Genomic DNA, 72,089 nt, shown 5'->3' on the forward strand with positions numbered 1-72,089 from the left:
TTAAGGAAACTTTGAGTTGAAGTTCCTTAGAAAAATACCACAGAATTTCATGAGAAAAGCACATAAGCAATCTGAAGTAGATCAATCTACCTTCAGAGCTGATGACCAAACATTTCCATAGAGTCATCTCCTCTATCAATAGATAGAAACTAAGTTTCATGAAATAAGGTAAAAAACTTTTTGTCAAACCTGCGACTTCTGTTGCAGAAAGCTTGACATAGAGATGGTGTTTCAGCTGTGTAAGTGATCTTCATAAAAGCTTTAAAAAGCGGAAGACCTGAATACTTCATACTTTGTATATAGATGTCTTATTGCCATCGGTCATATCTCCATTGTCCTTTTTCTCATTTTCATGGTTTAGTGACTACATTTATTTGAAAAAAAAGTTGATATTTGTAATGTTTACTTCTTTCTCATTATGAGTAATAGGATAACTTTGTTTAGTATGTACGTACCTTGCAAGGTCCTCATGTCTGTAGGACAGTTTCATTTGCTTGACCTTATTTCATGGATCAGTGAACAAGGTTAATTTTTTGGTCAAGTCCATACATATCTCAGATACTATCAGCAATAGGGCTATTATATTTGGTGTGTGGATTGTTTGTAAGGTGTGCATGTGAAAATGGTATATGTCATCTGACGTTAACCTCATTTTCACAGTTCAGTGGTCAAAGTTTAAGTTTTTGTGTTTTGGTCTTTTTTTCTAATACTAGATGCAATAAGTCACCTATATTTTGTGTATGGAAATATCTTATGGTGAACATCTCTCAGCAGTGGTGCTGCAGGCTTTTGGTCAAGTAATGTGCTCAAATCTTTAATAGTTTGGCAGAAAAATAAAAATTTGAAACTGTCTTTGTTGCATTGAATTTGTCGATGTGTTTGTTTATGTTAGACCTGGTGTTTGTTTTGCTTATAATTTGTATTGCATGGAAACTAAGTGCCATTTTAAAATCTATCAAGAACCATAAATCTTGGACTGTACATGTATATGTGTAATTCATATATATTGAATTTTTTTGTTATTGGTAACATATTATATTTGAAAACAAGAATGTGTCCCCAGTACATGGATGCCCCACTCGCACTATCATTTTCTATGTTCAGTGGACCGTGAAATTGGGGTAAGAAGTCTAATTTGGCATAACAATTAAAAAGATAATATCATAAGGAACATGTATACTAAGTTTCAGGTTGATTGGACTTCAATTTCATCAAAAACTGCCTTGACCAAAAACTTTAACCTGAAGCGGGACAGATGAACAGACGCACAGAACCAGAAAACATAATGCCCCTCTACTATCGTAGGTGGGGCATAAATATTGGTTGAACAGGTAATAATTATTTCAAAGATAAAACTAGGTGCTATTTACCAATCTATCAAAGACCACAACTCCTAAAGTGTACAGAAAACATCAGTAATGAATTTGACTAGCTAACAAAATATTAAAATTTTGAAACGTTTGGTTGAATTGTTCACAAGTTATTGCATGGAAACCACAAAGATCCATTTTCCAATCTATCAAGGACCATAGTCATGAACTACTAAATTCAATTTTACAATAGTGACCTGATTTCCATTTGTCATCAATTACAGCTATAAAACCAGGTTTAACCTACTGTTTTCTCCATAAGGAAGTCATATAGGACTAAAGGAAATGTCTATAAAAGTCAGGAATATGACAGCCTTGTTTTGTTTTCTAATAATATGTTTGAGATTTTGATTTTGCAATTTAATTAGGGGTTTGTTTTGGATTTTCCTTGGAGTTCAGTATTTTTGTTATTTTACTTTATACATACCTTATACAAATTTGAAAAGCATTTTTGAAACAGTTCACAAGTTACTGCAGGGATATGGAATAAAGTGTCATTTTCCAATTTATCAACTTGTGCTCTTCAACTTTGAACTTGTTTGGCTTTATAAACATTTCGATATGAGTGTCACTGATGAGTCTTATGTAAACGACATATGTGTCTGGTGTACTAAATTATAATCCTGGTACCTTTGACAACTATCAAGGAGATAAGATTTGAATGGTATAGGTGAAAATCTTCAATATCTCAATTTACTGTAAGCCATTAGGGACAATAACAATAACGGTAAAATAGAAATTTACAATAATGACCTGGTCCTCTGGTACAATACATTAAAATTTGATATGCATTGGTTGAGCAGTCAATAAGTTATTGCACAGCACAGCAACTTTTGGCCACAGTCCCCATAAATAACATGTTTTTCCCTTCTGAATGATTCAATTAATCATTTCCATAGAATCCAAGATCATTTTTTCATGAATTGATGGTGTTCAAAAAGTGCTGTAAAATTTCAAACAATTGGATAAACAGGACGTTGTTGCATGGAAGATCTAACAATAGCTTTTAAAAATGCTACAACTGAACATAACCAAGCAAACATAAAATCATTCCCTTTTCAATGAAGCCAGGAAAAAATTTTATGAAAGTATTTTCAAGGTTGAAGTAGACAGGTCACTGGAACTGCTATTGACCCTGGCTGTTCAGGTAAAAAAACACTTAAATACAATTTTTCTTTGTTGTCAGTTTATTTATGGATCTTTTTTGTTCTGCTTCATACATATACAAATACATTAACAATCAAAAGCATCTCCATTTTTTACACATTGCCTGAAATTTACAATATGTACATTATATTTTGCATGATATAAATTAGAATGTAAACAAAGGATCACATATATAAAATAAACTTAACATTCAACAATTTGTTGACAGAATGACAAACAGTTATAAAGCAAAATAAAATTTCTCTAAGCAACATTTTAATTAGTTTTATTGATAGATAAGAATATTTTTCATTTGTTAGCACTACAGTGAAATAAAATAGAGTATGAATAACTATTCTCATTATCCATTTTTTACATCTGTGCATGTATATTAATACAAAGCCCCAGGGTTCCTTATTAAACCAACCCATGGGTACAAGATGACAGGAAAGAAAAAAGGTAAGCCCCTTCCCCAAACCTTAATCTTTTTCCTATAAGATATCCAACAGCTATCTGCCTAATTCAATAGAAGTTATTGAAGACCTTTCAAGTTTCTATACCTTAATATTATTAAAATATTGACTTTTTAATAAACAGGTGAATTGTGTAAAGCCCTTTGTACCAAGTTTCAATACTATTACTTACACTACAACAATATTTAGATGAATAATTGAAAGCAGAATAGGAATGTATATCTTTAACATCAATGCAGATGAATTCTATCAAAATCAAAAAGTTGAATATCATGTTCTCAAATTACCAACCAGTTATATTATACAAAGTATGCAGTGACTGTGGGAAATATTATTTTTCTATGCAATAAAAGCAAATATTTTTGGAATTTGTGAAATTTCAACCTATCAAAATAATGTCAATATAATTCTACCCTTGGACCAGAGGATACCCCTGTTTTTTTCTCTCTCTAATTTACAGTCCTAAGAACCAATAGTTTTTTGCTAAGAATTTTTCCTTCTTATTCATGGTAAGTATTTTATTTCAAATGAAAAGTTTCCAAAGTTACATCTTTGTTAATACTGTGTGGAAAAGTATTCTGTAATGCAGTTTTATATGTTTAAAGTTATTTTCCAGAAACCATTTTCCAAAGATGAATTAATTTCCGAAATGATGTCCTAGGCTGATTTGAGCCTATATGAAGGATTAATAATGGTGGAAGGGTGTCGCTGTGAGATTTGCATCAGTGAGGCAAAGGGAAATCCCCCTCCCCTTTAAAAAAGAACATAAAAAAAAATAATGCTGTCAATATTTCAAAATAAAAATTTATAATTATCCCTTAAACCTTGTTAAATTACAGTTTAGACTTTAAAAAAAAAACTGCAATTTTCATCAGTTATACAAGTCAATACAAAGGGACTATTTTAAAATCACATGCATATGATAAATAGATTGATATTTAATAGAAACTATATCTGTTTACATTTAAAGCCACACTGACTTAATGATTGGTAGTTGTTAAACATTAGCCATCACATAGACATGTATATTAAGACAATATTACAAGTATCTTTTCATACTTCGGTTATGCCTCAAACAACAAGTCTTCATAGACATTCTTGTGTTTTGCTGATATACCATAGTTTTCATGTTAAATCTTAATTTTGATATACAAAGAAAAATACATAAAAGATACAGGAATGTTTATACATGAAAAGTAGCACTTTAGGTGAACTGTGGATTCATTATTATTCGTGGGGATACTTATTTTCTTCGTTTTGAGGATATTAGTGAATCTAAAATTCCAATGTTCAACAAAGAAGAAAAAACTTCAACAATACCTGGAAAATAAATATCCATGATTTTTATTTTAAATACTCAAAACATGAAAATTGGTACTCTGGAAAATAATTGAATCCACAGTAATATTATTTTATATTTTTTATCTCTCTACAGCACTTGTTTAGTTATCACATTTATTTTCCCAAAAGAAAAATTATATTTCTTTAAATATATTTTTATCTCCAATTTTCCAATAAACTAAAAGTTGAACATAATTTCAATGATAACAAATGGATAAAAAAAACCACCATAAACATTATATTTTAACACTACAGTGGAATCTAGTTAAACAGGACCATTCCTATTTCAGTGAATCCTCAACCAATTTAAGTCAAAATGAGAACATCATATCCAAATAAGTATTTACATTTGTATAACCCTGCATATTTTCTACATTGTGTTGAGATATTTATATGTAACCTTAACTATCTGCAGTCTAAAGTGCCATGGGTTTGATAAATTCCTACTTCCTACTGTGTATTTATGTGAACTTTTGTCAAAAACTCTTCTATTATGCACATGAGCTTAGACAATTAATCTAGATTGATCAGAGTTCAATGCATAATGGTTTCACAGCTGAATTATTATCATATGACATGCAATTAGTGTTTATGTATAATTTATTATATTAAGGTATTTTCAATAGAATAATACATGCAGAAGAATTTATTCTGAAATAGTAGCACATTCTGTGAATTTAATTTGTTAATGAAAGATTGTAACACTAGAATAAAGTTCAGTTCTGTATTCCAAACATGTAACTTATTTTCAATTTACGACTAATTGTGTCTTATCCCAGTATTAAATGATCGACTCCATGATTTATAGAAATATTTAATGCTGAAACAGTACTGCATGATCTAGACATGCTAGATTGGAATATTGTACAAGACAAACATGATACTATGCCAATGAATGTGAAACATGAAAATGTTAAGAAAAATAATTCAATACAATGGTAATCATGAACGAAAAAAGTAAAATATAAACAACCATACACTGATTATATTTTTTCCACACTGAGTACCAATTCATTTCAAGCCTTATAATGCCTATGTAAGAGTTTTACTGTTACAAGTCATCAACAATGGCAGTTACTAAACTAATAGGCTATACAATGGTTGTATTCTATAGTGATTGTGGTTTAAGTGAGGACAATGCACTCAAGTCAAATTTTAACTTTATTTGATTGTAAAACTAAACTCATTCTGCCTCCAGAAAGTCAGAAAATTCTAACATTATGTCTGAGCTCTGACTAACAGGACCTTAATAGAAATAATGATTTTAAATGTAAATCTTAAATTGTTTGGATTAACATTTAAAGCATTATTAGCTTAGAAAAAACGTCTGATTTTTAGATCAAAGATTCATTCTTGCTTTATTTTACTGCATAAATGACACAATTTCGTTACAATTGCATTCTTCTTTCACACAACCAAGTATTTCATTCAATCCTTCTTTAAAGTTTTGATACTTTTTTATACTGCTTAATTGGGTCTATATATCTATTTCTGAAATAACAGAAAATCTCATTGATACTAAATTTTTGCATAAGAAACTTGAAGCATGTGTTATAAATAAATGCTGAATATGATCGAGATAGTTGAATTCAGTTTAAAGACATCCAAACATCAAAAAAGATTTGTAATTTCTATAACAAATGTAACAACTGGCTGGACATCTCATTCAACAAACTCATCAGAATGTGTCTGTAAATTATCCATTTAAAAGTCAATCTGTATTTCATCAGCAAACTTTTTCAGAATTCGTCAGATCCAATCTGCCTGCAAACTTTTCTAAATATGCTCAAGTCTACATTCCCTCATATAATGTTTTAAGGATATATTAGCCACTTTGAAATGTTAACAAATAGCAACATTAAGTCTTGGACACAGATTATCACATGATGAGCAATAATTTACTACTTATTCCATTCACAGATCCTATGGTGATCATGTGACACAAATGAAGCTTGCACTAGATGAAGAATGAAGGTCGGTAAAACGTTTTATCATTGCCACAACGTGGCAGGGAATGAATTGACTTCCCCCATGTCTGTAACAGTTTGTCCATTATGACTATAAGAAATTTTAATCCTCATCCGCAGTGTTTGCTGAAAAATAAAATGTTCAATATTAAATCTAGTCAAAAGCTTTCTTTTAAAAATTAAATAAAATAAAGATCTGGTATGTAAGATTATTAAGACAGAAATAGTTCATCTCATTCATATTTGTGGTTGGATTTTTATGTCATTCTTTCAGTTGTTTCAAATTGTGATATGCCAAGAATGTAATTTTAGCGAACTATAGTTAAACTTTTTTTAAAACATTCCTTCCTTTTTGATCGGTGTTTTTTTTTTAATAAGTTTTGGTTTTCCCGTTTGAATGGTTTTACGCTAGTAATTTTGGGGCCCTTTATAGCTTGTTGTTCAGTGTGAGCCAAGTCTCTGTGTTGAAGGCTGTACATTGACCTATAATGGTTTACTTTTTTTTAAATTGATGGAGTGTTGTCTCATTGGCACTCACACCACATATTCTATATCTATTGACAGCAAAACAATAAAATCACTCATGTTTAGTAAACCACAATCTTTTTAACACTGAATTTCTTAGTTCAAAACTGACACATGGCAAGCTGGGATAGACTTATATCTTATTGACTAGTATTTTCTCTCTGGGTACTTTAGCGTACTGCATCAATACAAACTTGCTGCAATGATACAGCTATATGTGCATATAAAAGTGAGATTAAACAACAGTAACAAATTATTCTTTTCCTTCCTCTAATGAGTTCTGTCTCTATCGACCCAGCTATAGACTTATGTCTCAGGATGATATGGGGATCTCAGAATGATACCCATGCAGATATGAAAAAAAACATGTATCAATTTGCAAATATTCCAGTGAAATACTTTCTCTGCTGCTTTATTGATGAACTTACCTTAGAAGGATTTTTGACTTTAATTAATTGTGTAACTGCACCAGAGTTGGCTGGCGGTACAGAATTACCCGAAGGAGGATTAAGTTGTAAATGGAATGACTGAAAAATAATAGGTATATCAGATAGTGTAAATAATAATTAAATAACACACAGTCTATATGCATATATCTTACAAAACATTAGAAAAATCTGGAATTTGATTATATTATTCTTTTCTAAAATGTTTTTTATACAATTTCACATCTCTTCGCATTTGTCTATTGATTCGATCAATGCACTATATTTTGTGTATCAAAAAGGTAGTAATAAGCCTTGGAAGATTTAGATATCAAGTCAGTAATATAATGTTTTGATTGCATTTCATGAAAATAGAAACAGCAATTTTCCATGTTAAACACAAATGTTCTATCCTATAAATATTTTGAAGTTGACATTTGTGAATTATTTTGAAGTTGACATGTGTGATTTTCTGACACATAAGACAAAACAAGTTAAATTTTACACAACATAAAACATGACTTCTAATATATATTTGATACCTTAGGTACTGCAGCTTGAAAGACAAATTCAGACATAGGACTTTGTGTGGAGTTTGTAGCTTTGATATTTATTGATGTGACATCTGGATCAGAGATGTCCTTCTCGATCAAAAATTCTACTAGTAAACCATTCTTGTTAAATGCAGTCATTGGCGGGAACCCTAAAATATATCATAACATATATCTATATTAAGTTTGATAAATATTTTGTAGTGTTACCATTTTAGTAGTATTTTTAACAATGTCATATAAGTGAGAGGTTTGGCTTACCAAAAAAATAGGTTCAACCCAACATTTTTCTTAAAATATGTCTGTATTAAGTCGAAATATGTCAGTTTTATCAAATAGTCTGTTTCAATGTATGTTGGCGTTTGTTTTTGTTGCACTTCAGTGTCTCTAATTTTCTGTTGTTTTCCTCTTACAGTTGATGTGTTTATTAATTAATGACAATTGAATAGCAGTAAACTTGAATGAAGAGATATCTCTATCATACTTCACATAGTGTAATACAAAAAAATGTTACGGACACAGCATTTATTTTGATTGGCTTATCCATCTTCACAAGTCAGTATTATGACATTTCTTTTGACTATTCATTAGGTTATGTTAACATTCAAAGGTTAAGGCGATGTACATTTTCTTTTTTATAAATTTTATAACAGTAACAGGTTTTAAGAAGAGGCTGACCAGACCTTAGCTGGTACCTCACCAATAACATTATTGTCAAACCAAATACACATTTCTGCTGAAAATTTTGGGAGACATGAAACCCAACCCCAAGGTTAGATAAAACTTACCATTTCCTCCATTCATTTGGTTATTAATTGGAGAACCACCTAATAAGTCCATCAAATCATTACCCATTGGCACTGGTTGTGTATTAGGTATGGAAACCGGTGCTGAAACAAAAGAATAACTCAATTAGTTTCCGTATAAAACATTGATTAAAATAATGAGTATATATAACAACTGTTATGTTGGTCAAATCATTTCGAAGAAACCATCATTAAAATGTGATGGTCAGAGATCAAAATAAGGGGTAATCAGGACACTCTTTATCATTATTTAAGTTCATCAACTGGACCTGTACTCTTTGAACCACATCGGCCTTCAGTTGGGAAATATTACAGGCAAATCCAGTAATCAGTCTTATTATTTGACCAACTTCACAACAGCATAACTTTTAAAGTTTTTAGTGCACACAACTCAATGATCTAGAAAATTAAAATATTGTGGATTCATACATTTGTGTTGGTACCAATTTTCATGGATATTTGATTTCGTGATTTTGCAAAAGTCTGCATAAAAGCCTTTAAAAGATTTTTAATTTGTTGAAGATTTATGGTATCCCATGATTAATCATTTATCCAGAGTATTGTATAAATACATACCCGTAGATGAGGTAACATTAGCTACATCTCCTAGTATATCTAACAAATCATTAACTCCTGAGTTAGGAGGATGCTCTGCTGGTTGTGTTGGAGAACCCACATCTAGTATGTCCAATATATTTTGACTCTGTAATTAAACAGACAAATCAAATTGATCAGCATGGCAAAACAGATGGAAAATCAAGGACTGTCATAAGTGGATAACATTGTTAAACACAGCTTTTCCACATATGGTAAATGCAAATATAGTAAGGTAGAAATTTAAATAATGTGCACCATTTCTTGATTCCCAAACTTCCCTTGGAACAAGAGTGCACACACTGAAATGTCTCTCCTTCTTTACTAATCATTGATATTACCGTAAAGCGGGTTATTTTCTCGGGGTGTAAATTTTCGCTTATTTTCGCGGATAGAACAACATCGCCAAAATAAATTCCGCCAATTTAAAAGTGTACATGCAAAGGTAATGTTAAAATGTAGAATCCGCCAAAACAATAACCGCCAACATTTTTCGTATACCTTATTCAATGAAAATCGCGAAATTTTACACCCGCGAAAATAACCCGCTATACGGTATGTTGATAGTCCTAAGTATAAAGCTTTATTACAACTGTCACATAAACTTAACATTAACCAAGATAGATAAACAAAACCAATGAACCAAGATAGATAAACAAAACCAATGAACCATGAAAATGAGGTCAAGGTCAGATGAACCATGCCAGGCAGACATGTACAGCTAATAATGCTTCCACACATTAAATATAGTTGACCTATTACTTATAGTTAAAGAAAAATAGACCAAAACACAAAAACAAAACACTTTGCATTGAACCGTGAAATAAAGGTCATGGTCAAATAAAAAGTGCGGGACTGACATATAGATCATAAAATATTTCCATACACCAAATATAGTTGACCTTTGGCATAAAATATTAGATAAAAAGACCAAAACTCAAAAACTTAACTATAACCACTGAACCATGAAAATGAGGTCAAGGTCAAATGACATCTGCCTGCTAGACATATACACCTTACAATCATTCCATACAACTAATATAGTAGACCTATTGCATAAAGTATAAGAAAAACAGACCAAAACACAAACACTTAACTATAACCACTGAACCATGAAAATGAGGTCAAGGTCAAATAACATCTGCCCGCTAGACATATACACATTACAATCATTCCATACAACAAATATAGTAGACCTATTGCATAAAGTATAAGAAAAACAGACCAAAACACAAAAACTTAACTATAACCATTGAACCATGAAAATGAGGTCAAGGTCAGATGACACATGCCAGTTGGACATGTACACCTTACAGTCCTTCCATACGCCGAATATACTAGCCCTATTGCTTATAGTATCTGAGATATGGACTTGACCACCAAAACTTAACCTTGTTCACTGATCCATGAAATGAGGTCGACGTCTGGTGAAAACTGTCTGACGGGTATGAGGACCTTGCAAGGTACGCACATGCCAAATATAATAATACTATTACTTATAATAAAAGAGAATTCAACATTACAAAAAATCTGAACTTTTTTTTCAAGTGGTCACTGAACCATGAAAATGGGGTCAAGGACATTGGACATGTGACTGACAGAAACTTCGCAACATGAGGCATCTATATACAAAGTATGAAGCATCCAGGTCTTCCAGCTTCTAAAATATAAAGCTTTTAAGAAGTTAGCTAACGCCGCCACCGCCGGATCACTATCCCTATGTCGAGCTTTCTGCAACAAAAGTTGCAGGCTCGACAAAAAATCATTAAATGTTAAAAAAAAACAAACTAATGTATTATTTTTTTGGCTCAATCATTAATGAAATCCAAATAGTGAAATAATAATTCGATTTTAGCAGCCAGAATGGCTAAATTGTGTCAAGATAAGCTAAAAAACAATGATTATGAATTATTCACTTGCAAGTGAATAATTCGACCTCATTGAATCAGTATTTGTGTGAACTTCAATTTAACCCCTTAGTTTGAGATGGATAACACGTGAATTGTATGTGTTAATTTATTTAAAGGAAAAGAATGTCAACATTGAAAGTGAAACAAAGGTCAATCATTTGATTGACTGATTAGATCCATGAAACCATATGACATTATTCAACAATTCTGATTTTAGTTCCCTAGAATAATGTGAAGAAAATGTTCTTTTTACCTCTTGTAAGTTCTTTTTATTTTCTTTCTGTACATCTCCTTCATCTGAGATACCATTTAATAAGTTTTCACTGCTATTTTCATGTAATATGTTTTTACTTCTACTTGTTTCTATTAAAGGCATTTGTTCTAGTAATGAGAACCTGAAAGGAAGAGATGTCAAATTGATTATTGAGTTTCTCATACAATTCAGAGAAGTTCACAAAACTGCAAAATAATTAATCAGTTGGTTTGAGAAATATTTATTTTTGGTTATGTGAACAGTGGAAAATTACAAATTCTTTGAAATAAAATGTACACACTTTTGTTTTCCATTTTATTCACTCCTTTTAAACATCAGGAGCCTGTAATTCAGTGGTTGTTGTATATGATTTTTCTTTTTTCAATTAATTCTTTGTACATTAATCACTTGTTTGAATTGTTTAACATTTATCATTTCTGGTCCTTCAATAGCTTTATATGTAGTATTGGTTTTGCTCATTGTTGAAGACCTTTAATTGCTTACTTTTATATCATTTGGTCTTTGGTGGAGAGTTGTCTCATTGTCATCATACCACATCATTATATTTTATATTTTGTAAATTGAAAATAAAACTGTTACGAGTTATCTCGTCACAATAAAAATAAATTTTACAAAACTTACCGTAAACTATCAAATTTATTGAAAATTTGTGAATATTCTACAGATCTCTGTTGTAATTCTACATTTACACTTTTACCATACACACTCATTATGTCTTTGATTCGCCTATAAATAGAAAATACAAATATAACAATTACTATTATCATTCAAAATTTCAGCAAGCAGTCTGCCATTCATTTGAGCCTGGTAATATAACTACCTTAGAAACAGTCATGAAAGTTTAAAATAAATTTTTATAACCAAATTCAATAAGTGAAAATTTTGTAATTACTTGTCTTCTTGACAACTATGTAACAACTATTGCATTGGATTGACTGAGGTGAATTCTCAAAATATTTTATGGTCAACCCTGCAACAAAAATGCATGTTATTCCTTATTTAATGATTTCTTATAATAATACCATCTCTAACATCTAACATTCTAACTCTTTGATATGATATAATCAATTGTAATGCATTAAATGACATACCCAATAGATGTTCTAAATCTTGAGCTGAGTTTCATTAAAGCTGTAATAGCATATTCTTTAGTAATTTCATTCAAATTGTGGTTTGACAGAACCTTTTCCAACTCTGTAACAACTTCATCTTCAGATGCCTGAAAATAAATTAAAGAATATACTTTAGTTTTTCAAACCTTACACCATATTGACTTTCTCTTTACAACTTTAATAAGGAATATTTTCATAAGTCACTCGATTCATATTTTTCTTGTTATTCAAGAAATAGTCAAGCTAAAACATGTGTATTTTACATGTAAATAACAAAAATTGAAAGCAGATCCATGCATAGTATATAAAAACCCTACCATCACAAGATAATTTGTTTTAAACATCATGTCTTGTTAATATTTGCTCTGACAAATTAAAATAAGTTCTGCCTTATTTGTAGAATTTTCTGTTTAATCATTGATAATATAAAGATATTTTTGGTTGAGCACTGTAAAAGTTCAGTACATTTTCAGGCTTTGTCAATATTGTAAAATATTAAAATAATAAAAATAATTTTACTACCAGGAGGAGGAAACAAGAAAATATTTGTTTGCCTATATAATTATGCAGATACTCTACAAATTCAAATTTGACCTTGAACTTGACCTATGAACTTACCTGCACTGGTTCATCTTCTCCACATTCTCCTGTCAACAGATATTCTCCATATTCCCCTATACACCAGACTGACACTTGTATTAAGGATTGTTCATCTAAGTGATCTTTAAAGTTTTTAAAAAGTTGTTGCACTATATATGGATGGAGTTCCTTCATTTCTGCGGCTAACTGGATGGTTATTGAAACCGTATCATCTCTCACATAATTACCTGCCTACAAAATCAAAATTCCTTAAACAAAACTATTTAGCATTTGAATAACTTTAATTTTTTGTCTTTTTATAAATGTTACAGTAAAATACTTTTTCAAATACGATGTTATCTATGATCTTAATTTTCAGTTCTTTACAATTCTTTACAATAATGCCTTATTTTTGTCTTCAATTATTTCACAATTATATTTATTTGTGAGAACATATAATTTCCGACTGCAATTTGTTAAATTAGTTTATCCTGAACCTCATTGTTCTAACTCAAGTCACAGCAGTAAAAAAAAAAAGTTCTGTAGTTATAATTTAAAGGAGAATTACTTCCGTTAAACGAAATTATTAAGGTTATATTGACTTACTGTTACAAGAACTTTCATCACAGTATCTATATGCCATCTCTTTGTAGGGGAATGACTGAAAAAAATAAAACAACTTTGGGTTATAGCTCCATGCTTATTATGGGGTACTTCAAATATAATTTGCTTTATACATTGAAACTGATTTAATAACATCCCCCTATACCCTGTTACAAATATAATTTAAAGTTCTGACCCTCCACAGGTATTTATTTCTGCAGTGATCGGGAAGGACGTGCGCCCTGCGCCTATAGCGCATATTCACCAGAAATGGCGCATAGGGTGACAAATGTAAGCGCCCACGTGGCGCACGATATTTTTCACATGGTTTCGAAACGTTTAGATATCGTCAAATAAATTTCCGATCGTGTTCCGTGCCACATGTGTGTGTGTGTAAACAACAGTAAAATGTTCCTCCAATCATTGGAGCACCTATATATTTTTAGGACGTCTCGGGTGTTTTCCTATGGTAATAGAACCATGCGGTTTAACGTCTCAGGTGTTTTCCTATGGTTATAATAGAACCATGCGGTTTAACTGATAACCCAAAAAACGCAAACTTTACATTTGTAAAATTTGGCTATTACAGACGAGATTTAACTCTAATATATAATCTTTTGATTTAGTTTAGTTGGCTATTATTTAGATTGAAAACCCCAGAAGCCATTTTATGAATATAGTTTTTGTGTCCATTATAGGCGCTTAAATGTCCTTGTCATTTTTTGGTCTTTGGCTCGTTTTGACATTTTGTAAACATGACTTCAGCGAATTATTATTTTGTTCTATTAATTAATGGTACTCTCTACTGTTATTCTTGGCATCTAGATGAAGCAATAATAATAATACAAGAAGTGCACAGGACGTTCCTGAAATGTCCTCTAATACGGAACGTCTGGAATGAGTATGGTATCGACGAAGACCCAAATTTAATGTTAAAAAAAAACATGAACATGAAAACAAGTCAACAGTAACAGTTTAAACATTGTAAATAAAGGTTTATCTTTAATATTGTCCTTTTTGGAAGAAGTTATTGTATATTCATTGAAATTACAGAATCACAGGAACAATATTATTTAAAATCATAATTTTTAGGTAAATTTGTACCAACACCTCTTTTCCAAAACATGGGAAAATAATGATACTTTAATTTTTTTACAGAAGTCAATTCAAATGGCCCACTCATTTGACAACATGGCCCATTATTTTTTAAAATGGCCCATTGAATTTATTTTTGAGGGGCCCTGGGCCCATAGTGAAAAAAACCTTCCAGATCACTGTTTCTGGAGTGATACATAAATACTGATCTTTCAGAAAATATTGTCATATTTTAAGTGTAGAAAATGTGAAATGTTAATGATACAATTCATAATACATTTTCCAAATTTACACACAAATCTTTTCAAACATTCTCAAGTGTAAAGCTAAAATGAGAAACTTGCATAAAAATAACCATCAACCTATAAATCAACAGCTTATTATAAACCTCATTTCCTTGTGATTTATTTATAATTGTTAGGGCACTTACTTTTCAGCCGCCATAACAATCTTTGAACATATATCCGGTTTAAATTCTGGTTCACATGTCTCTAAGAAATGTAACAATTCTTTCATCATTCCTCTAACATTGCTCGTGTTTATAAGGGCAAACGAAAGTTCAACAGCTCTCCTGTAAAAAAGATATGTATTTGTTATATACATTTATAAAGAAAATGTAAAATGCGTAATACCTTAGAATTTCATTTTTTCTTTACTGTAGAATTAATAAAAATTAGAGAAAGCTTTCTAAATTATTCTATACAAAAATATGTCAATTTTAATACAATTAACTTAACTGATAAACTAGTGAAATCCATCAATGCCAAATGATATAAAAAAAATGTTTCTTTTGCTGTAATTTCAGAAATAATTGTGTGCATTTATTATTGCGATTTTGTCATTAGGACTAAAATGTGATTCTAGTTTTTATGATTTTGAGAAAAATCCTGTTCAATTTATATAACATATTTCAAAATGGGAGTAAAAATTATTGCATTTACAACTCTGTCTTATTTCTGGCAATAATAAAAACATCGCAATAATTTCTGAATTTACAATATTAAAGAGTCATTAGAACTGAGAAAAGGAGACCAATAAATGTTTTTAACATGTATACTATTATTGTCCAGTTTTTCTTATGTTTGTTTTGTCAAGTTTTGTCTTGTGTATTTGTTATGACCAAAATCTTTTTTTGTTTGTTTCGCAAATAAAGTATTATTATATTGGTTTAATTATCAATGATGTTTAACAAATTTGTATTCAATATTGAATTATATCTATACTTTTGTAACATACATAACTTTGAAATTAAGTTTTCAAAGCTAAAAATTCACATCCCAAAACTAACCTTCAAAGCAATAAAATGAAAAACATGTCCAATACCCAAGCAAGTTTTAATTTAAACTTCAGGGAATATTAATTTGTATTAATGATGAATCTGTACAAATGTCCACCATGAACCGAAAACAAGTATCAACAATTAAATCAACACCCTCTTAAAATGTCTTGTTACTTTCATTTTATCATTTGACATTACAACACCCCTTCCATTTGCATGTAATCTACTAGGGATAATTTCAACAGAAAACTGATCATTTGTTCAATTGATTGTATAAAATGTGAAAATAGTTTACTTTTTAATGGAAACATCTGGATCCTTGAGACAATCTACAATTGTTGTTCTGTGTCTCTGAACTGCATTGTAATCTGCTTGTACTACTTTCAGTAAGGTGTTCAATGCTACATATCTGAAAGAAACCAAAATAAGTCAAACCAAACTTATATGCATTTACTGAAACAATTTCATGTTAACCTAGTATTTATAATAGTTGTAATGGATAATTTTTTTTTTTATTTTTTTTTAGTGATATCTACTAATCAGCACATTTTTGAAGCTGTCAGTATTATTTAAGTAGAAAATGCTGTGCATTTGTGTATGAAGAAACAACTCAAGATTCTTTCTGTACTTAATTTTTGAAACTACTTTGTAATATGCAAAAAATTAAACAGACAGATAGCATTTGAAAACAGTCACAACCTACAATAAAGAAGAATTCAAACTTCCAACCTGAGTTCTAACCAGATGCTCCGCAGGGCGTAGCTTTATACGACCGCAGAGGTTGAACCCTGAACGGTTGGGGCAAGTATGGACATAACATTCAAGCTGGATTCAGCTCTAAATTTGGATTGTGATTAAATAGTTGACACAGCATAGGTTTCTGACACAGAGTGAATGTGTTCTAATGAAATTAAAATTTTTGTTTTCTCTTAGAGCAATTCACTATGCTGTTGAATATTATTCCTCTCAAAAAAATGTTTGAAGAAATTTTCTTTTTATTTATGAAATTTCAAATGAGAAAATTAAACCCATTTTTTTTAATCACATCCCCCTTTCCCTTATTCCAAAACTAATCTCAATTAAAATTTCTAATGGAGTTTGCAACAATTACTACTCATTTAAATACATCATAAAATATTAAGATGTAAAAAAACTGCTTGTTATCACTGAATGGTAAAGATTATTTTAATTTATCAGTTGGTAGTAAAAAGTGAATATACATTGTATATTGTATATATAACAAAGATTTAAGTTGATTCTGGACAAAGAAAGATAACTCCAAATAAAAAAAATTCTTACAATAAGATATTTCTTGCTTACTATTCTGGACAAAGAAAGATAACTCTAATTAAAAACAAAATTGCTATTTCACAATATTTTGCAATAAGATATTTCTTGCCATTGCGCAATACTGTGCAATTGAAAAGACTTGCTATTGCACAAAACTTAATATAATAATTTTAGATCCTGATTTGGACCAACTTGAAAACTGGGCCCATAATCAAAAATCTAAGTACATGTTTGGATTCAGCATATCAAAGAACCCCAAGATTTCAATTTTTGTTAAAATCAAACTAAGTTTAATTTTGGACCCTTTGGACTTTAATGTAGACCAATTTGAAAACAAGACCAAAAATGAGGAATCTACATACACAGTTAGATTTGGCATATCAAAGAACCCCATTTATTCAGTTTTTGATGAAATCAAACAAAGTTTAATTTTGGACCCCGATTTGGACCAACTTGAAAACTGGGCCGATAATCAAGAATCTAAGTACATTTTTAGATTCAGCATATCAAAGAACCCAACCGATTAATTTTTTGTCAAAATCAAACGAACTTTTGGACCTTAATGTAGACCAATTTGAAAACGGGACCAAAAGTTAAAAATCTACATACACAGTTAGATTCGGCATATCAAAGAACCCCAATTATTCAATTTTGATGAAATCAAACAAAGTTTAATTTTGGACCTTTTGGGCCCCTTATTCCTAAACTGTTGGGACCAAAACTCCCAAAATCATTACCAACCTTCCTTTTATGGTCATAAACCTTGTGTTTAAATTTCATAGATTTCTATTTACTTATACTAAAGTTATGGTGCGAAAACCAAGAAAATGTTTATTTGGGTCCCTTTTTGGCCCCTAATTCCTAAACTGTTGGGACCTAAACTCCCAAAATCAATACCAACCTTCCTTTTGTGGTCATAAACATTGTGTTTAAATTTCATTATTTTCTATTTACTTAAACTAAAGTTATTGTGCGAAAACCAAGAATAATGCTTATTTGGGCCCTTTTTTGGCCCCTAACTCCTACACTGTTGAAACCAAAACTCCCAAAATCAATCCCAACCTTTCTTTTGTGGTCATAAACCTTGTGTCAAAATTTCATAGATTTCTATTAACCTAAACTAAAGTTATAGTGCGAAAACCAAGAAAATGCTTATTTGGGCCCTTTTTGGCCCCTAATTCCTAAAATGTTGGGACCAAAACTCCCAAAATCATTACCAACCTTCCTTTTGTGGTCATAAACCTTGTGATAAAATTTTATAGATTTATCTTCACTTTTACTAAAGTTAGAGTGCGAAAACTAAAAGTATTCGGACGACAAAGACGACGACGACGCAGACGACGACGACGCCAACTTGATAGCAATATACGACGAAATTTTTTTCAAAATTTGCGGTCGTATAAAAACAAAAAGAGTAAATTATGTATCCAATAATGTTCACCAATGCTATATTGAACATCCATACTTTATACAACCCCATTTAACATCATACACTTGAAACCTTACCAGTATATAGGAGTCACTGGTTTAAGAATTAAGAAAATAAAGTGGAGAATACAAAAATAAATAAGTTGACCAAAAGACTACAGAATAACTATAACTGCTTCCTAAATTTTACAACCATGCTTAACTACTAAATCTTACCTAATATTCTTATCATTATTTAACAAAAATCTTCCTAAAATATTAACAGCTAACACCTGTAAATATAAATATTCAGTTTTAAATAATAATTCACTTTCTACAAACTCTAGTTACACAATTCATGAAGTGAATCTTTTGACACAGTTGATAATAATCTTTAACAGCTTCTTTATATTTATCACTCTTATGATTTTTTTTCGTAGACAATGCATTAAAATAATTTGCTCAGAAACCTCTATATTTCTCAATATTTTTATAAACTTATGTTTTAAATACATGGCTAGTAATTAATTTGCAATTGTTGCTATTACTTATTTATCCTTCATATAGTTCATCATTTCTTCCTATACATTTGATATGACAAATCTAGAAACCTCATTTTCAACCAATACTTGAATATGTTAATTTAGGGTCAAACTACTTGTTTCCATAAACTTTTTGTAAAGACAAGCTATTTAATACTATAGGCCCTCATGATTTTGTGGTGGTACCATTATTTGTGAATCTATTGAATATTCCATACTTCAAACCTTTTTAAACCATAGTTTACTTACCCGAAGACCAGCTTCAGACTTAATACCCATAATAGTAAGAACAATCTCATATAAAATGGCATGACCAACATTTTTACTTGTGTCGGTATTTGTAGCCACCTGCAAATGAAAATAATCAATTTTTAAATATAATATACAAATAAACTGTATCACAATTACTGTAATTTTTGTTTGATGTGGGCATATATTTAAAACTAGCACTCAGATATAAAAGTTTTTATCCTACAGATAACTTTGATGGTGCTTAGTCAAGGGTATATGGAATTTCCAACACCATTGTATAATTCCTTACGAAAATCTTCCAAAACTCATTTCTACATTCTGGCATACAGAACTCAAAAAATACACGTATTGAACAAATCAATCAAGTTTTTCATATCTTTTTCTTGAATAGGAAAAATTCTCCAGGTGTTTCCATAAAAACTAGATAGATACTAGTATAGGAAGATGTGCTGTGACTGCCAATGAGACAACTCTCCATCTAAATAACAATTTTAAAAAAGTAAACCATTATACTTGGTTTACTATTCAAACATACCTGTGCTAATATATCATTCATTGTTTCACTAGCTTCAGTGTCATTCTTTCCTAATCTCCGTAACAATCGTAAAATCTTAACCTAAAAGAAATAACATACAACTATATAAAATCAAAGAGATTGTGAAAAATGAATGGTAAAGATTGCTTTCATCTTTCAGTGTGAACTTAAAATTCAACATGGCATTGTATTTATTATTGAAAGAAAAATACTATGAATTGGGAGTTCATTCTTTTCCATAACTGCAATCAGAACAGATCTTGATACTCAACCATTCTTAATTCACACTCAAATAGATTTGATGTTTCCATGCACTTCTTCTAAAATATCATATGGATTTTTTCAAAGCTCAAATAACAATGTAGAATCTTTATGGGTTTTGTTCTAATGTCAAAACATATTACTAAAAACCTTAATATAAAATTGTGCCAACTCTAAATGCATGTCCTTGGTACTAAACCATTACAAGGCTATATGCCTTTTGTATACTATATATTTATATGTTTTTTTGTAATGTGAAGTGCTTTTTGATTGCTTTTGTAGTGGTTCCTAAGAAATTTTTGTAAGCGTTAGTTTAGAAATGCATGTCCTTCATGTCCTTGGTTCTTAACCATTTCAAGGCTATATGACTTTTCTATACTATATATTTATGATGTGTTTTTGTAATGTGAAGTGTTGGTGTTTTTTTATTGTTTTTTTGAGTGGTGCTCAGAATATTTTTGTAAGTGTTATTTTATTCTTTATTCGTTTTGGGATGTGAAGTCAAGAGTTTTACTGTAGATGTACAGTATAAGGTTGAATGTCAGGTTGAAATATGTCTTTTCAACATTTAATTTACAAAGAACAATTTTCCATTATTCAGTACTACTTACCTGCAAGAAAGGATCACTAACACCAGAAACATCATGTTCAGGAGAATATCCTGCCATAATTAGATTCTTAAGTATTCTAACAAGCTGTGGAACAACCTACAATAAATATAACTTTTTTACATTTTTAGTTAAATAATACCATTTAAGTGGCTGTTATTTTCAGATAAAAAGTTAATAAACCAACTTATCAAAGCACCAATCATTTAATCTCTCCTGAGTTAAATAATTTGGGTTGCTGCATTATTCATTTTCCCCCGAATAATCATTTATGGAAAAGATAAAATCTGAAAACCTTTCTATACTTTTTAAAATATGTTTTCTTTTCCTCAATTTTGATATCACAGAATGTAATTTTTTACTATCTTTTTTAAAGTTTTAAGCTACCAGAAGAAAAGTCTCATCTATAAATAGCAAACAAATCTTTGCAGAAGTTCCAATTTGAAAACTGATGATAGATTTTAAAAGTCTAATGACCATTTACAAAATGATTGAAACACATCACAAAAAAGTTACCTTTCTAAAATGTGTCAGTGCATCTGGACTTTTCTCACACATCTCTGTTATTAAACATACTGCTGTCAACAACACACCTAGAAAAGAAAGGGTAAAACTGTTTCACTGAGAGAATACTTTTAGGTATAATGTAGCTAAAGATACAGATTAAACAAATGTTTTCCTTAATAATAAATTGTTAACACATGTCACAAAGATACAATGTATGTCTTGCAAGTACCTGTATGACTTTTTCACAAATGTTTACAATCTGTTGACTTTGTAGATGCTAGAATCAGCATGCCAAGTTAACATACAGACAAGAAACATGTACTTATTTTTTTTTAATGGTAATAAAATTTTCAAGTGTAAGGTTACATCAGAGAGAAAATTATTAATACATCATTCTCTTATGAAATTTCTTAATAGAAAATGTTTGTATTACCTATAAGGTCCTTCATACTTATAGTCTTAAGTCATGAAATGTTCCTTGATTTTGATCTTTATTGGTCACCAACATAAGATCAAACAAAATTTGTACATTTTGATCAACACATTATGTGCACTATTTGTGTGGAAAAAGAACAAGACTGTCCATTGTATATGGATGCACCACTCACATTTTCTATTTTGAATGGACTGTGAAATTGGGGTCAAAACTCTACTTTGGCAATTAGATTAGAAATATCATATCACAGGTAATGGGTGTACTAAGTTTCAAGTAGATTAGACTTCAACTTCATCAAAAACTACTTTGATCAAAAACTTTAACCTGTAGGGGGACAGACGGATGAATGAACACAGGCCCGAAAACATAATGCCCCTCTACTATTGTAGGTGGGGGGGATAAAAAATAGGCATATATTATTATACACAACTGTCTTTTTTTCACATTGTTCTATGCATATTTACCATGATTCTTTTCATTAAGTAAAGTCCTTGTAGATGGTATAAACATCTCCAGCAAATCTGGTACTTTTCTGATGATACAGAAGGCACACAGGATGGCCTACAATACATTCATAAATTAATACTTTTTTTTTCATAAACAAGTATATCATTAATATATATTTATTATTGTGAATTCATTATTATTCGTTGGATACTAATTTTCGTGGGTTCAGGTGAACCACAAATTTAAATGTTCAACGAAGTAAAATTTTTCATTAGGCTCTGTTTACAGAGATTAGCAAAACCACGAAATCAAAAAATATCAGCAATCCACAAAAATTGATACCCACGAAAATAAATGAATCCACAGTACATAGATAGTAGAAATCAATTTAGATTAGCAAGGCCCAGTTGACCAGGATACACATTTTTTATAGCTTATTTTTATCTTTTCTGGCTCTCCATTAAACTTTTTAATCTCTATCCTTGGTCAATATAAAGTGTTAATCAACCTGTTTAATGACTAAGATAGTGTGAATTGTATTTACCTTTTTCTTAATATAAGCATTTGAAGACTTAATCATTTTCTCTATTTCTCCTGCTAAATCTCTGCTCATTTCAGTAGAACATATGGATCCAAGAGTACACAGGGCTAAACTTTGAATATACTGAGTCTGATGACCCAAATCACTGGAAAAAAATCAATCACATTTTATTTCTTATCAAACAGTGAAATAATTTTTTGCTACTGATTTTTAAAATTGTCAATCATATATTAAATGCAGAAAATATACCGTTCTGATCATTTCGGGAGCTATAATTATCATAGAATCAAGAAACCTCTAATGCTAGAAACAAACACTGAACATGCTAGAAATTGATATATCAATAGACCCCTTTCCAGTGTAAATGTTCTTCACTGGAAAGGTTTTAAATATGCGCCCCATTAAGACGTCTTTTACCAAATAGAAGGGCCTGACAGTATTCATACTCTATTAACGTTCACCCATCAGTGATATTGTTTGCCTTATATAAGTGGAGAATACAGGCTTTTTCCCCTGGAGAAGAATCCCAATTTGAAAAAAAATGGATTAAAATTATTCCCAAAAAGACAACTTTTTTCCCAAACAGTGCAGTCTTAGTAGTAATTGTACATGAATACAAACTGAAAAACACTCATTTATACATTTTTCATGCCTAAAATGGCTATAGATGCATATTTGAGGGTCTATTTATGTATCATTACTGAAAAAAGGGGTCTTATTTCAAAGCAGGGTTTGACTCTTGAAACATTGTGAAAGGGGGTCTGAAAATTTAAGTTTCAGTCAAATTCATGGTTTGTTCTAAATTTCCCAATTTGATGAAAATTACACATATTTTCCTAATAAAAAAGGGTAGAGGTAGTTTTGAAAAAAGCCAACAATATCACTGCCCATCGCCTCTGTGGACAAACTAGACATAATGTTTGTTCAGTATGCCCTTAATCACAATTCCATCTTGACAGGCATGACAGCAGTGCTACTCGTCAACTATATAATTTCCTGAATAATTTTTGCAATATAGCATCATATTTTTCCACCCAAAATTTTGACAGAAATGCCCAAACTCGAAAGTGGTCTATTAAATGTGACCATATATATGACATTGTCCAATCTTTGCTGAAACTGAAAGTCTTCTCTTTCATAAGTCATATAAAAAGCTTAATATTTTCATTGTACAGTAAATTTTTGGACCATTTTGAATTTAATGAAGACAGAGTATCACTTACTTCTTAAGTGAATTAGTAACTAAAAGATGAACTTCCTGTTTTTCATCTAGCAACAGCATAGCACCAAGGTATCCAATTCTTTTATCTGTAAATTTCTGGGATGCCACAATTTTCAAACATTCAAGCTGCAAATAAAAAAAAAACATGTTTAAATTTTGATCAATCTTTCAAAATTCAAAACATTTCATTTAATATTTCAGGAAAGAGTATTTAACATTTTAGTTTTTGCGCTTACAAAGAAAGACAAACAAGTTATAAAATATATGGCTTCCCCATGTTTAATACTGCCACAGTGCTACTGAGGGGAGTATGTACTTATGTATTATTGTTATTACCTGTCCAAAATGTGCTGGATATCCCAACATGTGTATATAAAGCAGTTTGGCAACATTTCTACATCTGTAAGTATTGTCTGGGTCTCTGAAGGAATCCCTTATTGCTGCACATTCTTTCTGTACTACAGCTCTCTCGTCAGCAGCTGTTCTGGCTGACCTGATCTCTCTGATGAGGTCCCTTAGCCGCTTGGGCGTAGGGGTAGTCAGTGACCTGTAATTATCAGCAAAGTTACATTAGACTTTGTATTTATAAGAGATCATGAAAAATCGCTGCAATTTATAAAGCAACATTTCAATAACTTTACATTTAATCATTTAACAATAGGAAGGTTTTGAAAGGTGTTTGCTGAATCTACTAAAATTCTTGAATTTTTGTGTTTATACAATTTTGTGAGTCTTGTACATGTATGAACTGAATCGTCTAATAATCAATAAACTTTATTCGTTGAATAAGCACCCATCAATCAATCACTTGCAGTTCTGTTAAAATCAAGACATTTAACAAATAATTCTTAATTTCTAAGCAATTTGTGTTGTCGGTTTTAAAATCAAGACATTTAACAAATAATTCTTAATATCAAAGCAATTTGTGTTGTCAGTTTAACTACCAGTTCAATACAAACTACGTTGAAGGCTTTTTTTTTCAATTGATTTTCCTCAAGTGACCATTTTCATTTTTTTGGTATTTTTTAATCTATATTTTGTATATAGACTGGCTTCATATTGAAGGCCATACTTTGACCTATAATGGTTTATTTTTTACAAATTATGAGTTGGATGGAGAATTTTCTCATTGGCGCTCATAACTCATCTTATATTACATCTTGCTAGTAAATGATTATCCTAATTTATTTTTTCTCAATTTTAAAAGATCTGCATTTATCAAAGACTGAAGATCTCTTAATAAAATATAATATACAATTGTGTGAAGGTATACATGTATTATGAATTATTATTGATGTTCAAATATGTAAAAATTATATTAGCATTAGCAAGTCATGGAAAATATTTACACCAACACCATATATAATTGTTAGGGACCAATCATACAAAATTCAGTTGTGACTTATGTCAGTCTGTATCAAAAATAATTAATCATAGACTTGTGCATTCTAAAAAAATTTCTGAGCCCTTTGAGGCACATTTTTCTTATAAATAGAAAAAAATGGTCAAACGTTTCATTTCTCTATCAAAAACATGCCATAAAGTATAAAAGGTATAAAAAGCTCTTAAAAGATTGTTTTTCTGCTTGAGATGATTTATCATGATTATGAATGCATTATAATACATAGCTGTAAGCTATAAAGAAGCTTAAATAGCATTTGTTAAATTGAAAAGTGCAATACTAACACTGCTAATAGCTGCAGAAATAATTATCAATAATATTGTTATAATTAATTATAAAAATGTTGCTTTGAGTCATTTTTCTTTTAAGAGCCATATGATTTAAATTATGCCAATTTTCTGTATTAATTTGGATAAAGCTTATTTTAACCAATCTTAGAGTGTGCAAACGTCATTTGAATGGGGTTTTTTTTACAAAAAAAAAAAGATAAGCACAACACACAGAATTCCTTTACCTGATGATGGTTGACATTTTGCAGGAATGATTATCTTTGAATGGACTGCAACAGGTTTACTAACAAACTCATGCAAGAATCATACTAGCAGGTTACCTAAAAGTCACAGAGGCAAACATATAAAACACTTTATACACCTTTACCAATTTACCATGCATTAAATATTTGTTTTTGTATTAAAGGACTATTCATGTTTTCTCAATTTTTTCATGTCTTAGCCTTTTGAAACTGACCATACAGCATGGATTTTTCTCATTATTGAAGACTGAGGGCTGCTTTATAGCTTACATGCACTTCATTCGAACTTTTAAAGTAGACAGTTGTCTCGTTTTCAATCCTACCACATATTCTTTTTTTATATCCCTGACCTGGTCTTTGTGAGAACCTTGAAGAAGTCATAATGGTGAGAAATTTCCAATACCTAGATCACTTTACTGCATAAAGTTGAAAGTCAGATCTAACCAATAAGCTATAATCTAGTAAATGAAAGTTTGATTTTTTTTTTTTTTATCTTTCTCAGTTGCAAAAGTTGTACATGTTGTATAAGACAAAAGTAATTTAAGAACAAATCTACTTGTACTACAATGAAGAAGTAACTGAAAGCAGTCTGTTACCTACCCCCATTTAAGTAATAAAAAAAGGATCATTCACTCAGCAATAGTTCAAATACTGATCATACTATCATTTTTTTTTCTTTTTTAGATTCTGACAAGATACAAAGTATTCACTCAAATCAAGACAATCATTTCACAATTAGACCGAATAGGGGTCAGCTTGCATAGGCTATGTAGCCAAGACAAACAAACCAATAGTCTTTTCTTTTACAATTGTTATCGCAAGGCTGTAAAAGATTTTAATGTTTAGCATTCAAACTTCAAAGGGTTGCTCAGGAGTCAGGAAATGTCACATCTTGTAATTGCGCAAAATTTATAAATGTATGCAAGTTGAGAAGAACTGTCAACAGGACTTCATGATTTTTATCCGAGAACAAGGCCTGCAAGCAACTCAAATATAAGATAATTTTAGAGAAGACAATGACCAATCATTGGCATTCAACACCCCAAGACAGACAGAACTGTCGCAAGGACCAATACCACTACACTATATCAATGTAATCAAAATTATGGGTGGGCCCAATGAATGGATGGAACAATTGATAAAAGGTTTAAAGTAAGTTCACCGACCGGTTGCGCTAGGTAGGAGGGTCAAAATAATTAATCAACAGGTAGAAATATAATTACCGCATCATTTTGACAGTTTGTTAAGTGTTTGTCTTTACTAGTATTTGTTTATCTATCGAGTATACGGACTGCTATGTAAATCTCCTAATCTAGAAAGAATCAGTCTTTCAGACCGGAAATTGTCAAGGAAAAAAGGTATCTTGTCATCTAAATCTATCAATATGGCTGTTGACCGAAGAACAAACTCCGCGTAAATAAAGTAGATCGGTATGTCATTGATGGTTTTAGTAATAAACTGTCATGTAAGTACATATTATACATGCATAAATAAGATATATGTGGAATTTATATATGGAATATTTACTTTCTGTCCATGTATTTTAAAATTATGAATTCCGGATGTAACAGTATACAAACACCGGAAGAAAAATAGTGCCAATGTGGCAAACGCTACGTCATTTTACAGTGACACCTGTTCCGTTATTACCTACCCTTGATTTTCCCGCCGTTTTATTATTGAACTTTAATTTGAATTATTTTACGTTTTTCTTTTATTATTTATGCTTGTACAGTCATACTTTCCCTGAATTTCCAAAAGAAAAATTTTGCCATCTCACTATAGTATCAACCACACCTGAGATTAGTCTACTAATTGAAAAAAAAAGTCTCAGACCACGACCTGAGACTACTATAACCTCACTAACATATACAAGTTAGACGGTAAGTAATGGTTTAAAATAAATCATTGAACATCCATTACTGATCACGCGATCTTTACTGTCTGATGATATTCATGTAAAAGTTATAATGTACATATATATATTAAAACTAATTTTTTTTTGGGTACCGTTTCAGTTTGCTTTTGTTATCCGTTCATTATATATATACGACATTTTTTTTTTTTGATTAATTATGAAACAAAGCCTGATTTTGAGATGTCATTGAACATGCAGTTAAGAAGTGGTTAAGAAATTCGTACAAGATGCTTGCTTGAAATGCCTTAACTGGTGGGGGCGGTATATGAGTGCCAACGACGCACTGACTCTCCATCCAAGTCAGCCCCAGTTTGTAATTTAAACTGAGAAGTGTGATTCTCAAAATATAATATTTCAGTTGATTTTTACATACATCTAAATATTCAGTTCCGAATCTGTAGAAAAAGATTATTTCAAAAATTCGTTTGAACAAAAAATATACCAATTTTTGTTCTTGCATTTCTTTATGGAGCAACCATTTATTTGATTTTTTATGGGGAGGGGGAGGGGGGCAAGTGGCCGAACAACACAAGATAAGGGGGTTTTAAATACTAATTCATTATACATAGCGAAAAATACCTTTGTATATAAGCCATAAGCTACATTGTCAATCGTTTGTAGCACTTCTGTTTCAGAATACATGATAGTAACAGCTAGAAGGAGTTGACTTGATAATTGCTTTCTGATTGGTAGTTGTCTCCATATGTTTGGTCATGTCATTATGGTCAACATAGTCAGTTTTGCATGAAATGTCAGCAGTAAGCATGGTCTTAACCCTTGGTACTGGACTTGCACCACTTGAAATCAGACCTCCAGGCAGAGTTGAATTTGGCTAGATAGTGGTACATGGGTCTTATTTGCTGTTGCATGGGGTATTTGGTGATAACATACGTTTCGGCATTTTGTCATAGTATAAGATTTTAAAATTGTCTAAGACAAACATTGTTACAAAAAATGTATATAGGTGTTACATTGATCATCTTTGGCTTGGATAGATAAAAGCCATAGATATATTTGAGATGATTTCCGTGATTTGTTTTTGAGATTCAGTAACTGTTCCATGTTAACAACAGCATGAAAGTCGTTATTTAGACAAAGAAAAGTTTTATCCAGTGTCTGTAAAGAACCTTTGGTTTAATTTGTTTAGGTGAATTTCTCTCTTGGTCCTTTCTTTGTTCTTTATACTTCAATGAATCTTTAACTGTTAAGGCAGCAACCATTTGAATTTCGGGGGGGGGGGGGGGGGATTACAGATAGTGGCAGCTGAGGGTGAACCAAACAATTTTTTTTTCTCAGGGTCAAAAACAAATTATTTTTTTCTCCAAAAAACTGGAAACAAACTTTTTTTCCAAAAAAATCCATAGCCCCCACCCCGAAAATAAAATCGGGTTGCTGCCTAAGCTTTATGTTGGGGGCACATAAGCTACGGAAGCACAGTAAAAAAAATAACATAAGGACCTAAGAGCTAGGGACACATAGGCTTCGATTTTATTCTTCATCCTTGCTTTTGCTAAAGAAAAAGTTTGCTCTAAATAATCTCTTTACAATCCCCTTGCTATTTAAGAAAATCAAGTGATTTCGTTTTTTTAAGAGGTGGGGCAATATATAGATCTTAAGGTCCTTTTGATGATTTTTTATATTTGCGGACAATAGAGCTACGTTTTCCCAGCTATATATATAGGGTGTCCGTTATCATAAACAACACATCGATTTTGCCGGCAAAAACAGTTAAGAGTCAGTTAACACAATGGGTTGAAAACAGTTAACAGTTTAAATTTATTTCAGATAACAGTTAACAACACCTTGAAAAAGATCAAAACAGGTTAACATAAAAAAAAGTATTGCCCCTCCCCCTTTTAAGGGCGGGGGTAATTTGCTGACCACTTTTGCATACAATCAGTATCAAAACTTTAAGTCTTTATAATAAAAAAAAACATTTGAGAGCTCATACTATAAAGTATCTTCCGAACCGTAGCTGTATCAGGTCTTTAATATGATATTTTTCTTTAATTTGCGGACCATATATAGAGCTGTCAAAAATATCATTAGATTTACAATTGAGGATAAAAGCTATACCATATCAGAGTTGAAAGTAGACCGAACAATCTGTCTCTAGTTTGGGTACATTTGTCATTTCATATTTTCATTTCATCATTTGGCTATTTTATATTTTTTTCATTTTTTTTGTGTCCACACGGAAAAAAAATATATAAAATAGCCAAATGATGAAAAGAAAATATGAAATGACAAATGTACCCACACTAGACGAGACAGATTGTTCGGTCTAAGTTGAAAGTACAGTAGAATGTTGGTCTCTTTTGGAGTGCCTATCATCGAACATATTCTTATGGAAAAGGACAGTTTAAGTCCTAGATATGTTTTAAAACTGGATCTGTTGGCCTCTCTTGTTTTATGTCAGATGCATATCCCTTTTTTAATTTGACAGATAACCTCGTCATGGCGGACATTTTGTCTTTTTGAATGATCTTGTAAGCTCAGATTTGAAAGAGTCTAATGCTTTATACCGTTATATATGCATTGACATATTGACGCAGTGCAAAAGAAATGTATCTTGGAAATCTATTGAATATACAAAAAAACATTTTCATACTTACAAATTTAAGATTTACTACCGTTTAAGCACCACTTTCATCGAACATTCTTTTTGTTTACCAACAAACTTAAGTTCAACCTTTGTTTTTAGGACGAAAGGAGTTTAAACTTTTCATTCTTTGTAATGGAATACAAGGTTTGATCCTACCAATGGTTTATACGTCCTTAAATTCCGGATCCTTTGGTTCTCTCAAAAATTTCTACCGTTTGAAAGTAACTATGAAGCACATATTCTGAAGTCGGCCATGTTTCCATGTTTTTTCCGCGTCAGTTTTCCTGGTGCTCTCTATCATGTCCGCGTTATTAACATAAACGAAGCACCTGCAGAAATTTCATCATTCTTGTTTTATCAAGTCTTCAGCGAAAGTAACAAAGATGCCAAGCCCAAGAAAACGTTCACGATCCAGGTCTAGGAGCAATTCTCCAAAGAGAAGTCCAGTAAAGAAGGCCAGAAAGACCCCTAAAAAGCCAAGAGCAAAAGGTGGAGTGAAGAAGCCAGCAACTTTATCGTTGATTGTTGCTGCCATCCAAGCCATGAAGAATAGGAAGGGATCGTCTGTCCAAGCCATTAAAAAGTACATCCTGGCCAACAACAAGGGAGTTAGTGCAGCTCGTCTAGGAACTGCCATGAAACTTGCCTTCGCAAAGGGATTGAAATCTGGTGTTTTAGTCAGACCAAAATCATCCGCCGGTGCATCTGGTGCAACTGGTAGCTTCCGTGTTGGTAAAGCACCTGCTTCACCCAAGAAAAAGGCAAAGAAAGCAAAGTCACCAAAAAAGAAAGCAAAGAAACCCAAAAACAAGTCAAACAACGCCAAGGCTAAAAAGTCACCCAAAAAGAAGACTGCAGTTAAAAAGTCATCGAAGTCCAAGGCAAAAACATCAAAGAAGCCGAAAACACCCAAAAAGAAGGCCACCAAGAAACCTACAAAGAAGAGGGTAAAGAAATCACCCAAAAAGAAGGCCGCCAAGAAGTCTCCAAAGAAGTCCAAGAAGTAGACCTGAATCAACAGATTAACGACAAAACCAAAGGCCCTTTTAAGGGCCAACCAATTATTTCAAAAAGAGTCTTATTTTTGTTGCATCTGTTATCTTCTCAAAATCTAAAGACATCTTTGCCATATAGTTTCTTCTAAGTTTCCACTTATTTTTATTTTTGATACTTCAGAGATCTTCAGAAAATCGACTATATGACGAATAACGGTTACAATTCTTGCCAAATGATGTTCACAACTTAACGGTAGTTTTTATTGCATGATATTAAATTTTATCATATTTTTAGTACAAAATACAGCACTTTTGTTTGTATATCTAATAAAGGTTCTTTTTTCCAGTCTGTATCACCTACCCTGTATCGCATACGTTTGACCTATGACGTCCAGTTGCTGCATTTTCAGGCTTAGGGGAAAAGTGATTTCTATTAAGAAAAAAAAACGTCCTATCATTTCAACTAAAATCGATTTTTTTCCAAATGATTATTACCCAGTAACTTGAGCAATTTTTATATAAAAAAGTACAATAAGATGAAGAAATATCTGAAGTTTTATTGTTTATTTGGTCATAATTTTCGTGAAGTTTGTTTCTGCACAAATTCTTTTTTTACGATTTCAATTTGGTTTTAAAAAATATATGATAAACAGAATAGTACATGGCAAAATCCGTATCACCCTCGACCAATATCATCCCTCGGGCCTAAAGGCCCTCTTGCTGATATTGGTACCTCGGGATGATACGGCATATGGTATTTCCCGTTTTGATTGGAAATAAAGAAGGCTATTCAGCCTTTCATATAGTTGACAATTGTGATATTTGTATCAAATGACACCTGTAAACAAATTATTTAAAACTTATATAATATTACTTCACATGAAATTTTGTTTTTGTTTAAAATGTTCTCGTATAAATGTATTTTTTTTAATTTGATTTGAAGAATGTTGGGGTTTTTTCTTTCCTTGTCAACGAAATAGTGTGATTTTTTTTCAAAAACTTTAAAATCACAGTTTTAAGCTATCTGCAAGTATAACCATTTTCCCTATTCTTTATATATATAAAGCCTTATTTACTAGATATTTATCTCTTTATATAATTTCCCATTTATTCTGCACTTTTCCACCATTATTCTCTATTCTGCAATTTCGATCCAGATCCAAAAAAAAATAATCAAGTTGATAACCACTACTCCTAATTGTGTGTCTTTTGGAGAACTTGGCACTGAGAACTCCAATTGAGATAGATATCAATTTAAAAATGGTCTGTTTTTGGAATAAGCTTATTGTCGATAAAAACAAATTAAGCAGCGTGCTATATATGACATATAGAGTAATGTATAAGTTTATTCAATCAAGTGATACTAGTATTAGTTTAGTTTAAACAATATTTTATTTCAAAATGTGCACGAAATATAATTATACAATATAAATACTGGGATTCGGAAACAAGAAAAACTTTTATAAATCCGTCTCCCTTAGTTTAAAGCATCTTCGCTAGCCAAGGGTTACGATCCACTCCCTTGGCTAGTGAAGATGAGTTATAAGTGGATAAATCATTTAAAGTCCATTTTTGATAACACTGGACTCGTAGATCAGTTCATCCAAAAATGGTATAGCCAAGGATTTGTTTAGTTAGAAATCCTTAGTATAGCCAAATAGAAAATTCATCAAGAGGAAAATTTTATTGTCAATTTAAATTCGAATTTAAGCTGGAAAACTACCTTGTAAAATTATTTCCAAAAGAACGACATTATTAATAAAATTGAGGTGTTGTAATTTAAAAATACCCATAGAAACCGGAAGGTGGACAAACATTCCAAAAGAAGAAAGAATATGCCAGTTATGTCATAAAGGAATTGTTAATTAATTTTTTGAGTGTCATTATCCGACATTCGTTAAAATACGAAACAAACATATTCCTATTTACTTTACTAGATATCCATGTTATAAAACTAGGGGCTCTAATGAGCCTGTGTCGCTCACCTTGGTCTATGTGAATATCAAACAAAGGATACAGATGGATTCATGACAAAATTGTGTTTTGGTGATGGTGGTGTGTTTGTACATTTTACTTTACCGAACATGCTTGCTGCTTACATTTCTATCTATCATGAACTTGGCCCAGAAGTTACAGCGGAAAATATTTTGTAAAAAACGGTTTCAAAATTTTACAAAATTTATGATTTTTATTTAAATTGACTATAAAGGGCAATAGCTTCTTGAGGTGTTGATTGACCATTTTGATCATGTTGGCTTATTTGAAGGTCTTATTTTGCTGAACATTATTGCTGTATAAATACAGTTTATCTCTATCTATAATAATATTGAGGATAATAACCAACCAGATGCTCCACAGGGCGCAGCTTTATACGAGCGCAGAGGTCGAACCCTGAACAGTTGGGGGACAGGTATGGACACAACATTTAAGCTTGATACAGCTCTGAATTTGGATTGTTATTGAATAGTTGACACAACATAGGTTTCTGACACAGAATTAATATGATCTAAGAACTTAAAACTTAAGAACTTCAAAGTTTTAAAGTGAACATTTACCTATTATAAATATCAAAAATCTAAATACATGGTTTAAAGATTCAGCAAATTCTAGAATCCCAAGAATTCGATTTTTGATGAAAATAAAATCATGTTCAATTTTAGACCCTTTAGACCTCAATGTGGACCAATTTGATAACCGGGCCCAAATATTAAAAATCGAAATACACGACACGGGTTATGTTCTTCACATATGATTTTATGATAGTATGATACTTAATACCTAACGGGAGGGATTGTACCTGATATTCATATGATGAAGACATAATCTTTCAAACAGTTTATTTGAGGTCTGGAGCTGGCATGTCAGTTAACTGCTAGTAGTCTGTTGTTATTTGTGTATTATTGTCATTTTATTTATTTTCTTTTGTTACATCTTCTGACATCGGACTCGGACTTCAGTCTTGGTCCGTGTAACACTTATCAATTCAAAGTTTTAAAAAGTTTTGAAATTTTAGATTTTTGGAATTTTGATCAAAGTTTTAAAATATCAAAATTTCAAATTGTGTTAAAGTTTTGAAATTTTGAAATTTTATCCAAATTATTAAAATATCAAAACTCTAAATATCGTTTATAAATTTGATAATTTAGAAACTTGAACAAACTTTTAAAAAACTAAACCTAACCTGCAATTTTGATTATTTCACTTTTTGAAAGTTTAATTTTTTAAATGTTTGCTTAAAATATCAAAAATATAAAGGGGCGACAAGAGGGGTTAAACACCGTACCTGTAATCACTGATGTAAACACGGCTCTGATAAGAACTATTCTTAGTTATAAATAAATAGCATGAAATATATCAAATCATTCTTAATAACAAAATAAATAATGAAAAGAAGAAGTCGGGTTTTTTTATGAAACATATTAGACATCACATGGGATAACAGTATCCTGAAATTTTAAGGTTGTGCATCTATCAAAAAAAAATATATAATTAAACCTATTTAAACCGGAATCAACTACGTTGATTTAAATCTCTTATATAACGTTTAGCGTTTGAGATAAATAATTCAAAGTTATTTTGTGTTCCCAGTGCCCAACATTTAGAAGTATCAGTGAAAAATGACCAACTCGAAGTAAACCATATAGTATTATTCGCCTTTTTGACGTTCCTGATGAAGGTAGATCCAGAAAAAGCGCTTCGGTCGCATACAACTTAAAACGTTTTCCTTTCTTGATTATCGATTGCAAAAGCCATGATGATAATATATTGCCTTTTATGATTTATTTCAGTTCCAAGAAATGATACTTATTATATAGCGTTGCAATGAAAGTTGTGCTAGGTGTGTTTCAGCTGGCCCCTAGACAAAAAAATGTACTGGTTCAGTGATTATAGACGTAATACTAAACTCCGAAATATAACAATGAACTAAAATCAAAATCATACAAAACTTAGAAGGACAGAGGCTCCTGGATTGGGACAGGCGCACAAATGCAGCGGGGTTTAACATGCTTCGTGAGATCACAACCCTCCCCCTATACCTCAAGCCAATAAAGAATGAAAAACACACAGTAATACGAACAGTAAAACGCACTTTAATAGGAAATACAAGTCCTATGTCAAAATAGGAAACAAACTAAGAAAGTAATCAACATGACAATGATAATAAAATAACAAAGGACTACTATATATATAAGGCTAGCAGTTACTATCATACGCCAGCTTCAGACCTCAACTTATAAACTAATTGAAAGGTTTTATATGTCTTCATTATGCACACTCTCTCCCTGTTGCATTTATTGCTAATTTGTTCCGGAACATTCATGAAATATTTCTCACTGGCAATAAAAAAAATTCGATAATTTAAAATAGGTTGTTTACATACAAATTACGAAGAAACGTAAGATTCAACTTCCGAGGACAAAGTTTTCCTTATAGATGGATTTAAATATGTATTAACTTCACATTGGTCAAACACCTCTTTAATTGTTTCGTTCTTATTTTTCTTGAATTTCAAATTTCAGTTTCAGCGTTCCGTAGGTGAATTCTTTACTTAAAATTCAGCGTTTTACATTGTACTGGTTTTTCGAGAGCAACATAAGTGTACGGCCAAAAATGGAAAAAAATCCATCATGCAGCTGACAGTGTGGCTTCTCTTTGCACGGCCCATTCTGACTGGATGTACATGTGTACTTTTAGTTTGCTCAAAGTCGATTGTCGTACGATAATTTAAAAATACCCAAATAACAAAATGCAAATACGGGACAATAATATCCTTTAATACAAAAAAATCTATTCCTTTTGTTTACTATTATAAAACAGTGGTTTATTTAGAACCTATAATGGAGCTACGTGTATGATAACCAGTCCAAACGTTGTCTTTAAGGGAGCAACCATTTAACTTTTAAAGTGGGGTGAGGTTGTTTTGTCGAAGCACTAACAATTTTATTAAGTTTTTCATCGCTATTAATCAACTTGTCTGGTTCAAAATTTAACACTAAAAGGCATGGATAATTTTTCTTTTGTCCTCTGCGGGCACAGAATATAATATCATCAAATTAGGGATCAGAATATTTTAATGTACCATTATCGAAGCCCCTAGTGGTAATATCAAGTAAAAAAACAGGGACTATCTAAATATTGGTTCCCCAGAAGATTACCATTTATCGCTGATAGAAACTTTTGAACACAATTTTCAACTTTCAAAATGCCGGCACCTACAACTGGATAGATGGGTGCTTAATGTAGTACAGCGGCAACTATTACATAAACATGAATGCAAGTTGGGTGCTTAATGTAGTACAGCGGTAACTATTGCATAAATATGAATGCTCGTGAAAATAATGTTTATGGTATACGTTTATATATGATATGAAAGGTTTCAACTTTTACAAAACCAGAGCTATACTTTGGATTTAAAAGTTTACTTTATTTGGCCTTTTCAATTTTATTTGACTTTATTTGTCTTTTTAACTTCATTTGGTTCGAGTGTCAATGATAAGTCTTTTGTAGACGAAACGCGCGTCTGGCGCAAAAACCGGCAAAATTTATATTCTGGTATCCATCTATGATGAGTTTTTGTAGATACCTTGTAACAGTATCTTGGTTCCAATTTGCTGATATTGGATCTTAGTACCGTCCTAATTTCAGCGTAAATAAGATTATATTAAAAACCTCCCACACTGTGGACTAGCACAACCTTAATTAGGACACCATGCATTTAGTATCATAAAACCAGCAGGTAAAATGTTCAATATCAGAGCCGTACGTCTGTTTTTAAAATAGATTATCTTCTTTTAAGAAATATTAATTTTGTCATCCAATTTTGCACCGCTTACAAATGTCCGTTTTATTTCATACATAAACTTTTAAGTATCAGTATGTTTTTAATTCATATTGTTTCGTTTCGTTCCGCTTTTATTTCGTTTCGCTTTTTACAGGTATCCCTCTTATTGCCCCTTTTCTATTTTGATATTTTAAGCAAACATTTAAAAAATCAAACTTTTAAAAAGTGAAATAATCAAAATTGCGCGTTAGGTTTAGTATTTTAAAAGTTTGATCAAATTTCTAAACTATCAAATTTATAAACGATATTTAGAGTTTTGATATTTTAATAATTTGGTTAAAATTTCAAAATTCAATAACTTTAACACAATTTGAAATTTTGATATTTTAAAACTTTGATCAAAATTCCAAAAATCTAAAATTTCAAACTTTTTAAAACTTTGAATTGATAAGTGTTACACGGACCAGTCTTGAACTGACTTTTAATGTGCGTATTGTTAGGCGTTTACTTTTCTACATTGGCTAGAGGTATAGGGGAGGGTTGAGATCTCATAAACATGTTTAACTCCGCCGCAATTTTGCGCCTGTCCCCAGTCAGGAGCCTCTGGCCTTTATTAGTCTTGTATGCTTTTTAATTTAAGTTTCTTGTGTAGAATTCGGAGTTTAGTATGACGTCCATTATCACTGTACTAGTATACATATTTTTTAAGGGGCCAGCTGAAGGACACCTACGGGTTCGGGAGTTTCTCGCTACATAGACAACCCATTGGTGGCCTTCGGCTGTTGTCTGCTCTATGGTCGAGTTGTTGTTGCTTTGACACATTCACCATTTCCTTTCTCAATTTTATTATGGTTAGATTCATCATATTGAAGAACCCCATATATCATGTTTATTCATTTTTTGTTGAAATATAATGAAACAAAGTTTAATTTTGGACCCCGATTTGGACCAACTTGAAAATTGGGCCCATAATAAAAAATCTAAGTACATGTTTAGATTTAGCATATCAAAGGACCACATGAATTTATTTAACTAAGTTTCATTTTGGACCCTTTGGACCTTAATGTAGACCAATTTGAAAACAGGACCAAATATCAAGAATCCAAAAATACACGGTTAGATTCGGCATATCAAAGAACCCCAATAATTCATTTTTTTATATGAAAAACAAAGTTTAATTTTGGACCCTTTTGGCCCATAATTCCTATACTGTTGGGACCAAAACTTCTAAAATCAATCACAACCTTCCTTTTGTGGTCATAAACCTTGTGTTAAAATATCATAGATTTATGTCTACTTATACTAAAGTTATTATGCGAAAACCAAGAAAAATGCTTATTTGGGCCCTTTTTGGCCCCTCATTCCTAAACTGTTGTGACCAAAACTCCCAAAATCAATCCCAACATTCCTTTTATGGTCATAAACATTGTGTTTGAATTTCATATATTTCTATTTACTTATACTAAAGATAGACTGCGAAAACCAAATACTTTTGGACGACGACGACGACGACGAGTCGACAACACCAACGTCATACCAATAGACGACCAAATTTGTTTCAATTTTTGCGGTCGTATAAAAACACAATTTTCCTTAAAATTACCATTGCTGGAGCAGCAACCTAACAACGGGTTGTCTGATTCATCTGAAATTTTCAGCGCAGATAGATCTTGACCTGATAAACAATTTTACCCCACGTTAGATTTGCTCGAAATGCTTTGGTTTCAGGGTTATAAACCAAAATCTACATATAACCCTGTGTCCTATTTTTAGCCATGGTGGCCATCTTGGTTGGTTTGCCGGGTTAGTGGACTCATTTTAAAACTACATATTCTTATAAATTGTGGCTAAGTTTGGTCAAATTTGGCCTAGTAGTTTCAGAGGAGAAGATTTTTGTAAAAGTTAACGGCCGACGAAGGCCACGTGATTAGAAAAGCTCACTTGGCCTTTTGGGCCAGTTGAGCTAAAAATGATAGGTTTGTCACCAAATAATGTAAAAGTGTTAAAAAATCTAACACTGTTTATTAGTCAATTTAAGAACATTGTTTAAAAATGTCTTTTATGTTTTTTCCTTTGTTATAACCACCATTGTTTTGTATTGTTTGTTTAGTATTCCTCTTGTTACACTGACGTATTTAATGTGTCTTTAATAGTGATCAAATAAAGTTGAAAAATAGTTGAAAGTTGTAATTTTTTAGACAATTTTCCCTATTCTTTATATATATAAACTGTTCCCAGGTCTTGGATTGAATATACAAAGCTGACCATTATCAACGAATCCCTTTTAACATTGAGGGTAGTAATATATGACAAAATCAATCAGGTGTCAAATTTGTTTAAATGCAGTATAAGAAAAAAAATGGTCAGGGTAACGGTAAACATACAAAACCAAAAAAAAAAACAATACATTACAAGACTTGAATCAAGATAAACCGCCTCTCCGGAAAGGGTGGATTGTTAATCCCAGGGAAAGGTCAGTAGCACAGGCACTTGTTTCTATCCATTGGAAGCCCTACTATCAACGTATATTACTCGTAAATATACGTTGTCAGTATAAGTGGTCAGTAGTGTAAAATGATCAACTACATATAATAATGACGATGACGACGATAACTATAGCCAAATTGAAGGTATATTCGGGAGGAGAATTATTAAAGCAATCTGAACTAGATACTCTGCAGGGCGCAGCTTTATACGACCGCAGAGGTCGAACCCTGACAGTTGGGACAAGCATGGACACAACATTCAAGCTTGATACAGCTCTGAATTTGGATTGTGATTAAATAGTTGACACAGCAAAGGTTTCTAACACAAAATGAATGTGGTCTAATGAACTTTCAAAATATATATAAATCCCCTAAAAAATATTTAAAGAAAAATTCTTTTTAATTTCTGAAATCTGAAATGAGAAAAATTTTACACCTTTTTACCCATTTTTTAAACCTCCCCAATCCGTTATTCCAAAAATAATCTCAAATCAAATTTATAATAAAGTTGGCAACACTATTTAAACTTCTCAGTTAAATGCATCATAAAGTATTAAAATATGTAATAACTCACAGTCATGGTTAATAAGTTTTAAAACTAGATTTACAGGTTCACATCTCAAGACAATTATCACTTCCTATAAATTTCATAATTTTCAAGCAGTGTAAAAGAAGAGGGACGAAAGATACCAAAGGGACAGTCAAACTCGTAAATCTAAAACAAACTGACAACGCCATGGCTAAAAATGAAAAAAGACAAACAGAAAAACAATAGTACACATGACACAACATAGAAAACTAAAGAATAAACAAGACGAACCCCACCAAAAACTAGGGGTGATCTCAGGTGCTCCGGAAGGGTAAGCAGATCCTGCTCCACATGCAGCACCCGTCGTGTTGCGTATGTGATTACAAATCCGGTAAATAGTCTAATTCGGTAGGTCAAATTCATGAAAGGGAAGGGGTTTCTAGTTACGACGTAAGGAACATAACCGATATCATTTGTGAAACGGTTATTCCATAACGGTCAACCAACTCGTGATGGCGTCCGTAAAATTTACGAAGGGATGATTTCAACTTCACCATTTGGAACTCTTGGTTTAATAGCTTCCTTGTGAGCAGTAACACTCTATCAAGAGGTAATCAAGAAATCAAACATATATATATGTTACAGTAAATAGGTGAAATTAGGAATTACACGTAATTACTTAACATTTCAGTAAATACCTGTAATTACTAGCAAATTTAGTAATTACACTATTTACTAGTTGTTTCAGTGATAACTGGTAATTACTGATTTTTTTTGTCATTTTTACAGCTATTTACTAACTTGATGTTTTTGTTTTGAAATTACAAACATAATTCAAGATACTAAATAAGAAAGTAAAGGGGTAGGGATTTTAAGGGAGCTTACTTAAGGATGTAGGAATATAAGGCACATCAAAAGTGCATACTCTTTAGTGAATTGAAACTGGAAAATGGTTGTTTTATAGGTCTTGAAACTCCGTAAGTATATGCATGCAAGACAATGATATCAATCCAAAATTGATTTTCATAATTTCATAAAATCTCAATCATGCACTGTGGAAAAAAACTTTAAAATAACTTTCTCCAAATATCCTGGATTTCTATCAAACTTGAACAGAAGCTAAATGTGTATGATCATAAGATTATATCCGAAAGTAAAGTTTGTAAAAAAAATCCTTTTTTCCCTATATTATTTATAAACATGATAAATGGACTAGTTTTTTTCCAAGTTAACATTATACATACACTCTGCAGTTAAAGTTTTTAAAACATTAGATTTTTTATAACATCCTGGATTTTTACCCAATTTTGACAGAAGCTTCTAATAGTACTAGTCAAAAGATAGTGTCTAGAGGAAAATTATAAAAAAAAAAATCCTCATTTTTGTTGTGCCTGTGATTAAGAGCAAACGTAGGCGAGACTATATGTTCTGCAACACCCTTACAATTTTAATAGCATAATACATCGATAAACCATCTCTAGCTAGGGGTTAAATTGAAGGTCAATACGTATTCAATGAGGTCCAATTATACTCTCGCAAATGCACAACTCATCAACCTTGTTTCTCAGCTAATTTAACAAAATAGAACCAGATTGGCTGCTAACAGTGATTTATAATTTCACTATATCATTAATGATTTAACAACAAAAAAAATATATTTATTTTTTATATCTCGAAGCTAATGCACATAACAATTCATTCCAGTTCTTAACCTACATAACGTTATCTTATCTTTCTTTATGAGGTAATAAGTCTAAATATTTTTTACTCAGTTTTTTTTTTAAAGTTAAAACATAATACTTATGGAGAATTTTCCATTTCTGATTTCCATGTCTGCTGAAATTGGTAAAAAATTATTTGTATAATGCTCAACTTTAACCATTTTGGATTAAAACTAAAGTTACTCTGATTTAACCAAATATCTGAAAGTCCATATTTATTCAAAATATTTTTTTATAAAAATCAACCTTTCAATATTTTAAGAGTACTAACTGATCTTGTAGTTAGTATTGCCATAACTTTTGATCATCTGACCATATTACAATATTGTTTTAGCAGTCAGTAAATAGGTGTAAAAATTCATTTGAAAATTAGTAATTACTGGTAATAACTGGGCCGTTTAAGGAATTACTTGTATTAACTAAGTGCATCAGGAATTACCTGTAATTCCTAAATTTTAGTAATTACATGTAATTCCTAATTTCACCTATTTACTGTAACATATATATATATAACAGTATTCTTTAAATTTTAATTGGAATTGGATTACCTCTCTTACACTGCTTTTAAACTGTCTAAATTGTCCGTTAACCAGAAAAACCCTTGTTTCCCCTTTTTTGCCCCCAATTGCTTAATGACTTGATCCATTACTCCCTGTAACCATCACTTCGTAGTATGAAAACTTGTGGTATAATTTCAGAGAAATTTATACACTTAAACACAAATTATTAACTGTAAACTACAAAAATGCTTATTTAGGCCTCTTTTTTTACGCCTCATTTATTGAAAACCCCATGGAGCAAGAGCCCTAATACTCAATTCAAGCCTTTCCTTTGTAGAGGGTCTTTGTAGTAAGAAAGCTTGTAGTATAATTTCAGAGAGATCCATACACTTAAACACAAGTTATTGTGTGTAAACTAGAAAAATGCTTCTTTTTGGCCCCTTATTTCTAAATGTTCAGGGATATTAACCCCAAACTGACATCAAGCCTTCCCTTCATTATATGGAACCCTGTGGTACAATGTCAAAGAGATCAATACGTTTAAACATAAGTTATTGTCACGAAACTTCAAAAATGCTTGTTTTTGGCCCTTAATTCCTAGACTGTTTGCCCCATAACCTGTAAAATAAATCCCAACCTTCCTTTTGTGGTTATAAACAAGGTGTTAAATTTTATTGATTTCTATTGGCTTATACTAAAGTTATTATCAGGAAACCATTTGTATTCAGACAACGCTGACGACAACAAAGCCGTTGACGTGATACCAATATATGACCACAAAAATTTTTGCGGCCATATGATTTTGAAGTATACCAGCTGTACTAAGGCCAAATATAAATATATGTGTGGTTCCAGTGACCCTACCTTCCCTCATTTTTGGTCTTGAAATTAGCCTACCCTAAAGATTTTATTGTCATTTTTCATTTAGCACTGTTAAAGTCAGAATGATGCTCCCTTGACTCAATATAACAAAAAAACATAAAATAAAAAAAAATCCATACCTCCCTACCCTAACTTTTTTTCAGTAACTGGGACCACACATACTATTTTATTTGCCCTAAACTTTAAATAGGTTAGTTAACGAGGTTAACATGGGCAGATCAAGAGTATGGGAAAAGGCAAGAACATACTGGTAAAAATATCGATGAGCATAGCAAGCCAAAATTTTTGACAATTAAATGCAAACAATTTTTTGTTCCTACCCTCTTAAGTCTGCCACTGGTTAAAATCTTTGGAAAGACCTATCAGCCTACATAGACACATTATCCTAGCCAACCAGTCTTTTCTCTTACTCCTTAATGTATTTATGAGAGCAGCAAATATCAATTTCAAAATCTTTGATTTGTTCAGCTTAAGATTGACCTTACAGCCTCTTACACTCAAGATGAGAACACGGAGACATTGAAAATGCATTTAGGCCAAGTTCAAGTTAATCCTGTCTGATAGAAACGAAAAACTTATGTATAAATCTGAGATTCAAAAATTGTGCTATCCTATTACCCATTATAAGCAAGAAATTTGTGTAACGAAAAAGCTGAACCATGAAGCTTAAGTCAAGGACAATGGATGCATGCAAAATGGAAACCTTTAAGGCATTTGTATACAAAGTATAAAACATCTAGATTTTCTACTTTCCGAAACATAAAGCTTATTACAAAAATTCTACCACCACCATTGTTCTGAAACTTTCAAGACTAAATGTGGTACAAATCATTATGGAAGAGCAGTAAAACCTACAACTTAATTGTAGACCTTGCCTAGTCTTTGAAAAGCATTTGCTACAGGCACTTGTTTCATGCCATGGTAAAGACCCCATGCATCTGACTTTCTTTGAGTATTTTATTTAATAAATATATGGTACAGAAGGATAATGTTCCAAATGTACAGTAGCCTTTGAGAAATCAACTGTTCTGCGCTACTCTTATGCCAATTCTTACAAGTTTCTTATTTTCTTTTGATGGGAAGAAGAACTTATTTGTTTTGGTGTCCTTCGTCTAGGTGGGGGGGGGGGGGGGGCCTTAACGAAAAAGAAAATTGGTTGATTATAGGGAATAACTGAAGCATGACTACAGTGGGCCCCCTCTTAGGCAGTCAGTGGGCCCCAATCTTTCTTTGTCTATAAAACATCAATGCTAAATATTGTAAAAATGTATGGAAATAATTACCAAGGCCTTCTTTATAATAGTTATTAGCTTATTCCTGATCTATATACATAAATTGCAAATGTCTTTATTTCTGATTGTAAGCTTCATAATAGAATAGCACATACAATGATTCATTCTGCTTCTCACTTTTATTCTGATACATGTTGGAATCGATATAAAAATACACAAGTTTCATCATACCTACATTTCACAGTACCACAGATTATTGATTTGTGTAACAAACACAGCTATGATAATGGACAACTATAAAGCACAATGCAGACTTATTTTTTAAATTATTTTATTTATTTATTCACTTCTTGAATGAAATATGCTACAAGTTGTTCCAGTTAAATGATGATGCACAACATAAATCAGCATAATGAATGATTAAGTACATTTTTTTTCATGTTTTTAAACTCTTTAATTTGTGAAACAGAATATTGAAGTGTTTTCTTTTGCAATCCTCAATGTGATAACTTGACGAAAATCTGAACAAAAAAATAAATGAATTTCAAAGCAGAATTTTCCTTAAAACAGAAAGAAAAGGATAAATATTGTTTAACTAATTACTGGTAACACTATCTACCATTATATGTATAATATATATCTCATTTAAAAATTGTATTATACAAATACAAATTCATAATACTTGATAATATATGAAACTATAAAGAACTTTTATAAAAGCATAAACAAAAATCCTATCATTAATGACAGTTTACAAAACAAATAAAATTTAGCCAATTATGTTATGGTGTGATTGTATAAATTATATTCTAGTCGAGATATATAAAACTAAATGTTCACAGTTCTTAAGATGATTCAAGATTAAAATTAAAATCTATCTTAGCTACACCATTCTATTCTGCTAAACAAAATATCAAACAAATTCTCCTCATTATAACCTTTTTAGTTTCTTCCTCAATAGTGTTAGTAAAAATATTACTGATCATAATTTAGCACATTCTGTACAAAAAATTAAATGCAAAATTGTGCCATTAATAACAGTCATGGTCATTTTTCAAAAACATTAAACGTAAAAAATTTAACTTATTTTATCTTGAAAGTATAAATAATTCTTTAAAAAGCAATGTTCTGAAAAGAAAGGCAACAAAAACAGATGAAAAAATGACTGATCCCTATATCTTGATCATACTTTACATAATAAATAATTTCAACAACCGTCGATATTTCCTCACAATTTACATTACTTTCCGTTCATACATTCTTCTTTTAAAACTATAAAAACTGAACTATGACATTTGTTAATTGTTTTGTGACATAAAATATCTATAAACAAGAGCTGCGGCCAATGCAACACCAAATGGAATCAGCCAGCCAGTCAAGGAACTGAAAAAAACAAAATCATTAAAATGTTATGCGACAGGATTGCTTCCCTTAGTACATGTGATAGGTACATAGTGGTCATGAGTTGTTGAGCTAAAGAAGTACTTCTTTTAATACCTCAGTTGGTAAACACACTGCCTGTAAAAGAGAGGTTTAAGATTCCAGTACCCAAAGAGACAAAGTGGTTTTGTATGTTGAATCAAGCTTTCCGGTTATAGCTAAAAGTTTTAGATCTCAAAAAGAGAAGAATGGATGAAGCCTCTTTTTATAGCTTAAATTTCATGTTTCAATGACCATCATCACATTAAATCAATTTCACAATTAGAAAAGAATAAATAGGAAATGAATGACAAAGTTCAATCAAAACATTCAGTTTTCTTTGTTTTTTTATTAACAAGAAACATTAAGCACATGCATTGACAATTATAGCCGATTTTGTTGAGTGCGTAAGGAAAGGTAGAATCCTGGGTTAGCTTGCTTGTTACCTGAACCATGAAGTCATTATTAGGTTTGATGAACTACCCTTCTTTAAGAGTAATCTAATCCGACAGATACATGTATATAACCAAACTATTTGTCTGTAAGATAAGACTACTTCGAAAGAAGGGTAGTATACCTTACCTTATAATGACTTCACAGTTCAGCTAACAAGCAAGCTAACCAAGGTTTCTACCCTTCCTACACATTCAGACCTTTATGTATTTAAAACAAAATCTCTATTGTTGACCTGAATGATGTATAAATATCAATCCTTAATACAAGTTATAAGAAAAGCTCCTCAAAAAAAGTTTTAATTTCTCACATATTTGTGCATAAAATTTCATTTTGAAATATTAAAACAGTTTACACAATACAATTATTTCATTATTAATTATCATAATTACCTCCCCTGGCTTGATGAAGGTGCGTTTATTGTTGTATTTTCCTGAAAGAAAAAATTCAAATGTGAAGAAAAAAGATTAACCCTTGAGGTAAATATATATTAATATTCACAATTAACATGTTTTCCTTTACTGTTGTTTTATCTTATGGTTATTTTTTTCTTCCATGGCTTTGTAAGTCTGTCATCCACTTATGAGCTTGAATACTCCTTTAGTATCAACCACCACTCTCCTTTCATTGAAGTCGGTGACCCTATCTTTATTCTGCATCATTATAACGGAAATTTATGTATCAACAACATATAGTTTTATAAGAAAAATCTATGGAGTAGAATTGGAGATTTTGCGATTTTAAGACAAATTTTAGAAGGGTTTTCGCCTATTTTATGTGCTTTCTATACAAATGTTCACCCGTTTTGAAAGAATTCAATCAGTTATATTTCAAATGATAATTGAGATAAATGCATTTTTTTTTTCGATTTTCAGTTGAAATTCATCGAGCCAGAGTTGTATGCCAAATTTTACTGAAATCTGTGACATAGCCCATTTACTGTAACTTGACCTTAAGCTTTTCAGTGATCGAAATTGGTGTTTGTCAAACTGCTATATAACCAGTGTAATTTTCTGATAAAATGGGTGGTTCAAAGTTTTTGAAATTTTTTATATTTTTGTTAAAGGGCCAAAGTAAATGCTTGATTAAATTTTTTGAAAACTAAACGAGCCAAATTAATTTTAGTGAAAGTGTTGGGTACCCCCTTAAGCTACATGGATATTGTAAATACCGGTATGTGTAAATATTGTCTAATTCATATATATACCAATCAAAGAACTAAATCAAATAGGCCATATTTATCAACCTCTATACCAAGTTACTTCAGGACCAAATAAGTAAAATTGAGAATAAAAATGGGGAATGTGTCAAAGAGACAACAAATGGACCATAAAGCAGGCAACAGCCGAAGGCCACCAATGGGTGTTCAATCATCAATGCAGCAAGAAACTCCTGCACCCGGAGACGTCCTTCAGCTGGCCACTAGTGTATAGTTGGATTGTTGGTGGTGATATAAAATAATCCAAGTAAGACATTAACTTTTAGACTTGTGGATTCATCCGTCCACACACAATACATTAAATTAACTTACCTTAATTGGTATGGATTTCCTGTCATCCTGCAAGAAAACAAATGTAATTTTATTATTTTAAGTTTTGAGAGTTTATGAATGTTTGCTAATCACATTTTCATCAATATTTTGTATAACTTCATGAGATAAAATTGAGAATGGAAATGGGGAATGTGTCAAAGCGACAACAACCTTACCATAAACAGCCGAGGGCCACCAAAGGGTCTCCAATGTAGTGAAAGGCGTCCTTCAGCCGGCCCCTTAACAAATATGTATACTAGTTCAGTGATAATGAACATTCCAAAAAAAAGCATCAAGAAAATTTTGTCTTGATTGATACCTTTTTTTAATATCTGTACATGTATACCTATGAAAATATAATGATATTCATAGATTTCTGACATAAATTTAACATTTAAATCCAATATAATTTGCTGTACAAAGCAAGGTTAACATTCATATCACATCAAAACCTTCTCATCCTAATATGTATGTAATATTTGCCACTGGAAATTTCACATGACCATGTACAACATTAATTCAGACAGATATATCTTACTAGATTAATATTTGGAATGCTTAAAGTATTTTTTGTTTTGCTTTCTCTCTTAAACATGTTGAAAATTATCTGATGTATTATAGGACAGTCTGACAAGCAACTAAAACAATCATATATATGTCCACTAAAAGCATGGCAACTCACCCTATCACATCATACCCGTAGCCAGGGGGGTTCGGATGACCCCCCCCTTGAAAACAAATAAGCACTGGTAAAGTCAATGTTCTGTTCGAACTGTGACTGTTAAAGTCGAGTTTGTGAGTCCAACGAATCCCCCATTGGAAATTCCTGGCTACAGGCCTGCACATTTCTAATTTGTAATATGGTTTAAAAATCTCAACTTAGCATATACAGTGAAACCTGTCCAAACCGAACACCCACGGGACTTTGAGTTTTGTTCGGTTTTCACAGGTGTTCCTATTATAGAGGTAAACGGAAGTCGACACCAAAATAATTTTGGCACTGACTGACAAGGGATTAAAGATGACACAACAGACGACAATTTATTTTGTGTTGATTTAGATGTAAATGTAAAAAATATAAGTAGATGAAGATAGACGTATTGCTTCATATTTGTTAATAAATCAATCACGCTCGTTTTTGTGAGATGTCTGACTTGGAGGGATTTTGCTTTTGATAATTATTTTCCCTGACTAATTCAGATTTCCAGTTGCTGTCAAATGAGGATTCCGTAGTTGAATCGAAATTGTCATTGTAAACACGAGTTCTCGGACAAAAGTGGCTGATTGATACTGCGCCACACGATAAGAGTGAAACAACAGCAGGGCTCCAATTTATTCTTGGACTTTATTGTTGCAGAACTGCTAACAGATGTCTTTGTGAGCATCCGAATCAAATATACATGTATATGGTCTCTAACGGGAATCCGACAATCGAAAGCCATTGACCTTGTTGTGTTACACGACTTCTAAATCCAGTGAAAAGCTTTAAAACTATTTTTAAATTAAACAATTTAGCTACAAAATGGCAGTTACGATTTTGTGATCGTAATTATTTAAGTAACGTGCATTTAATTGATCTGAAAGGTCCTTCCTTGTCATTATCGGCCAGGGGGGTAGCTGACCAGTTTAACGTTTCTTTACAAAAAAAAATCACTTTAGACATGGACACAAACATGCTAACTAGTTTTTTAAAACAACTCACCAGTTAATTAACCTAAAATACCCTTGGGGATACTCTGTATTCCTGTGTTTGTTAATTAAATCATGCAAATAATTAAAATGCTTTTTTGTTTTGATTGCTATTGATCGATTTTGACAGGTAATTTTAAAGACAAATTTTCTAATTTTCTAACTAGCCTTCAAAAAGCGTTCAGAATTCGGTGTTGACAGGGGTCGGTTTTGTCAGGTTATATTCACGTTAATTGATAGGGAAATTTTTCGGGACTTTGAAAATTGTTTGGTTTAAACTGAAATTCGGTTTTATCAGGGTTCGGTTTACCCAGGTTTCACTGTATAAAAATTATGATGAAAATTAACATCATGATGAAGATGAATATTAAGTTTTAAGCTACATGTATTACAACTACAACTTCATAGTAACCTGTCTAAATCTAACTTTAATCTGATATACATGTATAACAGACCAAGATACAGACAAGAAATTAATTCTTAAACAAAAAATACCAAAAAGATTTGGTCTTGAGATGACTTTAAACAAACCTCATGTAATGTTCCTATAATGTAATCTTTCATAAGATCTCTTGCGTCAGTTGAGTGGCCAACATCCTCAAAGGCTTCAGTGGCATCTCGACCTTAAAGTAACAATGGATCAAAAGTTATAGGCCAACAAAATTATTCACATGTGATATATATTTTGAAGAATGTAAATTGTCTTTTAAAGCTAAGCACATCTTGTGTGTGGCTTAAATTGAAAGATATTTACTTTTCTTAAACACATATTGTAAGATTGCTGTCTCATAAATACTCTCATTGACATTTATCCAACATCTTCTTTCATTCAACTATGGAGAAGACAGGTGTATCTTTGTCTCATCAGTGTGTTACACAGGGGACAATATCTTTAAGCAGTGAATATGACCTCAGATTTGTTGAGCCCAGAATCAATATGTCTCTGTCCTGTTCCCTATATCTTTCATCTATATGTTTTATTCAAATTAAGTAAGGGAAATAGTACAAAATCATTCTGCATAGTTTCCCCAATAAGTGATTATTTTAAATTCTAGTGCTTGTGGAGTTATTTCATTTTCAATTTATTAATATTAAACAAATCTAGATGATTTTTTTTAATACCTGATTGCTCTAATAATACTTCTTCTCCACCAGGATGCTAAAATAAAGGAAACTACTATTAAAATTGTATTCATTATGAAAATGATAACTTATCAAAACAAAAAATAACAAGAATAAACACAAGTACACTTATGACTTTAATCTGACTAAATATATTAACAGGCCATTCAGCAAATATTTGATCTCTTACAGAACCTCAAACAATCCCTGGATAACTTTATTTCTACAAACTTGGTGTCAAAATGGATGAACATACAATGATTCTGTCAGAGCATATTTCTTTTTCAAGAGTGGATACTAAAATCAGTAAAATATTTTACTAAATAATATATAATATATTTTGAAAAACTTTGTTACATACATGACATATTAATGTATCCTAAATTTATATAAAATTATTTAAAGGACTTTGTAAATGAGAGATCAGGATCAAACATGTCAAATAAGACCTATTATACAAACATCATTTAATTTATAATATAATACACAAAATTTGATCTGAACTTCATTGTGATTTATAATGAACCAGTAAACAGTGATTTCTGGTAAAAAATGGTATGACTACTTCCTATAATGAATCTAAAGAAGAATAAAGTTCAATGACCTATTGCATGTATTGCTTGTAGTTTTATAATAAAAATATATATGTATCATGAAAACTTTGATATCTTAAAGTTACATGTATTGAACCAAGAAAATGTGGACAATGTCAGACCAAAGTTATGTAAAGGATAGTACATGTCAGATAGAGGGAGCATTTCATCATGTAAAATTTTTGTTGATTTTTGTTTTAATTTCTATTTTGTTAGCATCCATCTTCGCTAGCCAAGGGTTACGATCCACTCCCGCTCTCTTCACCCTTGGCGGATTGAGATAAAATTTCGGAGACACAAGGTAAGGATTTTTATTGGTCGCAGTCAAAACTCGCTGCATCCAATCAAAATGCGCCTGTAACATGATCACGTGTAAATGTAGAAAGTGTTTGTAAACAATTGCCACGTGTTTTTTGTGCAACAAGCCTTTACATCCCTAAACCTACGACTATATTTAGTGAAATCTTGAATGTTTTTAATCAACAAATGGAAGTTCCTGTGTATGTTTCATGCACAAATGCATGAATGTTGCAGTATGCTTTCATTTCCGGCTTTACCAAGTGTGTAGCATCTAGACGCTACCGTGTTTTTACCTCCAAGCTGAAGAGTTCAAGTGCTACCATTGGTCAAGACTAATGTATTCGGAATTGGCGTGGTTTTTATCTTCCGATAGATGGTGCAACATTGTTATCACAAATGTTGGCTCAATCCGCCACGGGTGAAGAGAGCGGGAGTGGATCGTAACCCTTGGCTAGCGAAGATGGTTAGCATCAAAATTGGTAATAATAAATGGGACCAAGAACTTTACAGGAAAATAAAGCTATTTTAACTTTGAATCAAATTATGTAAAGTTTTTGTTGAGTATGATGTCATGGTACATGTACATGTATAAAGGTCAAAATGTGGACTGACCCAACCATGCAGTTTATTAGATTCATGATAAATATACATCAAAATATTATATCACAATAAAATTGACATTTTATTATGAAATTATTATTAAGTATTAGCTTTGAACATGCTGAATGACGAATTTCTTTCTTTTGTCCATATTCATAGACCAACCAGTCATGCCAGTTGTTTTATTATGACTTAATCAGACCAGTACACAGGTAAATGAGTTGATCCTATATTACTTGTAAATGGTGTAATTGACCAATCAGCTCTAAATGAGACCTACATGTAATAACATAATAAGTAATTTGACATAGGAAATGAACAAAACAGTGTATGAATATGAAAGTAGTCTGTTTAATGTTATGTAATAATCTGTAAATTATGCATGCATGAGTCTTTTACTGTTGAAATTAATAAATACATTATAAAAACATGAAAATGCCTCCCATTTAAATAGTTTAGCACAAAAGAAATTATGAATAATGCCAATTTCATTTTTTTGTTTCGAATGTCCTACATCTTGACCTTTATGATTATGTGGCCCAAGTTGTGAATGTCAAGTCTTTAAAATAATCTGCGCATTAAAATTACCTCTTCAAGAAACTTTGAAACATCATAAACATTATCGTGAATGACCATAAGAGTCTTTGATTTATCAGTGTTGTTTTTTACGTCGGATTCTCTAAAAACTTCCGTCATTTTGCAAAAGTCGAGATTTCGTGAACGTCCCGGAAATGAAAGAAAACCTATAAATTCCGAAACGGACGAAGAGAGTTACTCCCCTTTATGTATTTTCCGGATTAGCATGAAATCACTTCAAAATGTCCCAAAATGATTTAGACAATGCAAATCCTACAATATACGAAGTTGGTTCTGAGAGAGCGATCCTACCAGAGGAACAGGATGAAAGTGTTACAGATAAAATAGATACTAGAGAAGTTTTTGGTAAGATATACCTGACATGACAGAATAAATCAACCAAATCATTATAGAAATTATATGACAGCTGAGTAAATCCATATAAGGCACAAAATGTGCACCTGAATATAGCAGGCTAATGTTGTACCTATATTTAAAAAAGGTGACAAGCATAACGCTATTAATTATAGACCAGTTTCATTAACTGCAATATGTTGCAAAATTTTAGAACATATTTTAACAAGCAACATAAGGAAACACCTTACAATTAATAACATATTAAATGATAGTCAGCATGGGTTTAGAAGCAAAAGGTCTTGTGAGACCCAACTTATCATCAGCATACAAGATCTTGCTAAATCATTGGGATATGGTAACCAAATAGATGTCATACTTTTAGATTTTTCCAAAGCTTTCGATAAAGTCCCACATAAAAGATTAGCCCAGAAATTAGAATTTTATGGTATTAGAAATCAAAATTTAAATTGGATAAATGACTTTTTAGCTGACAGGCAACAGCAAGTACTATTAAACGGTGTAAAATCTTCAAAATTAGCAGTTGATTCTGGTGTCCCTCAGGGAACAGTTTTAGGCCCAACATTATTTTTACTCTTTATAAATGACCTACCCGAACATGTAACTTGCAATGCAAGACTTTTTGCAGATGACTGTTTATTTATAGAAATGTAAATAATAGTTCTGATGCACAATTACTTCAAAAAGATTTGTCTAGTTTAGTAAAATGGGAAGAGGATTGGCAAATGAATTTTAATCCTGAGAAGTGTTATGTAATTCATATTTCTAAAAAAAGTAAACCTTCAACTTTTGATTATATATTACATAATCATATTTTAGAAGCAGTAAAAGACAGCAAATATTTAGGCGTAACTATAAGCCATGATCTTGATTGGGGAACGCATATTGACAATATTACTTGTAAGGCAAATAAGACCTTAGGTTTTCTTCGTAGGAACTTAAAAAACTGCACACGTAAGGTTAAAAACCTTACGTACACATCACTTGTCCGTCCGGTCGTCGAATACTCTTCCCCTGTCTGGGATCGGTACAAAAAACAACACATCACTCAGGTTGAGCAGGTACAGCGTAAGGCAGCCAGGTTTGTCTTTAATGATTATAAAGACAGATCACCTGGAGCAGTTTCAAATTTAATAAAATCATTGGAATGGGAAAATTTAGAATCTAGAAGGAAGAAGGCTAGATTAACTATGCTGTATAAAATAAATTGGGGGTTAGTGGAAGTTCCTAAGGACAACTTAACAATTTCTGATAGACGCACTAGGGGGAAACATAAATTTAGGCAAATATCCACAAATAAAGATTTCTATAAATTTTCATTTTATCCTCGCACTATTTCGGACTGGAACTCACTACCTGAAGCAATAGGTATGTCTGACACCCTGGAATCCTTCAAAAGTGGCATATCCACTCTAACACTTGAAGGATCCACAGCAACTTATTAAACTTTAAAGCCACTGTACATAATGTATATATGTTATTGATAACGATTTTTCTTTGTCATATTGTTTTTAAATTAAGTCCATATGTACATAGCACACAAGTTCCGGGAAGTTTTACACTCCTACCTAGGAGTCTACTCCCGTATTCGGAAGAAGAAGAAGAAGAAGAAGAGGTATCTTGTTTTGTAACCCCCATTGACATAATGGTTACAATGGTTACATTGGTTACACCCATACAAACTATCATATAAATCATTCACAACTTCTCCAGTCTATTTTTTTGTAACCCCCATTGACATAATGGTTACATTGGTTACATTGGTTACACCCATACAAACTATCATATAAATCATTCACAACTTCTCCAGTCTATTTGTATCTTTCCTTCACCTAATGGTTACATTGGTTACACTGGTTACACAAATGCAATTTCTGTTACCATGGCAACCCTTGCATGACGAATCAGGTTGGTTACATTCATGGAGAATCAGGGGGAATTTGGTTACAATGGTTAATATGAGGCAGGCATAACCTGTGAATGGGGACGAAGTCTGTATGTATTATTTTTTTAAATTCAATCATGTTGATAAAAGAAACGGAAATACCGTACGTAACGTTCCTGATTTTGGTTCTGTTGTTAGGGTATTAGCTGTGACGTTATTTAAGTTATAACATCATATTCGATGTAAACAAAAGAAACGCTTTCATCAGGTGACGTAACGTTTTTTCCATATCAAACAATTATTAAAATTGAATTTGTATTGAGATCCAATCTTATATTTTACTAGACTGATAAATATAATTTTTTTCAAAGTCTCATGCAAACAAGACAGATATCTGTGCAAATGCGGGAAAAAGCGGAACAGGAAGTAGATCTGAAAAAATAAAGTTAACGATTTTGAGTTCATTAGTAGAATGAAAAATTCGGAGAATTTTCCAGATTTTTTTTTTTTTTTTTTTTATTGATTTTTCTACCGTAATTGGGGACTTCATCCCCATATTACACAATAAATTATTCCAACACATAATTATTACCTATTGGATCCTTTCACTTGACCCATGAATCTGGCGGGTTTAAATTTGATGTCAGACAAATATCGCTTTTCCATTGTGGCGTCAGATATTTTCTATTGTGACGTCAAAATTTTACAGGAACCTTTGCGATGTCCAGTAATGGCATGTTAGTATTACACCAAGGACTATTAGAAATTAACTGTGAGCTAATGGAGTAGTGTGCAACACATAGTAGTATTCTACATCATGAAACATCTAGAAATTAATTAAATACTATCAGAATTCCATCATGGTTTTAGAAGTACCAAGGATCATGCAAAGCACAACTTATAGGCATAATACATGATCTAACATGAATTCAGTGTAGTTCATAAACGTTTATGAATCTTGCCTTTAAAAAGCATGAAAATATATTACTCTAAATTATTCTCTTGATCAATTTCTAATAGTTGATATTCTTCACATGTTGTCGTTGAGCCTTTTTGCATATATCTCCAAGTTCTGTTTTTTTCATTTCTGCCTAATACCATTTAATAAATTGTCTTACTATAGCTTACATTGTATACATGTAGTTAAATAAAATGTTAATTTCAGATTTAATTCGTGTTATAAATGACCCTGAACATCCACTGACATTAGAGGAATTGAATGTTGTTGAGCAAAGCAAAGTTATTGTAAGTGTTTTACTATCAAGTGAATGAAAAAGATAAGATGTTAGTTATGTCAATTATGTAAATCTTACAAACATGGTGTGATGTGTTTCCCGATAATTGTCTACTAAGCTACACTGTTCATTATTTAACCTTTTATTAAAAATCTGCCGTAAAAAAAGACTCACTTTAAGTGGGATTACGAACAAGTTAAGAACTGCAAAAAAGTGTAGTTTATGGACAATTCAATGTCTTACAGGTGTTTGAATTCAATAGATATTCAAAAGAACATTAGAATCAGATGAAATAAACTTATAACCTCAAGATATATTTCCAAGACACTGTTTGAGTGAAAAATGTGTAATTATGAAATACATAAAATCATTTATCACTTCTCTATATATATTCAGTGTTAATGACAAAAATCTTGAATAGGATGTATTTTAGATGAGCAACAAGAAAAATTTTAATGGAGCAAAGGGAAAGATCTAATTTTATCAGTTTGAGAATAGAAAGTCCTACAGTTCATTAAAATTATATGCACTATAACGTGATATGAATTTTCTTTCAGGTTGATGATGATGCTAATAAAGTGACGATAGAATTTACACCCACAATTCCACACTGTAGTATGGCAACATTGATTGGATTGTCTATTCGGGTCAAACTTCTGCGATCTCTGCCACCAAGATTCAAGGTAACAAGAATGTTAATATAAAGACACAGAAAAACAATTAAACTAATTTAATTAATGAGGGTTGTTTGGTACCTTAGAATGATATTAAAATGTCCATGTATATTCTACCATAGATTTCTATCTGATATTGTTCTTTGCTTTTAGTCTGATAAAAAAAGAGAACATTCAAAGTATCAATTGGTCAATTGCATGCAATCTTAATCTCATATTAAACATGATAATGAATGGTAATAGATAATTCATAGTTACCATAAGCAATTTTAAAGCATACATGTTTTGAATAATGTACATTTTTTAATAACAGGTAGATGTTTCTATAACACCTGGAGCACATGCATCTGAAGAAGCAGGTAATTTACTTCAAAATGTTAACTGTTACATTGTCCCTCTCGAGAGCCTATATTCTTAAATCAACGGTTTCATATAGAGCCTTTTTCTTGGGTGTCAGTATGATGTCACAACATGTGATCTCATACAAAATGTATAAATAAGAGAACATTTGGGCTTTTTGCTAAGGATTCAACGTGATACAAACATCATCTTATTTTTTATTTTTTTTAGGAAAATGCACTTTCCAGGGTTTCAAATTTGCTTTAATTTATGAAAGGTCCAAGACCATTTGAATTTTGAAGTGAACTGTCCTTCTTTATACAGTCAACTGTCATGTATTAAACATTAGTGTCAACTATGGAAGTCCTCTACTTTTCTAATTCAAAAGTGAAAAGCCCCCCTCCTAGAAAGATTGTTCCTGGATCTGGGACCCACACACATTGGACTCCTGTCATATGAGATGATAATTACACATTACTGTGGATTAATTTATTTTTGTGGGTACCAATTTTCTTGGGACTAAAGAAAACTTATGTTTGTGGATATTTAATTTCGTGGTTTTGCTAAATTATGCATACAAGCCTTCAGAAAATTTGTCATTCGTTAAACATTTAATTTAGTGGTTCATCTGTGCCATCCAATTTCGCGAAAATTGGTATCAATCGAATAATAATGAATCGACAGTACTCTAATCATTTTGTTTTTATATTTCCAGTAAACAAACAATTAGCTGACAAAGAAAGAGTGGCAGCAGCTTTGGAGAACAGTCATTTGATAGAAGTTGTTAATCAGTGTTTGGATGACCAGAAAAGAAAAATAGCATAGAGATATATTTCCCCATTTACCCAAATCCATGTCTTTTCATCACTTTTCAGGCCTTAGGAACATAAGTGTAATGCAGAATGTCTGAAGACTTTTTCAAATATAAATAATAACAATTAAAACAAATAGACACTTGATTTACAACTGGACAACTTACATAATGTGTAGAAGGTTGAAGAAAGCCAAGGACTTTTAGTCATAGATGAATTTTTAACACCTCCAATATTTGGCTGACTTGCTGTTTACTTGCTTGAAAAAATAATAGAAAAAAAAATCTCTACCAATGCCTACGGTACCTCAACATATTACAGTAGAGAATAGCCAAAAAATGTTATTAACTCATTTTTCTTTTGGTACAGTTATAAAAATTAGTTATACCCAAGACACGTTAATACATTTTTGGTTATTAATAATTATTATGAATATATATGTAAATAAATTGATCAACAGTGACTTCATGTAGTTATTGCATTCACAAGATCACATAGTCATTATGAGCTTTCATGAAAAGTTTATTGAAAACAGTAAATTTAAGACAATGTTGCAGTTTTTAGTGTCTTTTCATTGTATAATTGTATCAATTTCATTAAATTGAACATGGAAAGATTTCAAATTGAATTGTGCATGAATGAATAAAACATCAAAACCTTCTATTTTCTTTTAAATTATTGCACAGAGTTATCTCCCATGTTTAATATCGATTTAAACTGCAATTTCAACAATTATCTCCCTTTAGTGATATACTTCTATAACTCATATCTCCCATTGACCAGACAACAGATTCTCCAAAAAGCAATACTAAATATTTTATATTTGTTCATAATACATCCCCAAACTGTAATGACAAAGCCCCTCTGCAAGACTTTAATAATAGGCTGCTCTTACCTTCTGCTGAGGGTTTTTGTTATCTCCCTTTATGAATAAAATATCAATATAAAAGTATTACTGTAAAAGAATGTTCTTTCTTAGAAGTTAAGATTGTAGTGGTTATCTTTATATTTCAGACCAAACAGCATTTGATTGATCATTTTTAAAGATTGAATTTTGATATAAGGGAACAGTCATTATTTATCAGCTGAGGGGGTCGGTTCAAATTTTCACATCAAAAAGTTTTGTTGGCAACCCCCCCCCCCCCCCCATAATTTTTATGAACCACATAATGACCCCCCTTAAAATGATGTTTCATAAGTATGACCCCCCTACTAAAAAAAAAAACCTATTAATTAACAGTGGGCAAATAACTATGGGAAGAATGTGGACATTGACACTATCTGTTACCGAGTATGCGTGGCAGAAAGAAATTTTCTCTGATTGCAGTCATTTTCTTTGATTTTGTACTGATTTTTTATCATTACATTCTACAATTATAAGTTCCTCTGGTATCTTCCGTCCCTCTTTTCTATTATTTAGTATAAGTAGCTTGAATTACCCCGATTTTGTTTTTTGTCCATGGATTTATGAGTTTTGAAGAGCGGTATACTACTGTTGCCTTTATTGAACTTATTAATTTGATAAAGATAATATTCAGTTTGACTGCATGTTAGCAGTCATTAATAACTGATATTCCCTAACTATTTTCAAATATTTTTATTTGATAAAACAAAAAAACTACAAGGTAATTTTATATTCCCTTGATGTTCATCATGACCTTCAAAGTTCTTTAAATTTGTTTTGAAGCTGATGGAACTGATTTTGGTTAATATTTTTCAGTTTAATTCTACTTTGAATAAAACAGCCTGAATACATGAAATATCACATCGATTTTTTTTTCAGATTTTTTTTTCTTGAAACATGAATTTCTGACACATGCAAGAAAAAAAGACAAAATGAGCATTTAAATGAAAAAATATAGATCGCAATTTAACTCGAAGGTTCGTGTACAGAATGAAGGAAAATGTCTCAATTCATTTAATGCCTTTATTAAAAATTTAAAGTTTTATAAATGTTTTGTGGATTTTATTTTTCCAATCATATAGTTTTAGGGAGTGCAACTTATGGTTCTGGTCCTTCCTGCTTCAAATATGAATATACAGTAACATTATTTTGGAGCTTATATTTATATATATATATATATAATTATTTTCTGTGACTGTATCTTACATTAATTTGTAGGATCCTTTACTATAGATAATTTAGCTGATCTGTAACAATAACATCTTCATGCCTTATATATCATGTACTGTAGTACGCCGCTAGATTCAAACTGACGTGGAAAGGTAACATATGGCCACCGAAAGCTCTTTTTTGAGAGCCCAGGTGGTCGTGTGGTCTAGCGGGACGGCTGCAGTGCAGGCGATTTGGTGTCACGATATCACAGTAGCATGGGTTCGAATCCCGGCGAGGGAAGAATCAAAAATTTGCGAAAGCAAATTTACAGATCTAACATTGTTGGGTTGATGTTTAGACGAGTTGTATATATATCATGTATATATAGGTTTATTATTATAAGAACATTCAATTTCATTTCAATGTGGAATAGTTTTTCTAAATCCCTGAGTTTGTGAATGCCATGCTACCCAACAAAATTAAAGGCCCTTACTTGAATCATTAAATATTCTTTATCTTAATCGATAACTTTGTAATAATTTAGTAAATTAATAATATCTTTATAATTATCAAATGATTTTAGAATGTACACACCTTTAACAGTCCTACATCTATTCTAAGAAATATCATCAACATGATTTTAACACTTTAGAAAGTTGAAATAAACATGTTCAACTGCATGTTCAGAAACTTTTCATGTTTTATACAGTTGTTAATCTTATGAATTGGTTGTAAATTTTCACATCCTATGGGAAATCAACCATAACAAATGAGTGATTAGATACACTACAAATGAGAGATTGGGCATCCTGCTGGTGCTTTCAAAGGTTTTAAAATGACAGAAATCATCAAAGAGATTGCACACTTACTTACAATATCGTCAACAATTTATATACTTGACAGACGTAAAAACTTTCATTGTGTGACCCCCCCCAGTAAAATAAAAATGTTGATGGCAACACCCCCCCCCCAGCTGTGTGATTTTTTTGGTAATGACCCCCCCCCCCCCCCCCCCTAAAATGCACTGAACCCCTCAGCTGATAAATAATGACTGTTCCCTAAGTCAGCTTTGATTAATTTATTAAGTAATTTCTAATTAACATTCAGGTAAAAATGATTTCCTGTTTTAATGAGTTATTTCCCATGCAAAATTGATTTCAATACATTTATAACAGATTCTACTGTTATTAGTCCCCAATGAAAATTTGTGTATTTCTTTCAAGAGTTAATTATTAGTTTTCAAGTTATTAAAAGCTTTGACTCGAATACATTTTTTTTTTAAGCAATTTCATTTGAAAAGTCTGTCTGTTCTCTCTTTTTTGTGTGTCACTTGTATACAGAGTTGATACATAGGTTACTCAGTATTATCTGCTTCCCTGCTAGTACTAAGGCATCAAGCAGTTAGACCAAAAACTGGTGGAAGTCTTTAGATCTTTGGGTTATGTTGGCATGACCATTACCCTGTGAGGTAGTATATTTAAGTTCCATCTCTATGTGTTGGTATAATGCATTACATGGTTCATATTTGAATTGCATCAACATTTTCTTATCCTGAACTGTATTTAATTGGCCACTGAACAGCCACCCATTACCACTAGTAAGGATATCATCAGAATGCGTAGCAGGTAACAAATCAATGATTTTGATTGATTGGTATTTGGTTCACTTTCAGCTGTCTTGACTATTGCATGGGGCCAGTTTAGGGTGTTCTGAGACAAACAATGAACTTTAGTAGGTAAGTTGAAGTCCAATGCACGTGCCACATGGGGGACTCAACCTTGAAACCTCAGTTTGGACAGGCTAGTGATACAGTAGATGAACACTAACAAAGTCTTATATTAATCATACAAGATATGAATATTTATGAGGGGGAGGACAGGGGTAAGGGAGACAGGAAGAAAGGGGGTAGGAGAAAGGAGAGGAAGGCTGGGAGAAAGGAGAAAAAGTCAGAGAAAAAAAATAAAATATGAAAAAATAAAATATCTCTTTTTTCTGGTAAATTAAAAAAATAGGATAAGGAGAAGAGGGGTGGGAGAAGGGAGAAGGGTACCCCCTGTCCTCCCCATCATTTATTGATACCTTCTCTGAAACTAAATTATAAAAAAGAACTATAATTAATCATAATATTACCAGTATATAGAAAATGTTGTATGGATATGTTTTGTATGTATTTTACAATTGAAATTGTCAGTTGATTATTATAGGAATGATTGCTCCTATTCATATTTTACCTTTTTGTGCTTTGGGAAAAATATAAAATGACAGAGAGAAACAGTGAGCAGAAAAATTATAAGCAATACATATTCAACACAAAAAGTAATTTTGTCATTAATTTTATTCTAGTTTACAAAGTTGTGTCCTTTGTTGAAGATGCACAATACCAAGTTGAGCCTCTAGTTAATAACTGGCTTTTCTTAGACTGGTGTTTTGCATTACTTCTATCTTACTCTAATAACGGGAAGTATCACACTGACACAACATATTGTTGTTTCTTAATATCAAGGATTTGTATAGTCAAAGCATATGAAACTTGTCAATAAACTGCACGAAGAATGCCATTTTAATAAATAGAAACTTACAAAGTAAATTGTATCTAAGGCTATACATTGTATTAAATTTTATGCTTCTAAAATGTGTGTGTGTATTTCTCAATTTTTCAGTTGTGCATTTCAAAAACAGTAATTGTTAAATTTTCAACCTGTTTGCTCCTTGGCATAATATAAGCAGGTAAATTGTTTGTAAAAAATGAATATTTTATGACAGCAATCTCGGATGGATAAGTTAATGTGTATCAATTGAAATCAAAATGATGCAAAGTCAAGATTTTGTATCTGCAGAAGTTGATCTGAGTGAATCCACTAAATCCAATGAGAGGTTACTGGACTTAAGATTTTGTATCTGCAGAAGTTGATCTAAGTGAATCCACTAAATCCAATGAGAGGTTACTGGACTTAAAGGATGCTTCAGTGTGCAGGGTCCCTGTTATAGTTCCTTCTTCATGTTGTTTGGAGCCAGACCTAGAGGTTCTGTTGGTCAGGCGGCTCTCTTTCCCTGCCAGATATTGTGTAACTGGACTGGTATTGCTGGAATAATTAGTTTCATCGCTAGGTGTGATTGGTCCATTTCCTGGTGGGTTATAACCAATCAGATTTTGTTGATCTTCACTGGAAATATATTGACATATTATTTATGTAAACATGTTTAATTGTATTTGCTGAATATTCCGTATTGGGTTATATTTTATCAAAAATGTTACAACTCTTGAATATAGTATAAGTGATATAATTACAGCTATGATATTTTTTTTAATTGCATCAATATTATAGAGTCTGACCATCGTTTTATTGAAACATGAAATATTTGCCACTGGATGTTTATAGGATTTTTTTAAAGCCCTGTGTTATATGTTTCTTCAAAATTCTGTGCATATGCTGAGTATTGAGTCTCGTTATTGCTTAAAATTATTTATAAGTCTTTTGTTTTAACCATCACAACGTGTCACTTACTCAATAGGAGGCAGACCAACTTTTCTGTAATGTCTCCAACCTTCCAACATTGCTGGACTTATTTTACTTCTTTGTGTATAGTGGAGGAGAATTTTCATCATATATGGATTTGCTCTACATCTGTGAATAAAAGTATACACTTTTGGTTAAAATTGAGTCACATATGGAACATATTAGCCCCTAATAGAAATGAGAATGGAAACCGGAAATGTGCAAATCAGACAACCCAACGAAAGAGCAGAAATTAGACCATGGCTACCAATGGGTCTTCAACCCAGGGAAGAAAACCCGCATTCGACTGGCCCCTTAACTATTTCAGCCACCCTTACTTGAACTCCAAAACATAAATGAAATAAAATTTTAAAAAGCCAACACAGGACTTACCTGTTGTTCATAGTTTAAATAAGTCTTACTTAATGAGTATTTGTTGTATGATTAAGTCATACCTGTTGAATATTTGTCATTCGCCATTATGATAAAGTCATACCTGCTGAGTATTTGTCATACACCAGTATGATTAAGTCAAACCTGTTGAGTATTTGTCTTTAACCAGTATGATTAAGTCATACCTGTTGAGTATGTGTCATTTACCAGTATGATTAAGTCATACCTGATGAGGATTTGTCATTAACCAGTATGATTAAGTCATACATATGAGCATTTGTCATTCACCAGTATGATTAACAATCATTCTTGTCGAGTATTTGTCATTCACCAGTATAAATAAATCATATTTGACGAGTATCTGTCGTTCACCAATATGATTAAGTAACTCTTGTGTAATATTTGTCGTTCACCAGTATAATTAGATGAATAGTCATACCTGTTGAGTATTTGTCGTTCACCAGTATGATTAAATGAATAGCCATACCTGTTGAGTATTTGTCGTTCAACAGTATGATTAAATATATAGCCATACCTGATGAGTATTTGTCGTTCACCAGTATGATTAAATGACAATTCATACCTGTTGAGTATTTGTCGTTCACCAGTATGATTAAATGACTATTCATTCCTATTGAGAATTCGTCGTTCACCAGTATGATTAAATGACTATTCATACCTGTTTAGTATTTGTCGTTCACCAGTATGATTAAATGACTATTCATACCTGTTGAGTATTTGTCGTTCACCAGTATGATTAAATGACAATTCATACCTGTTGAGTATTTGTCGTTCACCAGTATGATTGAATGACAATTCATACCTGTTGAGTATTTGTCGTTCACCAGTATGATTGAATGACTATTCATACCTGTTGAGTATTTGTCGTTCACCAGTATGATTAAATGACTATTCATACTTGTTGAGAATTTGTCGTTTACCAGTATGATTAAGTCATACCGGTTGAGTATTTGTTATTTGCCAGTATGATTAAGTCATACCTGTTGAGTATTTGTCGTTCACCAGTATGATTAAGTCATACCTGCTGAGTATTTTTCGTTAACCAGTATGATTAAGTCATACCTGTTGAGTATTTGTCGTTCACCAGTATGATTGAATGACTATTCATACCTATTGAGTATTTGTCGTTCACCAGTATGATTAAATGACTATTCATACATGTTGAGTATTTGTCGTTCACCAGTATGATTGAATGACTATTCATACCTATTGAGTATTTGTCGTTCACCAGTATGATTAAATGACTATTCATACTTGTTTAGAATTAGTCGTTTACCAGTATGATTAAGTCATACCGGTTGAGTATTTGTCATTCGCCAGTATGATTAAGTCATACCTGTTGAGTATTTGTCGTTCACCAGTATGATTAAGTCATACCTGCTGAGTATTTGTCGTTCACCAGTATGATTAAGTCATACCCGTTGAGTATTTGTCGTTCACCAGTATGATTAAGCCATACCTGTTGAGTATTTGTCGTTCACCAGTATGATTAAATGACAAATAACCAAGTGCAATGGCTGCACATCCTCGGACCTGTTCAACATTTTTCAGAAGTAAGTGGCAAAGATGGTCTACTGTGTCAATGGAGAGGAATGCAGACGGAATTCCTGAAATGAGAACAGAAATAGCTAGCATTCACGGATTGTTGTTTGCATAACGTTCATTGACGATTTTACACAAAAAGAAAATTTAGAAAAAAACTATAGTTTGCTATTCATTCCTTGCAAATCTCGCTTTAAAATCTGTTTAAGAAAAATGTTTATTCAGATTTGTGGTAACGTTCCCTTTGTTATGTTTAAAGCAACGTTTTCATGGATGTACTGATTTGGAATATGTATGCATTAATCCTTTACATTTCTGTCATTTTAATGCACAAAATATATTTTTAAGATACGAAATTAATAAATTTAGCAGTATAGTTTCATTCTTTGTGACGTGCAATATACCTCTTAATCATGGTGGTTTGCTTTTTTGTACGTTCTTTCTACTTCAAGTTTGCATACCTGCTCTTGTATGAGAAAGTCTGGCAATGCAATCGCAAGATAGCGCTAGAATCTCGTTGTCTGTTGAATCTTGAACGAGATCTATTAATAATTTGATTCCAGCAGCAGATGATAAAGCCTGTTCAGTGTCCGGTATGATTCTTGCTAAAACTACAACCTAGAAAATTAGAGAGGTCAAATACAATTTAGTATAAGATAGCGAACATTTAGATACATTACAAGTAACAAAAAATAAATAAAACTATGTATGATCTGCATGTATTTTGAAAAGAAACTAACCGTGAAACAAATGATGTATTGTAAAATTGGCGCGTTATAGTGACCACGTGTTATACAAATTCAGAAAAACAAATTAACGCATTTTAGGAAATAATGATAAAAAAGTAATAATTTGGGAACTTGAAACTGGAGCAAAATTTATATTTGTTTATTAGCTACAGATGTATCCAAAACGATTTTATCATAATCATTTTGTAATCAATGCAGTTAGTGTCCATGACAGTCTTGACCATCAAAACTAAATATTAAATAGACAACACTGCTAATGTTTATGGTCAGGCTCAGGTTGTCTGTCATTGTGCAACACAGTTTAATATAGAACCTTATGGGGAAAAAACAGAGAACTCAATTTGTCAGGAAACACTGTCAAACATCCTGACATACTATCCACATTGATCTGTGTCCACACTTGTATATATTAGTTGATAAAATTCATTATTTTATGATTTCTTATAATGTTCAAATGTATTCAAGTCTAAATATATAGATTAAATGGTATACCTGAAATGCACCTAAACACCGGAATAATTCTGTCTCTGAATGGAGGAATGGTCGGAAACTATTGAACCTAACACCTCCTTGTTCTGCTATTTCTTTCTGTTCCGTCAGGTTGTTGTATGCAAATGTAGCAAGAGCTAAACCTGCTAGGAGCCTCACGTTTGGATCGGATGAGTACATAAGTTTGAGAATCCGGACATATGTGAATTCTGGAAATTTCTTTATTTCATCAAGCACGTGCTGGTTACCTAGAATTGTAAAGTGAAAATGTTCTACGAACCGATTTGGGGACGATATGAAGTTTTGTTTTTTGTATTATACTTTTATTTCAATATTCTTTCATATTGTTTGGTACGATCTATCCGAGGCTCTTGTCATCAGGAAGACTCAAAGCAAACAAAACGTTGAAAACAAAATTTTCAAATTAATTAAGTTTTATATGTATGCCTGACCTAAATAATTAAGGATCAGTCGATTAGTTTCTTTTTCTAAAGTTAAATGTCCCAAAAGGTAAAACTAATTATCAAACAAAGACATATTTAATTCACTTTCAAAGTTAATGACACGGTAAAATTATTATTTGAAAAGGGTATACTTGGTACACTTTGAACATATGTTATTTAAAATATAAAATTACTAAGTTTGCAGTTGTGGGAGGAATTTGGCGGAAATTCTGTTATGGATCAATTATAGTGGTTGACTAGACTAAAACCTTTTACAAACAGCAAAACTATAACAATAGATTAGATATAGGAAGATGTGGTGTGAGTGCCAATGAGACAACTCTCCATCCAAATAACAATTTAAAAGGTAAACCCTTATAGGTTAAAGTACGGCCTTCAACACGGAGCATTGGCTCACACCGAACAACAAGCTATAAAGGGCCCCAAAATTACTAGTGTAAAACCATTCAAACAGTAAAACCAACGGTCTAATCTATATAAACAAAACGAGAAACACGTATATATTACATAAACAAACGACAACTATTGTACATCAGATTCCTGACTTAGGACAGGTGCAAACATTTGCAGCGGGATTAAACGTTTTAATGGATCCAAACCTTCTCCCTTTTTCTGAAACAATAGCATAACATCACAACATAGAAAAACACACGATAAAATATCAATTGGCAGACTTTACGGGGCGCCGAATGGGACTCTTGTGGTTTTGTACAAAATTCAATTCTGTCATAACAAAATCATTTTTGTCTTACAAAACTATGTGCTACAGACTTGTTTTGTGAGAACTTCAATTTTGTGATGACAAAATTCATTTGTGTAGACAAAATTCATTTTTGTAGACAAAATTCATATTTGTCATGACAAAAGTCAATTTTGTCTTAAAGGTATGCAAATATAAACATATTTGCATACAAAATTGACTTTTGTTACCTGATATGGAAATTAAATCACAAAAGTCAATTGTGTACGGTAAGATTCAATTTTGTGAGACAAAATTGACTTTTGTGAAACAAAATTAACTTTTGTGAGACAAAATTGACTTTTGTGAGACAAAATTGACTTTTGTGAGACAAAATTTAATTTTGTCATTTTTGTTGAGACAAAATTCAATTTTGTCATTTTTGTTGAGACAAAAGTCAATTTTGTTAATTTTGTTGAGACAAAAGTCAATTTTGTCTATTTTGTTGAGACAAAAGTCAATTTTGTGACAACAAAATTCATTATTGTGATGACAAAATTCAATTTTGTAACAACAAAATTGACCTTTATGAGACAAAATTGACTTTCGTGAGACAAAATGGACTTTCGTGAGACAAAAATCAATTTTGTTGAGACAAAATTCAATTTTGTCAATTTTGTTGAGACAAAAGTCAATTTTGTCAATTTTGTCTCACAAAAGTCAATTTTGTGTAACAAAAGTCAATTTTGTGTAACAAAAGTCAATTTTGTGTAACAAAAGTAATTTTTGTGTAACAAAAGTCAATTTTGTGTAACAAAAGTCGATTTTGTATGCAAATTAGTTCACAGAAACCAAACTAAACTAATTTAAATACAAAATTGACTTTTGTCGCTCAATTTTCAAATTAGGTAACAAAAGTCAAGTCTGTGTAACAAAAATGAATTTTGTCATGACAAAAGTGACTTTTGTCCGCTTATAGATAATTTTGTATGACAAAATTTCAAATTTGTAGTATGATACAAATTTTGTTAAACTGAACTCATTTTTATTGAACAAAAGTCACTTTTGTCCGTACAAAATTGAATTTTGAGTACAAAACCACAAGAGTCCCATTCGGCGCCCCGTAGACTTAACTCAATCAGAAAACGTATGATTACACAATGAACGAATAAATTTGATCTGCGATATATGAATACAAATGCACAGTTAATTTTAAAAATATTAGAGACAAACATTCATGACCATAAAGCTAACAAACAAATTCAAACAAAGCCATGGCAGGACATCACTGAGAAATATTTAACCAATCAAAAAAATAATTATAATCTTGAAGTTTATACAAATGTAGTAAGAATAAGTGAAAAAATGAAGATATTACAAATAATCAAAGCTAGTGTACAGACAAGATCCATATAAATAACAAAAATAACAAAAAAGCATTATAAACAGTATAACAGGTCGAATTAACAAGAAAATACGATTTGAGAGTACTCGCAGTTACTGACAGCTAGTTAAAAGCCAAAACCAATTAATAATAAAAAATCATGCATCAGAGACTAAAATCAACTAAAACACATCCCAGGGATTTAGTATTTTAACGTCATTAATAGTCAAAGAAGACATGACTTGTGCAATGCCAAAAATAAATGTATCGACAGGTAGTAGGATAGTGAAGAGCGACTTCTATAGAAATAAAAATTAACGTGTCTGTGTCTCTATACATCTCGCCTCAAAAGATAAAGCAATTTAGTTATGTTTTAATTTGCTAATGACAAAATCAATATTAGTGCCAATGTGAACTATATTCAGAGATCTAATTACAATATTGGTACGATAACCCTTACTTATAAGTTTGTTTAAAGTTTCGATGAGTTTACAAGGATCACATATTAAGTGATTTCCTCGCTTTAAGTACAATATTACCATAAAATTTAGGATGTGAAATACCATTTTTAATAAGCTTTCTACAGGTATAGCCAAATTTACTAATCAAATCTTTGTATCTATGAAAGAATTTAGTAAAAGTTTTAAGTAATTTATGGTATCGAAATCCCTGACACAACAATTTACCAGTGATGCATTGATTACGTTCGTTAAAATCTATGACATCAGAACACACACGGGCAAACCGAACGAGTTGTGATATATAAACACCGTATGATGGAGCCAAAGGCACATCGCCGTCTATAAAAGGAAAATTAACAATAGGAAATGAAAAATCTTCTCTTTTGTCGTAAATTTTAGTGTGAAGTTTCCCGTTTGAAATTGAAATGTCTAAATCTAGAAAAGGACAACTGCTGCTGTTTATGTTAGATTAAGTTAAAGTATGTTCGTTTGGGTAAATTTCTGAAGTATATTTAGAGAACTCTGGATTATTCAACGAAAACATATCATCCAGATAACGGTAGGTATTTTTGAATGTATCAACCAAATATAACAATGATGGGTCTTTACTGAGTTTGGTCATAAACTGAGATTCATAGCAATATAGAAATAAATCTGCTATTAAAGGGGCACAGTTGGTGCCCATAGGAATACCTACTACCTTTTCCTCACATGTCCAGTAAGTGTATCTAGCATACTTTCCTTTTTCGTTACAGAAAAAGGCCTTAACCGAGTTACAGCAAATAAAATTACAATGAGATTTTTCGAAAGACCATTTTATCAAATACAAAAACTTTTTTTTTTAGATTGTGTGGAAGTGTACCAAGACAATGCACCGCTGGGATCAATGCTTCGTAATAGATTGCCATTTTGTAATCAATTAAAACCTGCAATGAATAAAACTTTTTTCTCTCTGTAGCTTACCTAAAGATACAGCAGCGAGTGCAATAGCTGCCTCAATTTGTACGGTCTCGTCTTCTGAAAGGACCATCAAAGCCATTAGATTTTTAATAGCCCCCAAACGTAACAGCGTATTCTGATTGTTTCGGTTTGGCACATATCCCACACCAAGACAAATAAATCGTAATGTCCGTATAACACTTAATACAATGTACACCTTTGAAGAGCTGAGAAGTTTCAGCAATGCTGGTATTCCGTGAGATTTGGCTATTTCTGTTTGGTAGTTTAGAGGACCTTGTGCTAAAATACACAAGCATTCGGATCCCATAAAATGAAGTTTATCTGAAGATAAAGCATTTGCGAATTGTACTAATAGAAATGCTCCAATCTGTTCAGCAATGTATCTCTTTATATCGAAGTCTGAACCCGAAATAGCCCAAAGTGCAAGAGCTGTCTTTTCTTGGATAAGAACAATGCGTGTCACTCTTAACATTTTCAGCATGTGTTCGTGGATGTTTTCCCCAACCATAGCCTTCTGTGTCGAATCATTTCCTATAGACAGTTTGTAAATTGTGTCCACTGCAGACATTTGTATATCTTTACTACTTCTTATGTTTAATAGAGAGATAATATGAGGAACAATTCCAGCATTGATAAAATTATTTTGATTTGTTTCGTCGTTGTTTGCAATTTTTCCTACAACGTTACTTAGAGTTACTAAGAAGCTGTGTTCATGAAATTCTTCAAATAAAACTACTAGTTGCGGAATGCAACCGTGCGACGTTCCCACTTGAGCTTGAATCTTTGTCTCTGATTCTGCGAGGTTACCAAGACAATGCACTGCTGGGGTCAATACTTCGTAGTCATGGATATCTTGAAGAACTTTAACTAAAGCCGGAATACCATTGTTTTGACTTATCTGCAATGCGTAGGTTTGATTTGTTGCAAGCGAATCAAGTATTTCTGCGGACAACTGTATAACATAGTGATTGGTTGACTTCAGAAGGGTTATAAATGCGATAATCCCGCCACTTGACGAAATTTGCTCTTGCACTTCTAGTCTTTCTATCAGATTCAGAAGTGTCTGAAATGCTGGAATTTTTGCTTCATCACTTAACGAACTTCTAGCA

At 31.7% G+C, this 72,089-nt stretch overlaps 5 protein-coding genes across 9 annotated transcripts in view; 2 read left to right on the top strand and 3 right to left on the bottom strand.

Moving 5' to 3' along the window:
* Positions 1–2,539: 2,539 nt before the first annotated feature.
* Positions 2,540–30,700, bottom strand: LOC134720744 (AP-1 complex subunit gamma-1-like). Of its 5 annotated transcripts, none has more exons than XM_063583219.1 (23): positions 30,566–30,700; positions 26,015–26,110; positions 24,435–24,645; positions 24,100–24,224; positions 22,880–23,021; positions 22,353–22,449; positions 21,462–21,538; positions 20,949–21,044; positions 20,077–20,157; positions 19,539–19,637; positions 18,985–19,040; positions 16,346–16,459; positions 15,202–15,342; positions 13,680–13,734; positions 13,113–13,325; positions 12,474–12,601; positions 12,004–12,108; positions 11,362–11,503; positions 9,181–9,307; positions 8,587–8,688; positions 7,790–7,950; positions 7,251–7,349; positions 2,540–6,423 (listed from the first exon to the last, which is right to left on the bottom strand). In XM_063583219.1, the coding sequence occupies exons 2-23, from the start codon at positions 26,029–26,031 to the stop codon at positions 6,322–6,324; spliced, it is 2,490 nt and encodes an 829-aa protein (XP_063439289.1). In that variant the 5' UTR covers positions 26,032–26,110; positions 30,566–30,700; the 3' UTR covers positions 2,540–6,321. The 5 variants fall into 5 exon arrangements, with proteins under 5 accessions (XP_063439289.1, XP_063439288.1, XP_063439287.1 ...); XM_063583218.1 differs by lacking the exon at positions 30,566–30,700 and adding an exon at positions 27,560–27,666; XM_063583217.1 differs by lacking the exon at positions 30,566–30,700 and adding an exon at positions 27,256–27,456.
* Positions 30,701–30,927: 227 nt separating this feature from the next.
* On the top strand, positions 30,928–31,616 carry LOC134720752 (sperm-specific protein PHI-2B-like). Its single transcript, XM_063583237.1, has one exon. It carries the CDS (start codon positions 30,939–30,941, stop codon positions 31,560–31,562), a length of 624 nt encoding a protein of 207 aa, XP_063439307.1. The 5' UTR covers positions 30,928–30,938; the 3' UTR covers positions 31,563–31,616.
* A 13,165-nt stretch (positions 31,617–44,781) lies between these two features.
* On the bottom strand, positions 44,782–53,137 carry LOC134720755 (cytochrome b5-like). The gene is made up of 6 exons (XM_063583241.1): positions 52,978–53,137; positions 50,897–50,933; positions 50,306–50,397; positions 48,086–48,112; positions 46,947–46,987; positions 44,782–46,065 (listed from the first exon to the last, which is right to left on the bottom strand). Exons 1-6 carry the CDS (start codon positions 53,083–53,085, stop codon positions 45,981–45,983), a joined length of 390 nt encoding a protein of 129 aa, XP_063439311.1. The 5' UTR covers positions 53,086–53,137; the 3' UTR covers positions 44,782–45,980.
* On the top strand, positions 53,072–58,946 carry LOC134720754 (cytosolic iron-sulfur assembly component 2B-like). Its single transcript, XM_063583240.1, has 5 exons — positions 53,072–53,331; positions 56,391–56,470; positions 57,018–57,143; positions 57,448–57,493; positions 58,189–58,946. The coding sequence occupies exons 1-5, from the start codon at positions 53,208–53,210 to the stop codon at positions 58,296–58,298; spliced, it is 486 nt and encodes a 161-aa protein (XP_063439310.1). The 5' UTR covers positions 53,072–53,207; the 3' UTR covers positions 58,299–58,946.
* Positions 58,947–63,208: 4,262 nt separating this feature from the next.
* Positions 63,209–72,089, bottom strand: part of LOC134720740 (ankyrin and armadillo repeat-containing protein-like) — a 10,014-nt gene continuing 1,133 nt past the window's right edge. Inside the window, exons 2-7 of the mRNA XM_063583211.1 lie at positions 70,984–72,089; positions 67,036–67,280; positions 66,256–66,412; positions 65,712–65,859; positions 63,848–63,967; positions 63,209–63,505 (exon numbers count right to left, since the gene is read on the bottom strand). The exon at positions 70,984–72,089 is cut by the window's right edge and continues 590 nt beyond it. Coding sequence (XP_063439281.1) covers positions 63,226–63,505; positions 63,848–63,967; positions 65,712–65,859; positions 66,256–66,412; positions 67,036–67,280; positions 70,984–72,089 — 2,056 coding nt within the window. The 3' untranslated portion in view covers positions 63,209–63,225. The remainder of the gene's footprint in view (positions 63,506–63,847; positions 63,968–65,711; positions 65,860–66,255; positions 66,413–67,035; positions 67,281–70,983) is intronic.

The sequence above is a fragment of the Mytilus trossulus genome, chromosome 6 (genome assembly GCF_036588685.1).
Source record: "Mytilus trossulus isolate FHL-02 chromosome 6, PNRI_Mtr1.1.1.hap1, whole genome shotgun sequence".
Taxonomy (NCBI): domain Eukaryota; kingdom Metazoa; phylum Mollusca; class Bivalvia; order Mytilida; family Mytilidae; genus Mytilus; species Mytilus trossulus.

Excerpts from the sequence above, each read along its gene's own strand:
- LOC134720744 (XM_063583219.1), bottom strand. Across the intron at positions 23,022-24,099 it reads GTTACTAATTCACTTAAGAA|TGATTTGGGTCATCAGACTC; the intron begins GTAAGTGATACT and ends ATTTTTTTCCAG. Across the intron at positions 21,539-22,352 it reads ACTTAATGAAAAGAATCATG|GTGTGTTGTTGACAGCAGTA; the intron begins GTAAATATGCAT and ends TTTCTTTTCTAG.
- LOC134720752 (XM_063583237.1), top strand. The coding sequence starts at position 30,939 with ATGCCAAGCCCAAGAAAACGTTCACGATCCAGGTCTAGGAGCAATTCT.
- LOC134720755 (XM_063583241.1), bottom strand. The coding sequence starts at position 53,085 with ATGACGGAAGTTTTTAGAGAATCCGACGTAAAAAACAACACTGATAAA. Across the intron at positions 50,398-50,896 it reads AGTATTATTAGAGCAATCAG|GTCGAGATGCCACTGAAGCC; the intron begins GTATTAAAAAAA and ends TGTTACTTTAAG. Across the intron at positions 46,066-46,946 it reads CCTTCATCAAGCCAGGGGAG|TTCCTTGACTGGCTGGCTGA; the intron begins GTAATTATGATA and ends TGTTTTTTTCAG.
- LOC134720754 (XM_063583240.1), top strand. The coding sequence starts at position 53,208 with ATGTCCCAAAATGATTTAGACAATGCAAATCCTACAATATACGAAGTT. Across the intron at positions 56,471-57,017 it reads TTGAGCAAAGCAAAGTTATT|GTTGATGATGATGCTAATAA; the intron begins GTAAGTGTTTTA and ends ATTTTCTTTCAG. Across the intron at positions 57,144-57,447 it reads CTCTGCCACCAAGATTCAAG|GTAGATGTTTCTATAACACC; the intron begins GTAACAAGAATG and ends TTTTAATAACAG.